General features: G+C 42.6%; 1 protein-coding gene across 1 annotated transcript; it reads left to right on the top strand.

Moving 5' to 3' along the window:
• The first annotated feature begins 17,451 nt into the window (after positions 1 to 17,451).
• On the top strand, positions 17,452 to 53,596 carry LOC146208427 (sodium-coupled monocarboxylate transporter 1-like). The gene is made up of 14 exons (XM_084578494.1): positions 17,452 to 17,784; positions 19,769 to 19,834; positions 19,937 to 19,988; positions 25,818 to 25,885; positions 32,138 to 32,295; positions 34,242 to 34,382; positions 34,452 to 34,581; positions 44,096 to 44,184; positions 44,826 to 44,935; positions 45,020 to 45,087; positions 47,061 to 47,147; positions 49,364 to 49,536; positions 53,380 to 53,483; positions 53,571 to 53,596. The coding sequence occupies exons 1-14, from the start codon at positions 17,452 to 17,454 to the stop codon at positions 53,594 to 53,596; spliced, it is 1,605 nt and encodes a 534-aa protein (XP_084434620.1).
• Positions 53,597 to 72,089: the final 18,493 nt, after the last annotated feature.

The following is a 72,089-nucleotide window of genomic DNA, read 5'->3' as shown; positions in this document are numbered from 1 at the left end:
AACAAAACACGCCATTGGAGGTAACAGATACAATACGGACGCACGAGAACGGAAGAGATATAGACATTGTAGGGCATTTCAGCGAGACGGTGATGGCGTGATATCCGACCGAACACATTCAACGCCATCTATAGGCGCGGCTGGAGGAAGTCAGCGCAAAGTTAGGTGCTCTTTACATGAAATCAAACACGGTATTCTTCCGGGCTACAGCACACGACACGAAGCACTGCCTCCAGGCCTTTTCGAACCCGCACTTCTGAGCTTAGAGGACTGGAACGCCAGATGCGCTGATGCTCCGCGTAATTCACGCTGAGCCGTGTTCGTACTCATTCGGAACGACGTTGTACATTTGTCTCTTTCGCCGTTTACTGCAAAAAGGAAGGCGTTCATTGCCAACTGGATGGGCCCCTTTTTTTATTTGAGAGTGATGGAGTGAAATGAAGTGCGCGACATGACACAGTAGACAAGGCAGTTCGACGTCTACGTCATATAATAAATAGGCTGAGGGTATAATACGCTGAAGTCGAGCCACCTTCACGCTGAGTAAAACATGATCTTGTCAGATAGCTCTCCATTCACGCAAACATCCGACCACCTATGCCCTCAGTTCCCAGCGCATCATAGATGGCTTCACAGGCCACGTTGCCGTGGACACCTTTAAGATCAAGGAGTGCCACGGAGAGACGTTTCATTCATTTCTGTCGTTGAACCGTATAGACACGACGTCAACGATGTTGTCAATAGAGGAGCGACCCCGCCGAAAGCCGACTATTAATTTGGCCTATATTGTATAGTGCTCGAGGTACCACTTAAAGTGCGCCAAAACCATTTTTTTGATGACATTTCCCACGCCTCTGGCAAAACCTATTTCCCTGTAGGATATGAGCTCGAGCAGAGATTTCCTTGGTTTTAGTAGGGGTATCAGCCGACTAGATTTTTATTCCTGGGGATTAAAACCGACGAGCCAAGAGTAGTTATAATGTTTGAGGAGCTCTTTTCATGCGTGGTTGCTAAGATGGAACAGCGCAGCGTATATTATTTCATCTGGCCCTGGTGGTGACGGACGCCCACATCTAGCAAGAGAGACAAATGACATCCATCGCTGATTCCCGTGAAACAGGACAAACACGCTGGAAAACCGATATAGTCGTTGCACCCGCAATTTTCTTATAGATGTCAGCTTCTACCTCAGTCTGTTTACGATCTTATTTACGGACAAAGCAGAGAATGGCTGTCTTTGCTGTGAAGAAGTAAGAAGCCTCCGCCCAATTCGCCAGGTAAAGGACGTGAGCTTTGGGGGGCCTAATTGCCGACAGAAAAACTTCCAGCGCTGGTCCGCTAGTCTATCTTTTCTTCGCTTGATATTATTCTGCATACGCCTAACTTCTCTCAGATCAGTTGAGCACTTGGCGCATCTGTACCGTCTTTCTGCTTGCCTTCGAAGAACACGTAAGCGTTCTAATTTGATGTCAAAGTCACTAGTAATTATAGATGTCGAGATGTGAGTACTAGCAACAGTCATAACATTTGCTATAGTATGCTAGTGAGGGTTCTTTGCATTCCTCCTCCTTATTATGCTTTTGAAATGCTGTCCGGTCAATGTGCATGAGCTTAACTGGAGCGAACACACTAAGTAAATTTATTTTGAGGTAGGTATGGATGGTATTCCCTCCCATGTGTCTCCACATAACGAAACCACTGAACAGACCGGTGCAAAGACCGAGAAATTAATGAGGTCCAGGGGTCGAGGCAACCGCCGTAGGAACCGCCCCGTAAGTTAGTAGGACTGCGTGATTCAGTATATAGAGGACAATATCGGCGACAAATAGACAGATTCTTTCCTTTGGCATTTATTCCGGTAATTAACCAAAGAAAGGTTTGGGCGTTAAAATCACCACTAATGAACAAAGGAGCCCGCGTTGCCCCAGTGATATCATTCAGCTTTCCGCATTCCAATTGTGAGGGGCGAGACACATATGCTACAATCAGTGTGAATTATTACGTTTTTGTTTTCACTATGAAACATGTGTTCTCATTTTCATTGTGAGGTGGGACTGGGCAGCAAACGTACGTCATGTCAGTGCGGAATTTACACTAGGACTTTGCTACGCTCTCAGCATGCAGGAGCGAATAAACGTTACATACCCAGAGAGGCTGATTGCCTATGTTAAGTTATGCTCGCAGATGGTCAATATCGGCATGTAGTTGGTGAAGACGTATTACCGGAACTTGGAATTCATGATGCCAGGCCTATTGCTTTCCACTAGACCCGCGCGGCGCTTCCGACTTCCTCACAAAGCAAGGGATGCTTGCAGCCATTGTAGGTTAAATATCCTGAAGTGCTGAACTGGAAGAGATTCAGCACTACTAAGATGTTTCGAGCAGTTCGGGATTGGTGAGCCTGTAGCAGAGATCGGATGGCGTCGACCACCGTCCTTTAGATCACAATGGTTTGTCGACCTTGCTCCGGGAGCCCTTCCGGAGTGGTGGATATGCACGATGATGGGAGCTTATGTCGAGCTGCCTGAGGAGGATCTAATGGAGGAAGTGCTGGTCAAAATTTCGACCCTGATGCCACCTGGTCTACCTGGTCTTCATTGTCCATTGTGCGCGAACGGGTCACACTGGTACGAGATGGAACCAGAGGAGGGTGAAGAGCAGGCTCCAGCTGTGCATTTGCGCGGCTGTCGTTGGGAGCTGCCTTTCTTGAATTTCCCTTGCATCGGGCGAACGCAATGTGCCTGCGCACATTTTTCGATCATACTGTACATTATTTAAACAATGGTACAGCAAAACCCACCCCTTGTAGGCCTTCACTAAGACAATTCTCCTGTGTACAGAACGTAGTGGAAAACAACAGGTGCAATAAAATAAACAATGTATTGCCGAATCGAGTTTGACACACATACAAAATAGACTCAAGCGTTTTCACAGTTCGCCATATTTCCGGCGGTGTAGACCTTTGCGGGAACTAAACAGCCCAGTTTCTGGGTCGGGCGCAGCTGGCCTCTCTGTGTGCAGCGTGTTTCACCCTACGCATTCTAATCAAAATGAGCTTTTTTCCGCATGCTATGCACAAGCGTATCTCACAACAGCCCTCGCAGCAGGCACTCTCGCCATGAGCACTCATGTTCACAGTTTAACGACTTCCTTCCATCGAGCCATTTTGTAGAAGGGCTAGAGCTCACGTTCCCGTCTCTTCGTAAGTTCTGATTCCGCTAGTTTGGATTCTTTTCAAACTGACTTTTCAAACTTCATGACTAGTTTCAATTCCTTGCACCAACAATGGCGCACAGCGAACTTTGGTAGACGTAATACTTGCTGTCAAACATTAGGTTAACCTAAAGCGAAACACTCGAATTAAGCAGTTGGTTACAGTTGAAGAAACAAAATGCACGCTGATTGTTTCCAGTTTTCGATATTTTCAAACTGTTGATGTAGAATGCAGTATTCTCAAGATATTGTGCAGTATTCTCAAGAGATTGTGGAGGCCTACCACATACGTATCAGCCGCGATCTGTGTATCAGCCAGCCGTCGGCAATCTTGGCAGATCGTGAGCATGATTTTTTAGCTTCCGCCATGCACCATTAATGACAAATGTTTTTTTCCCGGGTTTTTTCCTTGATGCGTAACACGTGTTGCTGCTTTTTACCCATGACTAGTTCCGAGGGAACCTGTTTTGATTTGTGTTTTTCCGTGTGCCATGTGTATATTACGTGTAATCAGAAATAAGCCGTAGTTGTGAGTTAGCGCTTGTCTGCGTCGCCCCTTCTGTCCTTGTTTTCTTCGAGCTATTTTTTACATCATGAACGTTCACCAATTCGTCCAAGTTTCTGCGTTTCATAATTATATACACGCGACAAACAAGTGTTGTTTAATATTCGAAGAATGTTATTGCCAAGCAAATTGGCTAGGCCTTCTCAGGAAGTTAATTTTACATTTGAGAAAAAGTGCAGTAGTGTCTTCAAAGTACCGAGTACTGCCCGCGCCTTCTCAAACATTTAAGGCAAACGAATTTCTGGCTTTATGAATGCCATCACAGGTTCCTGTGATCAGAGCAGTGAACTAAATATGTGAATGGTTGCGACGTCATACTTGGGAGCGAATGTCCCTTGAGCTAAAGACATGTTCTGAAGTCTGGAGTCAAATATTGCTAAATATACGGACAAAAAGATATACGGATGCCACTTTAGCGTCTGCCTCCAGTAGTTTACAAGGGCCACTGAGAATGAAACGACGCCTGTGCGAGTTGCTCAGTTGTGTGGAAGTCGTGAACGGTGTGTTGGGTTTTGCTTCACTCGACGTTGTTTTGTGCGCGCCGGTACAAGTTCTTGTACGTGCTTTGTCGCGCTCCTAACCTCTGGAATATTTCTGCCATCATATGACAGCCCTAAAGGATGTGCTTGAAACCCAGTTTTTGTGGGCAGAAAATACATGTGTTTTTGCATTTGTCTGTTTGGGCGGAAAATCTCATTTTATTTTTTCCGCTTTGCATCTTAATCGTGTCTAGCCCGCCGTCAAGAGCGCTTGAGGGTGCTACAGAACAAAAAGGCGTAATAGAGCAGGTAGACAGTTTTAAGGATTCGTTGCTTTCGTCATTTGCATGATTACACGCCAGCTTTCGAACGACGCATCTTGAGTGCATTGTCAATGAAGTGCCTGCGTTAAATTTTGCCGAGCCCAGCGCGCACGCTCTGTGCTAGTCTTCTCATATGTCTGCACTGATGTTTGCTATTTTCAGTGGCGACAGCATTACGGCAGTTTTATTCAATTCAGCAATTTCAGGATTAATTATAATCTTTATTTACGTGCATATATGTAACACCTGCAACAATTCACAACCTGCTTGTCTGATCGCCTGAGTGCACGAAATGCTAGAACTTATTCTTTTGAACTGAACGCATGTTGTTAAGGTGCAGTTCCTGGGGAAAAATGCTTCTTTTGTGTACGTTACCGTAACTGCTTTTTGTCTCACCAGGTACTCTGAAGCGTGTTTTTCTGGCTTTCAAGCAAAAAGTGCCATGCACACGGGTGGCCAAATTCAATTAGCTGTTTATGCATCCTTGTTTCAACTTCACTGTTTCATCTCAAAGAAAGCTTTTGTGCATTACGAATTACTGTCATGAATGAAAATAATTGATGTGTTGGTTTCCTGTCAAACCAATTGCATTTTTATGGCCCTGCCCCTTCTTCACGCTCTTCCCGTTTCCGTGTTGACTCCTTGCGTTTGCGCGTTAGGAGTTGATTTTGTTTTCTGAATTGCAAGTCCACAGTCCCGAGCATAACATTGGGGAACGGCATATAGCTATCAAACAGGGTTTACGATTTACGGAACAAAAATTAGGAAGCCATCACCAGTGTAAACAATGATGTTGCGTGTGCTAGCAACTGTGAAAAAGCGTGATAGCGCTGCCACATTCTCTTTCTTGTACAGGCATGCCCTACTTAGGCTCATTTTTATACACCTTCAATGATGCAAACGGCACTGGTTCCTGACTAGGAGCGAGGCATTGCTTCTCCGGCCACTTCAATAAGCCAGTTTCATAGCCGCACTGAAAACGTTTCTGTCGTGTTCTTTTCCAAAAGTGCTCATTTTTCATACCGTTTGTGACAAGTGGAATGTGAGAGTCAGCGCTAAGCCTCGACAGTCCAATGCCACTGAATAACTCGCACGCTTAAACCTCAACGTGGTCTCGCTCTTGCCTCATCCCAGCGATAAAGTTAATTGCATCTGGCGCCCACCATCTGTGAGCGTGGCATTTCGATTTCGATCACTTTCACAGTTGCGTGTTATCCAGCCCGTCGGTGTTGCAATGCATGCGGAACATTTACCGGCAAAACGTCAAGTGCCAGTGAGAGCCGCATTGCCTTATTTGCTTGCACTTGGAATCGAGAACGCTACAGCTTAACAAGGCGTAATGATCAAGTATGACTCTCTGCTTTTGGGAAGCCTTAAAAAACACAGAAAGCACTTGACAGCAACCATCACCAGGAAACAGTAACGACGTCTTAAAGGGAAAACTATAGTGAAGAACACTGTAGGTTTCTTCCCTGTAATGCTTGGCGAAATAAGCGGCCCAATTTGCCTATCACTAACTTACAAGATGCGTTGGATATCCCGGGTGTAGCTACAATGAAAACTTTTGGAACTTGTTAACATTGATTGAGTCGCAGGTACCAAGAAACCATTTTTTTTTTGCTGGAACCGTAGCTGTTATTCGCTGGAAAATAACCAAAAATTAGGCAGGTCTGACCATATGAAGGCTCTACGGAAACTGAGGAAAACGCAAGGAACATATAGAGCGGAGAATGGTAGGTTTATTATTAAAATAGAAGGAGCGTGTAGATTGGGCCAGAGAGAGGATATCAGGAAGAGGAAATTATAATGGGCAGGACACGCCGTCCGATGAAAGAATAACCGATGGTCTCTTAGACTAGCAAATTGGACTCCAAGCAAAGCTAAGCACAGCCGGAACCGACGGAATGTCAGGTGGGCGGTAGAGATTATGAAGCTCCTGGGGGTCAGGTGGAGGCTGTAGGACACAACCGGGTTAACTGCAAGGACGTAAGAAAAAGTTCGCGGCAAGCAGTTGCTTAAGCTGGTGGTGACGATGATGATGACGATGCTTACCGCTAATATTAAGGCAGTGTTGAAGACTAGAAAAAGACTGACTTCCCACGCACCCTGAGTTCACCGACAAAGGTTTTGGTGCCGGATCTCTGAGGATAAGATACACTATTATATAATATCATATATCATATCATATCATATCATATCATATCATATCAAGGCGAAGATATCTGGGCACTGCCTTCACGAATATTGAGTGACGGGAACATTTCAAAACAAGGCGTTCTGAAGATTACGTATCAAGTTGCATTGAAGGAAAAATATTGAATGACTTGTTTTCAGGGTCCTTTGTAAATTCGCCTTGAAGATGGGCAGCGACTTATGGAACTACAAGTAACACTGTCTTTTTGCTCTGTTCTATTCTCGGCCTTGGAATGACGAGTAGTTGGCGTGTAATAAAAGAGAGCCATATGTAAGAAGGATCTGTTAGAGAGTCGGTCGGCGTCTGTTTAGTTGTACTGCGCTTAGTGGCTGTAAAACATTGACAGGTGGAGGCATTTCTTTTTTCTGAATCTCTTCGAGCGTTTTGCCGCAATTTGCAATGGCGAAAACAAAGAATTCACATAAATCAACGCTAGTAGTCTCGGTCAAGAAATTCCTTATATTATAAACAAACTATCAATGTCATCTATTTATGTCACAGGGGAATCTTCCTGGCTGAAGCGAAATCGAGTTCCGCTTTGTCATAGATAGATTATGCAGAGAAAAACCGACACCCGACCTCGAAATACGTGGTTTCTGAACTGTCACAAGGCATTAAATACAGAAGAGGAGTTCTTATTGGGCAACCACGCTTGCGAGCAGCGCACAGGAAGCGGACGGTGGAGAGGTTAACCACAGCGTTGGTACTAGGTAGTGTGTTCTTTGGAGCCCTGATAGGCGAAGGTTGATAGGACTACGCTGCTACTTACCAAGGAAGGGAAGGAAAAGTGCGCAGATGTGTTGAATAGCCTCCATTTTCATGAAGCTAGAGATTGTTTAGGCCTACCGAAATCCCTTACAGCTTATTCGCAAAGATTCAGTTCTGCGAATGTGCAGTGATTGTTCATTAAGGAAAGGTACGTACTCAAAATTTTCGGAAGACGAACGTATGTTTACGTCCACTCAGTATTTGTTTTTGTTCTTGACTGAGCGTCTTCAGGGCAGTTACTGCGCCCTTACAGGATGTAAGTACCTAACTGCCTATGAAGCAGGGATTTTCCGTGTCTGGATTCCCTGACTCTTCGTCCTCTTTGAAAACAAGCAGCGGAAAAGTCATCAATGCACATTGCCTCCTCATTGCTTTTCAAGGCGATCTGATGTGGTAACTAATTATGTGACTGTACTGATTGTTCAATCTCAACGTCGCTCAGTGACTTTCGCCTTATATGGCGAGTTACGTGAACTGCAGGACATTTTGGTTACAATATACTTCAACGGGTTTCTTATTCAAGGCATTGGACTGCAAATGCCATAACCATTGCGGTGCCAATACGGTCTTTCAAATTGGCTTGCCAATTTATACGCATATGTTACAGAATCTGACGATGATAGCCAAATGTGTATTTTTATTGTAAGTGTGCAGGACTTAGAAGGGCACACACGTGGGCGAAGGTTCAACGTCAATTGATTATTTTTTGTCATGAACTAGATATGTAAGCCTGCATACATAAACGCCCTCATATATCTGGTGCTTGTTAATGAACAATCAGCTCATATTCGGGATTCCATCATGCGCACATCCTTGAAAGCTATAATTACAATGTAATTGCAATTTCACTCACTCCTTGTAGCTCACTCTAGTGAGTACGCCAAGGACACATGATGCCTAATCAGAATATAAAGGTTTTAGGGTAGAACGCGCCAGCCAGCAATGAAAATGCCGCTTACTTGCCACTTCTTTCAGCATATCTTTTGCCTTTATGACAATATGTTTACTAAAGGGGGTAACATTATAAACAATGTTATACCTTCATAACATACTTACACTGCTCTAACTGACGTTTGATGTGCTATATCAACATTTTAAACATATCTACACTTCATAATAATTGTTCTTGCTGCCCTTCCTGCAAAAATAAGGCAGCCATTACGCTTCACGTTTGAGTCTGTATGTTTTAGTAACATGCTTACGTTTCCAAATTTGCCTTTAGTTTATATTTTTTTCATTGGTGTCGGCTTTGCAGGTTATTGCAGGGCTCACCACAATGGTATTGAATGCGCATATCACGGCACTTCAGTCAATTTACTTATTTCTTGCTATTTCAAGCCCTCATCTGCTGATATAAAAATCGAGTTCTGGCGTCACGCTTCCGACAGTGACTTTTGTAGCTTAATCGAAGGTATGCGCTAGCACTTCAGGCATCTTCAATAAATCAACACGACACAGACACAAAAGATGGGAGCTGAACAGACGCTAGATTTCACTTCATATATTCTTGCGACTGTGAAGATATCCCAAATGTTAATGAGTCTGATGGGCCGGCTCTTCTCTTGCGGAGATTTGTCCCGGCCACTAATTATGAGGTTAATGTCTCGAATACACAGGTGTGAAAGAGATTGATATCGAGACCTGCTAGTCTTTTATGTATAATCACTTATGAAAGAAAACCTTCAGTAATACTCTAGCGGAAGCTTCTTTGTGCAATCGTTATCGGGGAAATTAGGAATTTTGTACAACAGCGCAGTTTGAAGTTCTTTAATTTAATTGTTGAAGACTTTCACCGTTTAGTGGTTTGCAGCCCAGAATATTCATATATTCACATAGGTGTATAAATTACAAACTCCTTCCTTTGCGAAGTAAAAGGCAAGATTAAGGCCGCATTTTATGCCACTTTGCAGACGTTACCCTCAGTAATGGCAGACCTAATGGTACAATTGCCTAGCCGCTACCCTCAATCCGCTTGATGTTGTGATACTGCCCAGTCAACAGCGCTTGGTCCTCTAGGCTCTCCACTTCCAAGCTGCAATGTGCAGTGCCTGTGTTTAAAACAATTTCCACCTGAAGTGGCCTCATCAAGAGGGCGCTGAGAAAAGCCACCGGTCGTGGTTCCGGAATTATGTAGACAACGTTTGCCGACATTTATGAAAGCTGTTTATGGTGGCAATTATAACTTTATCAAACAAGGATGTGAAACAAAGTGTTAGCAGTATTGCAGATGTATGAGTCCTGGTTATTTGTTTAAAGCCCTAATTTTCCTTGCCGGTTGTATTTAAATCTATTGTTAAGGCGTGAAAGCATTGAAAAGGCATCACATCGTGTTTCCTGGCTGTGAACGGGTAGTAGAATGTCATAGTAGCGTTGATCTTGGAGCTACCCCGTAGCTTTGTGCAGTCGAGAATAGTGAGGTGTGCGATGCGTACCAAAGTCCGCTGCGTTGATGGAAAAAAGTTGTGCCAATCACTGCATAGAATTGAACATGTGAGCTAAATTAGTGCACTCGAAAGGGGCAGTTCTCCTCGAACCATCGCGAATAGTGAGGCAAGATTAGTGGCTTCAGAAGTTGCGCCAATGACAGCAACTGCTGTCATTTTGTCCAAGCAAACGAAATTCAGTGTTTTTCTCTGCATCTTGAAATTTTCAAATGTTCACCAATGCGGTACGACATCAGCGATGCAGTTTAGGCTTTATTTTCTAATAATGAACGTGTAAATGTCCTCAGCGATGTCCTTGAGCAAGATGTCCACTTTGTCCTTATCGTACATACCAGGCGAGGCGACCTTGCAGAGCTTTAGTATGGCCTCAATATGTTGTGTGCACGTCTCACCGTGAAGCTGAGCTCGATGAGTCAATGTGTGCTGAGCCCTCTTCATTTTCGTCAAGAAATCACCGAAGTACTTTGTTTGATCATCCAGGACGCGAGGCCAGAATATAAAGCTATCCTGGTGATTTTCATACCTTGTGAGGGCCGTATCAGTGAGCGAGAAAACGACATTCACCAGCTTGTTTTTATTGTCCCACTTGTTATAGCGGCTCACTCAATTGTAGCGGGTGAGCCACTCGTCCACTTCACCACCAGCTGCTGCCTCGAAGTAGCGGGGATCTCGGTAATATGTCTAGGAACTGTTGGATGCAGGCCCAAGTGTGGTATCTGGGTCATCTCGGGTTCGTGACGTGGTGGGCCGGCAAGACATCTACTACTGCGAGGCTCTGGCTGCACTGTTGTTAATCAGGATGTACCCAGCACCTACACCAAAACGCTACGGCATAAAACCTCCACACAGGACGGGATTGAGCCAGACGTGCGAAGTCAGATCTCGGCCGTGTTCAGCCGCGACACTTCCACTTCTTCCACCACAACACCCTGTCCCTCCACTACGTCGTCTTTGCTCCTCCGTGACACTATACTGAGCATGTGGAGGCGCCGTCATCCCGACAACCTGAGGACCTTATGATTATTAAACAAAAAACTGCTGTACTTCAGAACCAGGTTTAGGAAAGCCAAAAGGCTTTATAGGGCAGGCAATGAAGTGCCGGCCGGTAGTCGACTGGGACTATAAGATTTAGAGAAACATCTATGGCGTTACGATTAGCAGCTCTACTGTGAACGTCGTAGGGCTGTTTAATTCGATCTACATGGTGAAAATGGTAGAGCACTTTTTCTTACATCATTACTAATTCGTTTTGATTCCAGTGTAATTATTTCGCTAATCTATAGAGACTATGAGCTTAATTTATCTGTGAATTGATTACAGTTCTAATTATGTAACAGTGCGATAGGGTTCAAGTCCAATATCTGGGAATAACTCGACGAGTGTCACAAAATTTCTTGATTGATCGAGCAAGATCAGGTGGTTTCATCACATTTCAAATCACACCATTTAGAGTTGTGCTAGGTCACATGACATATCGAAGTCATCAGCCCTCGACCAGTAATTAGCTTTTTTTGTTCAAATGATGAGGTGTCAGGGATAGTTTCGGGAGAGGGATATGCCATGACAGATGGTGTCGCAATCTCAGTCAATAAGGCAGACAAAACACGTCTCAAGAAAGAAAATCAGTATAGCTAAAAAGAACAAAAATCAGAAGGATAAAAGTTACTGAACTTGGAATATCATGCCATTTCACAATTTGGTCTGGTTTAGCTTTGCTTTCTCTGCTATGACCTGACCTGGCATTCCAATGACTCTTTATCAGCATTGCCTTAGTAAAATTATGTTTTCATCGAGAACCGAGATGACCTGTGGCATTTTATCCGAACGAGGCCAGAGTAGCCTTCATGCCAACCCTAGAAAGCAGGCACTGCCTGTTCATACAACGCCGTCGTACCTTTCAAGCGAAAAATAGAGGCCAGGTGGAAAGAAAGAGCCACAAATTCGAAAGCAGTGACATTCATCCCGGTATTTAGTGCAACGCTGCGAGAGGTGATGAAAGCGATAAAGAAGACGAGATCGGAAGTGCCTTAAAATAGACTTGAAATATGGGACATGACTAAACCAGTTACCGATTTGGTGTAGTGGTCTAACAAAGTGCCTAGGGAAGATGCATGTTTGTTCACCAGCCTCGGTTTGAAACGGATTTCTGTGAACGGCAGAGATGCGCTTGATTTACATCCCAAGTTGGCAGCTAGTGCCAATTCAGCCATGACCTCTCCTCTCATGACATCGCACACACCGCCGGCGCCGACATGAGTTTCGCTGCTGTCCCATACTGGAGATTTCAGACGTGGATTTTGAGTTGCTCAAAAGGTGACAACAGTGCTACGGCAAAAATTTGTGTTCGAGCGAATTTGAGATCCTGCCCTTGTGTAGCGATTCGGCCAAACTACTTCTCCCTGCTGAGAAGTGTTCGCCTCCCCCATTATGTATTTACTTATTTATTATTCCTCAAAGGCCCCATATATAGGACATTACATGAGGTATGATTACGACTGTGGTGCGGGAGGAGTCTGTCTTTGGCCTCCATCTTACCTTATGTCACATGATGGATTCGATATCGTTCTTGATTTTGATGTGGTAGATAAGGGGCATGGCTTCCGCGGGAGATCGTTCTAGTCCATAGACGAGGTCTTAAAAATATTAGGATATGAGCAGTCGTTATAGCAGGGAGTGAGTATATGGTCTTGTGGCGGTCTATTCTTCTGAAAAGAGGATGGGCTGGTGGCATGATCGATGTTCCTAATGATGAATGATATAACTGATGAAAAATACATAATTATTCGAAACGCTTTCCGTCGTGACTGGAGATAGGCTAAGGATGCTCTCAGTTTTAAATCGGACCCACTAGAATAATGCAGTGGTCGAAATAAATGAAGCGTGCAGCGAGGTTTCGAAATTTTTAACATTAGACACTCTTGAAAAATGCACGTTCCATATGGCAGAAGCGAATCGGAGCTAAAGTCGGACAAATGTTAAATATGATAATATAATAGAATGGGTTGCATAATGAAGACTTCGACATAAGCAAATGGTACGGTTAGGGTCATTATTGATATTACTTATATCTGATGACCATGTTAAAGTATGAGGACGGTTAACGCCCAAACACTTACATGTTGAGACATAAGACGTATAAAAAAACATTGATGCTGAAGGTAGGATTGCCTGTGATAAAATGTAGTCAAACATGTTTTAGTAACAGGAAGTGACATTAACCAATCTTTGCATCACGTTTCGATTTTCAAGATCGCTTTGAAAATGAGGATGTCAACGCTTTTAGAAGTCGGGCGCTGAGTTACACAATCATCAACAAGACATGACTGCTAAATGTAATCTTGACGGCAGGTCATCGATATGAATTAAGAAAAGCAAGGGTCTGAGCACTGTGCCTTGGGGAACACCTGAGCGTAGACAAATCGTTGTCTTTCAGTCAAAAAGTTTCGGAGTTATTTCATCACCAAATGATTGAGGTTTAAGCTCGAACGTTAAAAGTAGTACTCTGATGTGCGATACCTTATCCAATGCCTTTTAAGAATGGGGTTGTTCTTTTCACTGACTATTGTTAGAAACATCTGTGGTGAGGGGTTCATAATTTTTCAAAATGTTTTGGGGTTGGTAACCTCCCAGGCGCTGCTCCGCTTTATGAAAAGCACAGGCCTAATCGAAAGGCCATGATTTTGCTATTACGTTACGTTATATGACTGTGACGTGATGTGATGTAACATGTCTGTGATGTGACTGTACTAACTTCACCCATCCTCCTCTTACAACTTTTATGTCCACTCACCCCAGTGCAAGGTAGCAAACCGGTTTCTTTTACGGGTTAACCTTCCTGCCATTCCTCATCTTCCTCCTCCTTCTCCTTGGAGTTGATATGCAGCAAAGATGGTAATACTGAAATAAAAATGAAACATTTAGTTTTCCTCGATAAGGATAAGAAGGCTCTCGAGGCCGAATAATATTGTTCCCATGGGCTTACTATGTGCAGGCCCCTTGCTGTTCAAAAGTGTTGCTGTACAATATGGTAGACAGCCGATATACATACAGTAGACCACAGCTAAATTTTACATGACAAAAGCCCTTAGTTAAAACTAAAACACAGTAACAAGGCTGAGCTTCCATCCTAACGCAGGAAAAGAACAGAAAGGATATGCATGATAGGGTGGGGTAAGAACACACACTGACCGCTTTGTTCACAGCACTTTGAAATTTATAGGCTGCAACTAAATCGGCTGAATTTGCACTATTGTTTGGCGTATTTCCCGTAACCACTTTCACAACCTCTTCACTCCAACATATTCCACCCTTCCAAGGCCTGTGCCAATTAGTCTGAAAGACAACTTTACCACATCCCTTTGTAGCACTGCTATATAACTGTACTAGCGCCTCCAAAATAGAACGGAAGTCACGAACAAACAAATATCGTTTTACGGTGCGCCCTGCCAGCTTATGCATACGTGTTTAGTTTGGGTGCATGTGGGACACCCGGATGATGAGTTTGAAACTCTTGGTGTTCGTTGTGTCAGCAGCCTGGACGCATGAAAAATTTCTTGCGCAGGCCGTGCTCCGTTTTCTTATGGAGGCACTAGTACACTTTAGGAATTCCTACAAGCGCTGGTCCTAAATTGATCGATATCAACAATTAATAATCAACACTGAATTAAGGCTAAGACAGCCACCATGCGTGTTTTAGGTGGCTAAACCACCGCGTTGCACCAATTTGGTTTTTCTTTATTTCATTCGTATAGGTCTTTATTCTTTTCACACTTTCAACATCTAAATTTTTGCTCAGTTATTCTCATCATCGCGATGTTACCCGCCTGTAGCCTACAAGGGGAGGTTGCAATTCACGATTCTTTGCCCCTCACCTACCAGCCTGGAATTTTCTTTCTGCCAATGGTAAACGGGCATGAAAAATTCCCAATAAACACAATTTGCCACGTTCCAATGTTAGGATGTGCAGGATACACACAGAACCCTGCAGCGGACGTCGTCCAATGCAATAATGAAGGCAGAAGCATCCAGTGTACAGTTTTGTGCGACACCTGTGTCAGTCTCCCCAACTAGTTTGAGGGCGTCATGATATACAAAACGTGATGCATTAAGGAAACCATTATGGTATCCTATAATGTCTTGACCATGCTGGAAATCAGTGACGCGACGCCGTGTTGCTAGGCTGCACTACAGCGTCGTCGTCAGCGGCGGCGGTTACCGCCTGTGTTGTGTGAGATCGGTGTGCTGCTATATATCTTGCCATGGCTGGCAGGTGGAAAGTGAGGACAATTATATCCTGCTGTAATCTTGTTCGAGAATACATAGGTCCTGGAAGGTGGCTTCTAAGAGCGTGGAGAGAGTGGTTGACATCCGGATGAAGGCAAGTGGAGGTTGCCTCTATGGACGCACTACTCATCAGTCGCCTCCACATTACAACTTCAGGTTTGGTTTGGTTTGTAGGTTTTAACATCCCAAAGCGACTCAGCCTAATTTATGCTGTTAACGAACACACATGCGTATTCTCTATCCACCGCCGGGCGATTCGACCTCCATAAGTCATATCCCAATAAAGAGACGGCTATGACCAGGAAGATAAATATAAAAAATGGCACCAGCATGGGTAGTTCGGTAGTGAGTAGTAGCGCCTGAAGAAAAGGGGTAGGTGGATGTGCAACGTATTTAAACCTCCTAGTTGTCGCACTTCCTTCTTCTACACCATCCAGGCCCGGACCGTGCCCACAAGCGCACAAATCTGGAGGAGCCTGTCATGTCTGGAGATGAGTGATCCCTCTTCAGAGTGTCCTCATAGGCATAAACTAAAAGCAACTGCATATATTTGGTCCAAGTGTGGGACTGGCGTGGACTAATAGAAGCAATTAAAATTATTAAACAAATGCCTTCCTGTATTTATTTTGAGTATTTACGCCCCTTATACGTCGTTGCAGAGGAAGTGTCATTTATATGCCTTTATTTTCCAAATACAAGTTAGCACTACTTTACTTGGTCTCTCAAGCCACAGTGGTAACAGATGCTTTAGCCCGAGACAAAGAGCACTGACTTTGTGGTACGTGTGCATGGGAAACACAAAATTATTACTGGCATTGACCTGAAATGTGTGGATTAAAAACATGTCAGAGGAGATAGCTGGGCCTCGTTAGAACTGAGCAGATTTGTCTGGGTGCGTCACAGCTAGCGGAAAGGACTAAAGCTGCAAACGTAAGTGGTTCGTCCTCTTTGTGCGTTTTTGTTTGCGGTGTTTGGTCGTTGGAATTGCGAGGCGGAACCAAATAGGATAGAGCTGGAGGAAGACCAAATACAACAGATTATAACTGTACTAAAAATATTGTTAAGTGAAGATTTGGTGTATTGAAAGGATATTAAAACACAGGCGCCAGTGGCATAGCAACGAGCTGCACCGCAAAATAGTTCCACTTCGTCGTCATATGCCTTGTCCTTTCCGCGTGGCAAGGGTGCAAAACACTTTCATCTTCTCGTAACATGAGCCCCGGTGGTGTGAACGCTGGCCCGGAGCTAAAATGACAAAAAAGTCAATACGTACTGGCTTAAGGCGGGAAACATGTACAATGTGAGCAGAGGGTGAGAAGAGGACGAAGCTGACATAAGAGGGGAAGTTCCTTCATCGTATCAGGGACTTGGCACACCACACGATAAGGGACACTCTAGGGGGACATTATTATAACAGTAGAAACAGCTCCTGCGGATTCTCAACGTCATATGATGCATGGCTGCAATAATTGGTCGCAATGTCGCTGCCTTCCATACGTGCAATATATAAAGCCATTTGACTCATTTGACGTTTGAGCCATTTGATGTTAAAAACCCCACGTGGTCGAAATATCCGGAGTATTCCACTACGGCGTCTTTCATAACCTGAGTTGATTAGGGACGTTAAACCTCACAAACCAAACCAAACCAAACCATACTATTTGACACAAGTGCACTTGTCGAAGTTCATCGAGTTTGTAAAGCAGCTGTGCAAACCACAGTTTTGTTGTCCCCATATTTTTATGCCTTCTCTGTCGTTTAGACCAACAATCCTTTCTTCTGAACAGTCTGTTATAATGTTCTACTAAACAGCTGCACAAAGCTGTTCTGAGAAGAGATAAAAGCGTTAGCTTGCACATGCATCGGCTATCTGGATGATTCGCGCTGATTTCACAGAAGTGTTTTTCTGCGCAAGAAGGGCACGTGCCTGTTTTTCAGTCCATCTGCATCCGGCTGCATTCATTTAGGTTGTTCTGTTCACTGGCAATGTGCTTATGAATCATGACCAAAGAACGGTCGATAGCTGTAGGTGCCAACTGCAACTGTGTGTATTGCGCATAGCTCTGCCGACAAATCAGTGGTTGGATATCAGTGCACAGACGTGAACTCAGAGCTTCACTGTCTATTGACCGACGCTTTTCTCCTGTGGCATACAGTTTATTTGCGCAAGGCGAAGTAACTCATGGCTCAGCCGATCGACTACGCCACCTTCTCGCTGTTCACCGGTGCCGGCCTTGCAGTGGGAGGCTACTTTTCCTTCCGTAAAAGTCGACAACAAGGAGACACCGCGGACGAAGTATTCTTGGGTAGCAAGTCTCTGCAAATACTTCCTCTGGCAGCCTCTGTCCTTGCAACTGTTGGGTCTGCGACTGGCGTCATCGGGTGGCCCTCGCACATGTACGCTTACGGCATGCACACGGGTTGGATCGTCGTGTCCAACTTGCTACTGATCCCGATTGCCGTGAGCGTTGTCGTTCCTGTCTTATATTCACTCAACATCACGTCAGTCTTTCAGGTTAGTTTCATGGTCTGTTTTTTGAGCTTCAAGAAATGAATTTCTTCATCTCATGCAAGCTTGCACACATACTGCTGAGTGGGAATTTTGTCTATTAGTTAGTAATAAAAATGGTGAGGAGCTCGTGAAGAGGTGTTAAATAAAGAGCGTTCGCCAAGACAATTTACGAAGTGCCGAAATCTTCCAAGTATACTAGTAATAAATATAAAACCACGAAACTGCAAGACATATCTATAAGAAAGCAAATATGTGTGTAACAAAGCCACAAATTTTACTAGAGAGCAATCCTTCTTGGGCAAATCTGCCAGAATTCATATCTTAGCTTGCTTCTATCGAGCACTGAATCCATAGGTTTTCCTGCAGTAACAAGAAGAATTGAAACATTGAGTTCACGTAGTTATCTTTACACAGAAATTGAAAATGCCACACTATGCCAACGTATCATGTTTGTATTCTTCATTATACAATTTTGATCTTATGACTCTTATGACTGGGGCTTTCACACAGTATGGACAGTGCCCCCTTGAAATTAGCTGTAGCTCGTTTCTTTTCGCAAACTTTTATCTCTAAATCTTTGAAAAAGGCTGAATTTGTAGTACTGTAATTTGCGAAGAAACACATACACACACACATATATATGTATTGGTTACCAGTAGACCCTTTGTCAAGTGACTTTTGTTTTCGAGCTGAATGCGTAGACCAGAATAGCGCCGCCAAAAAATAAAGGGAGCAGGCCATCTTTCCCTTTATCACCGCTGCCTCTTGGAGGAAGCTTGCAGGTTTAAGCGAATACTCGCTGAGGAACCGACAGGGCAATTCATTCTGCAAGAATTAGGAGAGACCATTCGGCAACTGCCTTTACAGAATATCACTCGGACTGATGATCAAACTCCAGCTTGTTGGCGCGTCATACCTTGCGCGAAAGACGAGAAAAGTTAATGTGAAGGAATAAGATGTTCTCGTGCGCAGAGATAAGGGAGGCTGAGGGGTGCATTCTTTATTAGGCCACGAACAATATGCCCCGAACAGTGGCTTGATATCCGCATATCGAGACACAGTAAGACTCGTTTAACTATTATGCCATTTACATTTACAGTTCTGAAGCTTCATCGCTGCACATCTGCAGGAAAGCATTTTGAAGTGAAACGATTCGGGATGATGGCTGGCTGCTAGAAGACGCAATCACAAATAAACACCACGGACAGCTGCGGCACCATTTGCTGGGCAGTTTCTTTTTGAAGTGGGCACAAAAAGTGACCAAGTATAATATCGGTTCAACTTGATCAAATAAGGCTTCGAGCTCACCCCTAAAAGAAAATATGTAAGCGGAATGAAGCGATCATTTGGCTAATAGCAGCTTGTATAAGTATGCTCATTGTACACAGTATTTATGAGGCCCTGCCAAGGTGGCGCAGCAATTATGGCGCTTGACAGCCGTGTCAAAGGATGAGGGTTTGAATCCAGGCCGCGGCGGCCGATTTTCAATTGAGGCGAAAACGAAATCGCCCGTGTGGTGTGCGGTGTCAGTGTACGTTAAGGAGCGCCAGGTTGTCGAAATTTTCGGAGCACTCCACTACGGCATTTCTCATAGCCTTAATCACTGCTGGACGTTAAACCCCATAAATAAAACAAAACATTATTCCCAGAACCCATAAATCACAGGAGGGTGATTTCGGCATATAAATTGAGGTTGAAAATATATAAAAACGTATAGCCTCCCGATGAAAAAAAAAATCCTCCGCGTTTTTCTGAAATGCTCTGAATAATTGCGTTGCCTCCGGTAGGACAAAAACAGATTCATGGTTTTCTGTAGCGTTGTCAAAAATGACTTTAAATCCCGTATGCTAGCTCCTTAGATAAACAATTCCCTTATACAATCTTGCGAACAGTCTTTTGTTTGTCCGCTTTTCTGATTCTGCTACAAATGTTTAGAGATTTTGTAATTTTATGTCGCAATAATTATGCACGGCTGTTCTTTTTTCAGTACGTTCGACTACGCTACAATTTAGCAGTGTCTGTGATAGCGGCACTTACCTACATTACGTTATCGGTAAGTACACATGATATATTATCGAATTAAATAAGTATCATATAATGCATCGCCACACAATAGGATTAATTCACGTGCTTCGTTCTGATCCATATTTTTCAGCAAATGATTGGAGCGATAGCAATTTACGCAGCAGCGGTAGCCGTATCTTCACGTAAGTTACAGTATATTGATTTTCACTATTTATTATTTTCCAACTTTCAGACATCATGGAAAGCATAGGAACAAGTGAACCATAGAATGAGCAATTGGTCAGTAGACTATCGATAAACTACAATTTAAAAAAAAAAACCAGCTGCCTTCCATTATCCGTGCAAGGAATTCTTGCAATGAATATATGCCTCCAGGCACAGAGCTATTAGCCGGTTCTGTGAATTCTGGCTCCAAAAAAAGTAAATATTCAACTATCCTTGAGCCAAGTTTCACCATCGAGAGACATTGGCCATTGCTGCAGTCGCGGCTTTAGCTACGGCCTTGACTCGCTTCCGCTCTTTGTAACCTTTCCAATAACGGTATAGGCTAGCTTCTCATTGCTCAGTCGTCTCTGCAGCCTGTTAGGTACGGATGCGGTCTGTATTAGCGAGGTGTCTTCCTCTACGCCACGCCGCCTCTTTTTGTCACGCCACCTAGTGGATTCGCCCGAGACTACGCCCGCGAGCCTTGCCCGCACTCGTCAGACTGGCGTATGCGTGCAGAATATTTACCGTTGTTAGAAAAAGGAGCGATACAAATGAAACTTGATCAAGGTGACCATCTTGGCTACAAAACGCAAGTGTGTTCACAAGAGGTTTTATCGGTTGCGGAGATGCATGATTCCGTTCTCTCAACGGTAGGGTCCTCTGAGCAGCGTCACCTGGCGACAGATAGCTGAAGTATTGTAAAAATCAATACGAGCGTATTTAAAGCCTGCTGTATTCGTTGCCTCAGTGGCGTAATGAATTAACACTACTTAGCTGAGCACTTAGCGAATAAAATATATGTTCGAATCCTGTGTTTCTTACTTTTTTCTGAATGTCTTTTTTAAACTGCAACATTACAATAAGCTACCAATATCTTTCCTGGGGATGTTCCCCTTTAGGTTACATCAATCGATGTTTTTAATTGTTAATAGCCACAAAACCAGCCGTGAACACAGCCATGAGACAACAGCATGACAAGGCTAACAGTACCTAATTATTTTGAACGTAATCATTTCCTGCCTTTAGTGAGTGTATGTTACCTTTAGGTTGCGTTCAGACACACCTCTCGGTAACAATCGCAGTTTAACCCGCCGAGAGGCAACCAGTGACGAAAAAGAAGATGCGGGACCCTACCGTTGAGGAGACGGAATTACGGTGCGGAGATAGCAAACTGTTCTCGTTCCTGGGCTGAAGAAGATCATCTGTTGATTCGGCGGGTTCGAAGCCCAGTTACGGTAATAAGGCTTTACATCGTAGCTATGGCGAGGCGCGGATCATGATGGAGGACCCGCGGTACGTAGTTTGCGCCAAATAAGGACATTCGAAAATAAAGGCAACCATAGTGTAGCAGAGTGCGAAATTTCAAGGTGAAGTGTTAGGAGCTAGATAAACTTGCAGCATGGCATGCAAGCAGTTGAATTTACACTGTAAATGTCCGAGGAGAAATTTATATACGAATTGACCACGAGACGGCTTTTCGCTTGCCTCTCGGTACAGAATAATAGCTTTTGCGCCACGTGCATTGGCCTCATAAGGACAGCGGAATGGTAACGATAATGATCAGCATCACGAATCCTAGAAACCCGACCGAGTTTTTTTTACCTTTGAGCGCGACCTGATGAAACACTTGTAAAAATAAAACTCCTGAGACGATGGGATGGTGGCACGCAGACTACAAATTACCGAGCTGCTTCCGCCATAGTTGTCGCCTTGTCGTCGTCCTGTCATTTCTACGGTATTTGTTATGACGTCCCACGAGATGGCCTTCAACTCCGCTCTTTTAAAAACACTTGTCTCTATGCCAGACAAACCTAGGGGGGCTTAAGTGGGGTAGCGTTGGTGACTTGCGGATTTCTTGAGCAGCATTAGTGGCAGCAACTTTCTCGATGACTGAGGTGACCTGACCGAGATACCTGATGACAGCAAGCGGTCGAGAGTACGTCCACAAGGACATCATGTGTAGTAATCATTTATGCTGTAGGGTCTAAAGATAACTACGACATCCGGTGCTTAGGTAACGGGCATTATTGGCTCTTCAGACAAGTGCTTGGTCAGATGCAGGTACATAGTTTAATCTGCCAGTTATAGCTTCTGCCAGAAGGAAAAATAATAGAGAGATTTAGCTTACCGTGATCCGCGATCCGCCACCATGACCCTCTACCGCACGTGGGCGAGGCGCACAAGCTGATTGGTCCCGACGCGGACGGTCTATGTGCCGCCATCAAGTATGTGACGCGATCTAACGGCGAATAGGTGGTGTGGGCATGCGCAGTGGAACCCGCGGTGGTGGACCACGGTAGCTGATCGCGGATCACGGTAAACTAAAAATCTCTAGTAGTATCGTGCCCAGGAATACTTGTATGCGGCGTGCTTGCAGAAGAAAAAAAAAACGGAGCATGAGCACTAATGTCCGCTTCTCAGTATCATATGCGCCCGCAAGAAACGCTAGACTGGTGTCTCAACTCCTATCATCGCATGCTACTTACCAGGACATTGTATAATAGAATGCGGCCTTTCAGGTCAATACAGCTATTTGTGTGTTTTATGTAGGACGGGAAATGGTGGTCCTCGGCTGAAATGAAAAACAATTTCGTCATACCGAATATTTTAGAAATGCGGAATATATACAACTATGCAACTTTTATATAACTTTTTCGCTCCTATGTTCTCATATTTGCAGCTTAATTATCTTTATCTTCCGCCAAAATCTTCATCCGCTGACTTGCCTTATACATACGGACTGTTCGCATCACCTTGCCAACATCTGGTCCGTCCTCTTTTGCGCATCTCACGCCACGGTTCGCACTGAACACACCATTACGGCATTGCAGCATGGGAAGAGAAGAATGCGCGCACACACGCTCGAAGTCGCATGCACACGCACACATAATCACTTACACGCACCCATATAAACACGTATCCACATGCGAACTCGAATCACGCACATACACATGCTCATACGCACACAAGCCACACACCGCACCCACATAAAAGCCCATGAACACATTTATATTCCAGTTTGGTCTGACCAAAAGCTGTCCACAGCCTATTAATGACGGAGTGTCATAGTTTGTCCGGAATGATGACTAGTGTTTGCCGTCATAATAATTCCCTTTTTTCAATTAGGCATCTTCTCGCAAAACTATTCATTTGAAAGAGAACGCACGATAATAGTAATTTCGAACAGACATGAAATGAACGCAATAGCTAGCCCTTTGAAAGGCGTCAGATGATGATGATGGAAACGTTTATTGAAAGCCGCATTGGCTTAGATTAAGGGAAGGTTGATCGAATTCCTAGTCCGGGACACCGTTGGTCAAAGCCGCTGCCCGTGCTTTTTCGACAAGGGCTCGTTGTTCCTTGAGGTTCAGCTGGACAAGGCCGACTCCCAGCCTTTCCAAGTTGGCTGATTTATTATGTCAATACTGACATTCTGTTGACAAGCCCATACCTTATGGTATAGGTTTGCTTTATGGCCACAAAATTGGCACTGCGCCGAAAAGGACTCAGGCTCAATGGCGTGAAGTGTTGCTGGATTATTAAATGACATAGTTTGTATCCTTCTAAGGTGACACTCTCCGGATTTACTAAGACCCTTAGCGGGCTTCGGGAATGTCTGCTGTTTAAGGCGCAAATGCTGTAATATTCCTGAATATGTTGTTAACGGAGAGGGGGAGCCTAAATCAGCAAAGGAGGACGTAGAAGGATTCTGGGGAAGAAAAGCACGGCCGAACCGTATGGATGCTTGTTTCCTTCAACTCCCTGGTGACCTGGTACCCATATTAGCTCCTTCCGTGTAGCTGAAGTTTTACATTGACTCAAAATTTTGCAGGCTAGCGGCGTGCTTCTGCCACGCATATAGTTTCTATAAGCTGCCTGGGAATCTGTAACTATGTATTTTGATGCGGAGTGCGTTGCGGCTTGGGCTATAGCCGCTTCCTCCATAACCTGCGTATCCCCGTTACGAACTGAAAACCATTTCACGACCTGAATTTGGTGCACCACTGATATTGTTAGTATCCCCGCTAAAGGACCCGCAGCGTCCACGAAGAAGGCTCCTTCTCTTGGGTAAGTTTTGTTCATCTTCTTGGTTCTCGCCACTCGTCTAGCATGATAATGCTCCGGGTGCATGTTTTGGGGGAACGGAGGCGCTAATCAATTCATCAGCCGTATTGTGTACCCCCAGTTGTAGCAGACGCCGCGTAGATGCTTGATACATAGACTTCGTTTAAACGTGGCTTTCACGTGCAAGTACTTAAATTTAATTGGACAGATGGACTCGCCGGAATGTTCAACTTGTGGCGTCCCAGAGACTGTGGAACATGTATTATTGGTGTGCCCAGCGTATGCGTGCGAAAGAAGTCTGCTAGCCGCTTCCTTGAAGCGCATGGACAAGAGGCCTCTGTCGGAGGAACTGCTGCTGGGAGTTTGGCAGGACACGGGAAGGGTGTCCAGGCAGTGCGTGCTGTTTGCCGTTTTTTTTTGTGCGCCAGCGGACTTGATTCCCGCTTGTAAATCAAGCTACTGTGTCTGTATATGTATTTCATAAGCCTTCTCCCACATCGTCTCCCATCATGACCTTCTTTCTTCTCTCCTTCGCCTTCCCCAGTGCAGAGTAGCAGGCCAGATTTTAATTATTCCGGCCAACCTCTCTGCCACTTCCTTTCAATAAATCCATCTATCTATCTAGATGCTTTCATGGGTAACCCGAGCGCCTTCTTATAAGCAGTTGGAATGATAACGTCAAGGTGGTTTAGATCGGTTTTCCTCATACGAAGGCACGGGGCCATGTAAACTATCCTGCAGATGAAAAAGAGTGTTACTGTTAGCAGAAGAGGGGCAATTGTAGAGCTTCTTCATACTCTGCTTTTATAAAAGTTCGCTTTATCTTCTTTCATTTTTGCAGTCTACCTTTCCATTTACTCTTGTACGTAAAATGGTATGTTACGGCTTTACGCTTTAAAGTAACGATTACGAAACTAGTGTGTGAAGTGCAAATTCTTTTATGCCTTCTCCTCTTTTCTGTGTCCTGCCGCGCGATCTTAAATAGTACCTTGTAGGCCAAACAGATTGTGCGCGTAGGAAAGTTCGTAGCGCAGTGAAAAGGCTGCTGTCGTATCGCTCCTTAAAGCGAAGGCTAATTGTTAATTGATATTTTCGGGCGTTAGCTCTGCTGCGCGGTTTTGAGAATTTCGCCTTATTCCCGCACCTTGTATTTCCTGCACACCACAGATGGCGCCACGTAGTCGTGCACCACACGTTATGTTATCTCGCCCTGTGTAGCAAACGTCGTCTTTATCTCACGCTGTGCAGCAAGGGCCTTCGTATTCATCGCAGTGCCCTGCCACAAAATCCCTATGCTATCGACACAGCCGATCACGTCTGGTGTAAACCTACAACGCATTCTCGCTCTGTGCATTGAATATCGCAGTCTTCGTGAAGTTGCATATGCGCCGCTCTTTCATTTATCCTAGGTAAATGTGGCATATGCATACGCATTGTTAGTCATTGACAACAGCCGTACAAGATAGGCTGCCGAGACTATCGAAGTATGCGAGGCCTGGCTAAGCGGTGTCCGAGAATCATACTAAGTGCAGAAGCGAGCCAGGATTGCGGTAGCAGCGACTGCAGTTGCAGTCAATGGATGTCTGCTCGTGAAACTTACTTCAAGGATAGTTGAAACTACATATTTTTTTTTTCCCAGAAAGGAGAAAACACAAGCGGCTGAATATGTATTAATCGGGGAAATACAAGCGGGATACATATTATGCCAACTATTACAGTGTCTTCTTTTTCTATTGTAGTGTTCCACATCAGAGCAACGTGGTGCTCAATCATCCTTGGCATGGCAGCAACTGTGTACACGTCACTGGTAAATGACACACGTTTCATGCAGTTGCTTTTAAGCGGAAGGTCTTTATACACCTCCTAATGCAATCAATCAATCAATCAATCAATCAATCAATCAATCAATCAATCAATCAATCAATCAATCAATCAAACAATCAAGTTTCATTGTACAGAAAAAATATACAGAACATGTTAAATGCGGCATCTGGATCCATAGCAATTGGCAAGTTTAAGATCCACTACAAAAATTCCATATATCTAGGCAGTTGATTATGGCTGCAACATACATATGATCATTTCAATAGGTGAGGGAGATATACAGTTCTGATAGCACGTGCTTTTTTAGAGCAGATGCAATGATCGAGATGGACTTAATGCAGAATGGGGTGACGTACCAAACTTTAACGCTGACAAATGCTATGGTTCTACGTCTGTATACATTGTGCGTTTTAGGTAGCTTGAGGTTACTGCTATCATCCTGTCTAGTGTGGCTTGAAGGAAGCTTCAGAATTGAAGCACTGTACAGTATATCTGAGTTAATATTTTGTTTTGCCAAAATCGCTGTTTTGTAATCGCACATTATATCAAAACGCATGTTCTTAAGGTCTCTGAAGATCGGTTCAGATGATGAGTACCTGATTACAGAAGCAATTATTCTTAAAGCTCTTTTCTGAAGAGTAATGAGCGGAGCGTGGTACAATGAGGAATGGAAGCCCCATGAATGGACGCAGTTTGCGAGATGACAATGAAATATACTGAAATAGATCAGACGGAAATATCAACGCTAAAATGCTTTCTAGCTTTAATTAAAGTGGCGAATGCAAGCGTTAACGCTTTGCACATTGTTTTATATGTGAGCAGCCATATCGAGAGACACTCCGTTTTGTCACGATGTGGTGGCGCTGATGTCAGTAGCCATATCACATGTATCTCTAAGTGGTTTAAGCGCTACTGTATATGCTTTAGTATTGCTTTTTTAACAGCCTCTTTTATAAACTGTATTACTATGTCTGAGATAGTTCATTTAGGTTTTTGGTACCAGGCTTGGTGTGCCTTGATCTGTTTTCCGAATGTATAACTTGTGTTTTTGCTACATGTCTTACACTTCTGCTTAAAGCCTCATGTTGAGGGTAGCAGTACACTATAAGTAATAAATAAATATCCAAAGCAGGCAGTTACTGACGAGGCTACATAAATTTATCAAGGACGCGAGCAACGGTGACTGCACTGAAAATTGCCCAACTGTTGATGCATCTGCTTAAAATATTAAAAAGATGTGAGGTAAAGAAAGTTTAGAGCAGAGAAATAGCGCAATAAAGCAATGAGAATTCACGCTTTCTAGCTCTCGATGCCGGCTGCCTCATGTCTGACTGAATTTCTGTAGCGAGGAGGCGATTATGGTCATTTCCTATAACATCAGCCTGGTACTCAAAATAATATAGCTGAAGAAGGGACTTGCCCGCGCTTGTAATAACCCTTCGGCGCTGTTTCGATGTGGATGGCAAGACAGCCGGCTTATGCGCTGTTCACTTTTGTTTTGCAGCTAGGATGACTTGTTTATACCTTGTAAACGTAGAGCCTAATTCATGGCATTTTCTAAAGTTTCTTGTGGTGAGTTATGTGTGCGGAATGTAAGGGAAGGACATTTCACGCTTTCTTTTGTATGATATGTGTTATGGGGTTGTTCTATTAGGTTGTAGTTGACCACGAGCTAGTATGGAAAGGAGGCATCTACGAACGGCTATTGGCTGTGTAAAATAAATAAATAATTGGTTCACAGGAAGGCAAAGGCGCAGTAACTGTCACACTTGCTCTGTGGACACCCGAACCGCGCCGTAAGGGAAGGGAAGAGGGTGGGAATGAAAGTGGAAAGAGAGAAAGAGGAGCCCTAGTGGAGGGCTACGCAGTAATTTCGACCACCTGGGGATATTTAACGTGCGCTGACATCGCACAGCACACGGACGCCACTTCGTTTCGCCTCCATCGAAACGAAGCCGCCGCGGTTGGGTTCGAACCCGGGAACTGATCTGAACCCTGAACTGATCTGAACCCGTGAAATATCTTGGCATTTACATGGACAGCGATTTATCCTGGAACACACATATGGCGCACCTCAGTAGGAAGCTTAGAGGCGTCGCATGCTTGCTCTATGCTCTAAGGGCCTACCTATCGTTTGCCATAAGACGTTTAATTGCACAGTCCTTGGGATATTCTTTGCTGAGATATGGCATGTGCTGTTTCTTTAACTGTTCTGAAACATGGAAAAATAGGATAAACCGTATTCTCAAGAATATGGCTAAGAGTGTAATCTATTCAACACCCCATAAACTGCAAAGTGTATTCCTTTCTTCAGGTCTGCCATCCTTTGACACTGTTTTCAAACAAATCACTGTACTTAGATATTTCTGGAACACCGAATTTAGGTTGCCTAATGTTAAACCTATTCCACTACGGAACATTCCTAGATATTTCGTGCCTACAGTACGAACTCATTTTGGTATGTCTGTGAGGTCATTTTATATCCCATGTATATTCAATGAGCTGACTGATGACGTTTTCAACTTGAACACTCGCAGGCAGTTACGGGGTGCTATTGCCGAGCTTGAGCCGCTCTAGTTCATGCTGTTTTCGTCCACAAAAAAAATATAATTCTGTGATTTGGTAACAGAGGTTGTTGCTGCTGCCGGACGGCGCCCTACAAGCCCAATTACGGCTTTGGCGCGTCCGCGTCCTGTATTGTTTCTTTGAAGTGAATAAAGTATTATTATTATTATTAACTCCGGACAGTAGTCGGGCATCTTACCACTGCACCACCCCGGCGGGGCAGGCTGTGTAAAAGGATATTTATTTTTCCTTCTGTTTGGCCTTATATATGGTGCATCAGGATAATCCCCTTAATTGCGTGTGTATATATATGGCAGTGCTATTAGCGTATAGCCTTGTAGTGCTCCACCTCTGTCCCAAACTTCAAGGGGGCCGAAATTCCCCTAGCTGTTCAGTACCTCGTGTCATGGCTCGAGGTCAAATTCGCAGTGCCACCTGACATTCGGATATGCAGTTCTAAGAGCGGAGCTCGCACTCTGAATCTAATGTAGTGCTTAGAGGCCCCAAACACTCTCACTGATACCTCCCTGCCTGTCATTCCTTGCAGTCGGTTCCCTGCCGCATGCTCACTAGCGTTACCGAGTTTATTTGCAACATGCAAGACACCTTTAGATAGCAGAAAGCAAATTGTCCTTCTCTTAAGCCCACTCTATCCCGCATATATCCTGTGTTCCCCGTTAACCTATGGAGATTTATTGATAGGTGAAGAGAAATTAGAAAAGTCGTGTTTCACGCAGTATTTACACCTGCATTAAAAAGACAGAATCATTCACATGAGCGCTTGATATTATCACTAAAAGACTATCTCACGGCAGTTATAAAAACCTTTAACGCCTATTCGTATATCTCCCCTTCATTTTCGGTCTGACTTATAAAAAGAGCGTGATCCAACAGTTTATGAGTGTGAAATAGGGGTACTGATCGAATATTTAAAAGAGTCTTCAGAGGTTGCGTAGATTTGTATAAGGGGGTAATTACTCACTGACATACTTACAAGCGCAGCCATACGGTTGCAAAGGAAAGCTGTACAGTTTTCTCAGAAGATTCGTAGTTGACAAAAAATTCATCCTGCGCTGTACATCCGGTCCCTGAACGAGAACGAATTTTTGTTTTAACTACGAAGCTTCTGAGAAAGCTGTATAGCCTTCCTTTGTAGACGTAAGACTGCGCTTAGATGGATGTTAATGAGTAATTACACCCTCAACATCTTCCTGATCAGCTGTAATAACTGATGGCCTAGCACAAACTGTGGCTATTTGCGATGTGATTTTTACGAACGCTTCTGTATTTAGTTGTGACCGTTTTCGCACCTTGTGACAACAGTATCGTATTCAAAAGTGATTTATTTGTCGCATACGAACTAAGGAGCGCTGATATATAGGAACGTCGGTGTATTCTATGGTGCCTAAACACATGAATGAATATTTTTTCATTGATGCCAACATATCCTCGTGTTCGTGAAACCTGGTGCGAAGGCTGGTTTGAAGATGTTGTATGAAGTCTTTACCACTAACCCAAAATTAGTAAAATATATATTTCTGATTGAAACCTCACTAAATAAATATCAGTGGATAACAGCGAGCAGCATTTTTCAGCGCAAATATTTGTGCACGTGCAGAAGTGTATGGTATAGTATGGGGCCATTGAGCAAGATATGTTCTTTAACCGTATACTATGATGTTGTATGGTATGCCATGGCATTGCATGATATCGTTTTTATATCCGATATCAAGCTATCATATCGTGTATGGGAAATAACTTCCGAAACGTTGTGCGCTGTGAAGAACAACCTAGTAGGTGGATTTTCCGGACATATATGTCGACCACGTGGAGCACCCAGCTGGCCCTGACATGTACAGCTTAGCCCCAGTTGCAATTGTATAGAGCATTTTCACGATGCTGCGCGCAAAAAAAAAAAAAAAAATGAGACGAAATCACATCAGCAGTCGATGACTTTCACTGATACCTGCGCTCAAGCGCAGTTGAGTAAGCATGGGAATTCCACAAGTACAAAGCTTTTCCTTTTGGAAACAGCTGTGGTAATATTCCATTTATATTGTTCGGCAGTACGCCGCTCGAGCGCTCTAGAGAAGCGTGATCGGGCCGGTGCACAGGTGTCCATGCGGTGTCAGTGAACTTTAAAAACGCGAAGGTCAATATTTCGCAAGCGCGACCAATATGCAGGGAAGGGGGGGGGGGGGGGGGAGAAAGTTTAGATTTTTGTATCCGATAGTCACTAAATTAAAATCAAAGCGCACTTTCTAACCTTGTGAGATGGCTAAGAAGGTGCGTAAATCTAAACGTATATTCATGAAATTGCTTTGGGATCCTGAAGTTGTCAGGCCACGTACTTGTGCATATTGTGCTTTGCAGTCAATGTAAATGTGTAAATTTGTACCTTTTACTAAGTATTGTGAACCAGATAGAGAAGTTTTCCTGAGCATCACCTGTTTACTATCACCGCTTAAAACCCATATAGGCATGCAGTAAATAGCAGCAAGAAGTAAAGATTGCAAGGACAGTCTATATGAGAAAGGTTTCAACACTTATACCATGCCGTATTGCTTGCTGGCGTGTGAACGTTTGCTTATAAGCATCGATCAGCCAACTTCCCCTGCTTCATCATAAAGGGCGCTCAGCAGTAAATGTTATATAAATGTTTCCAAACTTGGATCATAAATTCACAGAAACAGCCGCCTTCCTGCTTTATAACCTGTTCAACGAGCATGAACGCAATAAAATGTGGATGAAGATGAATCATCATCTTTGATGTAAATATTAATTTTTTCATGCGGGAGAAGTGCCACATGTTATTTCTCACAAATAGTTCCTTAGGATTATAACTGCCACGAATCATAATTGCGTCCACTTATTCTGTAGGTATACAGTTCATGCATTACAACCACCGCGGTGGTGTAGGGTTTAGGGCTCACGACTGCTGTGGCCTAGGATGCGGAATCGAATTCCGGACGCGACGACCGCTTTTCGTTGGAGGCGAAAAGCTAGGCACACATGTCCTGTGTAAAGTCAGTGCACCATGAAGGTGTATACGGGGTCTATTTTGTGGACTCCTCCACTACGTCGTCTCTCACAACCTAACTCACTTTGGGACGTTAAGCCCCATAAACGAAAGCGAGTCAAATCATGACAAATACCAATTAGTCGTCTTGTTCACACTGTGTAGTGATGACCAAATCACAAATGAATAAAACTACAAAATACCAGGGCAACATAATTAGGAAAAACACAGGCAAAACAAATAATCAGAGAAGCTACTGCTACCCAAACACGAGGCAATACCTATGTTGGAAGTACGACAAAATGGAGATGAAGATATTTTTCTCCGCTTTGATGTGGAATTTTTAGCGGTAGAGCATACAAGATGTAACACGCTAGCACTAAATGTGGACCGTAAAGCAGGTGACCTCCAATTCTTTTAGCTTCCTTTAATTCTTTTACGTGCTAGTTGCCTTTTAAGGGTAAATGGGTTGCCATAAAAAGAGCAGCATATAATTAAATCCAGTTATTCTCCTTGTCTAGTTGTAAGAGATATTTCTTCTCTCCCCCTTTACTTGCAATATTGCAATGATAAAAAAAATTGGGCTTAGAATTGAATAGATAGTTTGTTTTGAAGGTTCCTTGAAAGGGCACTGCATCTTTCTTCCCACAGGGTGGACTCCGTAGCGTTGTCTGGGCGGATTGCTTGCAGGCGCTCCTCACAATATGTGTGCCTTTCACCATCGTAGCGAAAGTGGCCTTTGACAGCAGCACGGGCAAAGTGTACGTCCGGCCTATGGCTGAAATAGATCCGCGAAGGTATTTTTTGAAGTAAGTTTTGCAGAGTGTTAACCTGGAATTATTCGAGCTTCTTTACTTTTTGTTCCTTTGTTCTAGGCTGGCATTAGTTTGTCTACTATAATGAATCTGGAAGCCTATATAATTTGAGATCTCACAACTGATAGCTAGCGATATTGCGCAAATGTATTGCGTGTTCCAGCCAAATATAACCATTATTTAAAAAAAAAACAGTGTCCTCACTCAGTATATTCAGCTGAGAGTTGTAAAATATTACTTGGCCCAGCATCGTGTACTCTTTTCGTTTACCAATTTTTGACAATTACCGATGACGAATTCGCTATTTTTTACGTTTTGTTTCGAAAACCAAGTGTCAAAACAAAAGTAGAAGGGAAAGAAACACGGCGAGCTGCGCGGAGTTTCTTAAAACACAGTTTACGTAGCGTTATTTATTGCCATTTCTTGAATGCTAGCACGTGCCCCCTTCCCGCTCCACTGCTCACATACGTGTTTCGCCTAGTGCCCACAAACCGTTTCATTGGGGAGATGTCTGGAGAAAAAATGTTTCTTTTAGACGTGAATCCGGACAAATAAATGGCAGCACGCCCTCCCGTGAAGGCAATATTTATCCCAATTTCTTGTTGAAAGCTGATAAAATAATTTTTTCTTTTTGCTCGAAGCATTATCTTGACTTCAATATTTGGCTAAGTGCGTCAGGAGGATGTATAATTTTTATATTCACACACTATATTCCTGACCTCAACCATTGAAAAGGTCGCTTTAAAGTTTGGAGATCGAAACAAAATACAGGTTCAAGTCATGTGACTCGCAAGAACTATATGTTGGCATTACTAGTCTAAGACTCGCCGTCTTCTTAAAAAAGATATTTAGCGGACACAAGCGGTATGTGCTTAGAATCAGCGTCTGGGGATATAGATCGTTAATGTTCACAGGAGGTGGAAGCTGTTGTTCGTTTTTCACCTAGAACGCTGTCTGAAAAACATTCATACTAATTATTGTCGTTTAATAAGCACAGCATCGGAGTTTTCTTGAGGCCATGATATAGTTGAAGTACCTGAAAACGGAACAACTATTGATGTTGCGCTACTGTTCAAACCTCTAAGAGAAAACAGCCCATGGGCGCACAGCAGGAAGTGATGGGATTAGCGGTTCATTTTATCAAACCCTCTTAAGTTAACCTATCATAAGCAAAGAACCTAAATATCTGTTGTCTAGAACGTCAACCAAAAAACAAACTCCCTGATCTCGCTCTTCAGGTATCGGATAAAACAACAAAATGTGGTAGCTAGCACACTAGACTGCAGGCGGGCACAGCTTGGTACATCTATTGTACATCCCGGTCAGCCCCCATCTTTGTTTATTCATCTCTAAGGATGCTTGAGAGCTGGCAGAATGCTGCTCACAGCTTTTCGAGTTCACCCACTTGATGTCGTGTGGCGTACGTTAATCAGACGGGGCTCTCCGCCACGATGTAGAAAGGGCGGGAACGGAAACTAACGGGAGATGGTACAGAAAAAGAGTATGTGAGGGTGTCATCGTATGTCTCTGCATTGGTCATGGCAGAGGCCTCCGTTACGGAAACTATATCTGCTGGGTTAGCCGCTGCTGAAGGCGCGTTTTTTATTGTGCCTACTTAATTCCGCTCTCTAATAGGCATTTTAAGGTACACTGAGAATCAGGCACTGTTTCTAAGGTTAAAATACACCCACTGCCCATCTATGTCTTTATTCATTAGAAAGTGGAGCACAACAATGAAGCTGGCAGCCGAAATTGGAAACACCTCATAAAAAGGAGCTCACTACAGCAGTCTGATTAGCCTTTGTGACCGGTCCTTTATCAAAATCGTCTAATTATGTCGAAGCTCAAAGCCGGACCAGCATAAAGTACGATGTCAAGTTTCTTAATACGTCCGTAGTAAGAGCTGGACTAATATTTGATACGCTTTATTTCTATTTAAGCACGAGCCTCGATGTTACAACAGACGAAAACTTCTGGTCTATACTGATTGCTTCAACACCAACATTCCTAAACCGCATCTGCTTGGATCAGGGCACCGCTCAAAGGTACCTCGCATCCCGGACTCTCCGGGAAGCGAAATGGTGAGAATGTTTTTAAAGTACACTACAAGCAAAGAGACCTTCAAAATAATTTTGTCGCATCATTTGCAGGACTGTTATCGTTGGAACACTGATGAGCTGCGTATTTTATACAATCGTAACGTGTGCAGCGTTAGCTCTCATACTCAGGTACAGCGGCTGCGATCCATTCCTTGCTGGGTCTATTCAAAGATTCGACCAGGTAAGTCATTTAAGGAGTTGCAGGCCAACGGCCATACGCACTTTTGATGATGGGGGTAGAGTGCAAGCTTTCGATTTTTGAAGCTGTGCCCGAAGACATCCTTTGAACGAGGTTAACTTCGATTGTTTATGTCCGTATTGTGCGACCTTATTTTATCCATATCAATAACCTAACTCCGATGGCACTAAAAAAAACTGCCAAAAAATAGATAATTTTCAAAAGAGTGGATGCGAGACTTAATTAAGTCGTGCCCGAAATTCATATACGCTGTTTCTAATTCATAACACAATGGTAATTCATAACAACAGGTTATATTCACTGTGCAGGAAAACCCGTTCTGATGCATTCTGAGTGCGTTCTCTCAATCTTCTTTGATACGCTTTTTAAGCTAAATGCGGATTTACAGCATATTTATGCTGCAAAGCGCACCGGGCATAAGCAACTGTACAGGTCGTCCTCTGTGTGTCATTAAATGGAGTTTTATGGAGCGCTGAGTTAAGAATTGATGCATGATATATCTAAATGTCTGCTATTCTAAGCTGCTCGAATTAAAGAAAAGACATTTGGCAGTTGACCTCACAACTAGTCACAAAATTTCGAAGCATAAGCACTACTGCTGGAGAAGGAGTTGCCTCCTAAGTGAACACAGAGGCGATATCCTTCCTTTCTGTAAGCAAAGTAATGTTCACTAAAAAAAGATGTGACATCTAATTAAGCGTACAGAAATACAGATGATCAACCTGTCACCTTTTCCTTAGCATGCAACTTTGAAATAAATTTCGCTGCTGACATTTCGGGGAGAGTATATCAAGTTATCAACACCTTGGGCATCAAAACACCATATTCCTCCGTGTGCTGTCCACACTCTAAGCTAAATCCACGGAACATGTCTAGCTTATATCTGTACTTCTTAGCGATTCCTATGTTATTCTAATGAATATGCATAGCTTGTCACTTCGTTTTTTCCGCACTGTATCTAAGCAAGGTAGTATGTTAGCGTTTTGCAATTTCTCTTTATAATAAGGACTGACTGCTTGTTAACACCCAGTAATATGCATGCAAAGGGCAACAAGAAAATATATACAGTTTCAAAGAAAATTCATAGAAGGGAAAATTTTTCTGGTCCGGGATTATGTACCTCTATGCACTGTGTATGGCCCCTTCATTTGTTAATGTATACACAAAATAGTTTCATCTCCTATTGGCTGTTTACTCCATGTGCGTGTCTCTACTTTAATACTATACCCAATATTTTGCTGCACCCATTGCTGCTGGATGCTGTTGTCAGTTTCGAATAGTAGTTATAAGTAAGGCATTCAATTCAGGCGCATACTGGCGCAGCAGGACTCTCTTGCTATTGATTTCCGTGTTATATTGTCACATAGGCTAAAGATGCTGCTTCCGGTTCGAGGGATATTCAAATATACATCTCTATAAGTTGCTTATTTATCTGCCCATTACTTTTGCGGGACATTGGTTTTTCATGAGTAACTGGCGTGCTTTGATGTAAATTAAAAATTTTTGAATGAAATCATTATAAAATCAGACAATCTCTCTGTGTGTGCGATGGGTGGTCACAAATGAAGCCAGACGATCATTCCTCTGTTGCTATTCCCACTACTCGCAAACCTATTTCCGCCCACGCTGTTGCCTTAAGCACGACATGCGCGCTGTCACAGTTTTCGGAAGAACTTCCTTCGCGTGCAACCCTAATAGCTGCTCATCTGCAGTAAATTTATTCAAGAATTCCAAATAATGTGTCCGAGCAAATTTTTAGGAATTCGCAGCGGCGCTCTCTGGCACTTAGGTGTAGATCTTGAAAATTACTGACTATTTGCATATTCCGTGCAATCATTTTACGTCTGTACATTCTGACGAAAAAAATAAATACTTCTTCAGTTTCCGACAGCTAGTTAGATAATAATCGGAACGAGGGTATTTGGCCCAACACTATCTTAGAAGTATTTATGTATTCATATATTTGTTCACCTACCTATTTACCATACCTTATAGGTATCCTGAAAAGTATTTTGTGAGGGGGTGCAATAAAGCCATGTAACAGTACCTGTTATTTAATATTTCGGTTTTTAGGAGTATGTCACAGACGATAGTCACTCTCTGATCATTTCCGTTTCCCTCTAAGGCACGCAAAGCAAAGGTGAAAACATATTTCTCTTTATTTTAATAATGACGCTGTTTACGTCTGATGACTGGGTTGCATAGCACCCAATTCGATTTCAGTACATCTTTCACGAGTGTACATGACGCAATAAATTCTATCCCGTTTGAGAAATATAAGTGCCAGCAGAGTAATATTATTTGTCGACAATTCATTTTCCTTGGCTATGTGCTTAGTTGAACCAAAAGTAGCTTAAAGATTCAAACAACGTAAACTCTGACGTGTTCAAGTAAAGAACATGACACATGAGCATCAGATGACTTCGAAGTTCTGCGCGAATGGCCATTTGTCTCATTTACTTCCTTTCTCAATTCTGGAGCACTGAGTGATGTATCGCACGCATGACACTTGCGTGATATTGCTTAAAAAACTGAACAAAAAAAGTTACTACAGATAGTATACGTATGTAGGAATGGCTGATTCACATGATCACAAGCACGTCAAAAGCAGATTTCGAAACGCTCGCATCTGAAGCACCATATTGAGCCCAAATATCCTGACCACAATGGCTTGTTTTAACGCGCCAACGTTAGGGGCCACGTGTCCCATAAAAGCCGGTATCAGCGTTGGGGTTTAAGACTAAAACCAGAAGAAAGTAAAGAAACAATAATTTTTTTTTCCGGAAGCCCTCTGAGTCAAACACGGTTACTTCGTAATGCAAGGCGAGCACGTGACAACGACGGCACAGAACCGCATTGCTTCTCTTTGAATAATGGCGGACGTAAGGTATGCCTTGCTTTACGACTGTCAGCTAATGTTGCGTCATTAGAAAGAAACGAATTAATGACGTAATAATAGGAAGATTGAAAATGATCAGTCACGTATCTCCCACTCAAAACTATTTCTTTCTTTCGAAACGTCCACTCTACTTGCACTCTTTCTAGCTCATATGTTCGTGTAATGGGAGTATTTCGTGAGCCTCAGCGGTGGGGACAAAAGCGTTACATGAAAAAACTCCACGTGCACGGCATGCAGCATCCGGTCCCGCGCGCCGTGCCAAACGGAAAGTGGGTTGAATGTGCAGAAGCGAAGCGCTGCTGCCTGCCAGGGAAAATGAGCAACGTTGTTATCTATGTGCTGATTTGGCACAGAAAATAAACAGCGGAATGCATGAGAACTACAAAGCTTCGAATATTTACAACTACTTTCAGTTGAGCAAGTAGGCGATGATTTTTCTCTCTCGTAACCGGCGCGCGAAGCACGTACAAAGAATTCCGCTCGAAACATTATTGTGCTCTCGCACAATTCTTCACACCGAACGGCAAATGAGCGTTGTTGGTAAGCACGAAGCCCGTCACTAGTGCAGAGTGGCTGTATAGCTAAAGGATTTTAGGTAAGCATGACAACAGTAGCCAGGGTACTGCGCCTTGGGACCGCATGGGACCGCACAGCTCTCTTTTCACACTGTCTGTCGTCGTCCCTTCTTGTGGTTCGCGCTGTAATACAAGTAAGATATGAACCAACTAGCCCGCCAAGGAACCGTTCTCGACCGCATGGATTTGCTTATGTTTGCGTTATTAGTTGAAATCACCACGCTGAGCGCATGTTGTATCTTATCTGTTCGTTGGCGTCTGTAGTCGTTAACGTTCGCAATTTCATCACTGGTATTAACGCTTTTAACTTTCATTACAACTATAAGTGACGATTCCGCAGTTAGGGCGGCCCAGTTAAGCCTCGAGACCATGGCCGCGTTTCAATGTAGGATAAACGCACAATGTGACAGCGTGCCATACAGTACGTAGTTTATGTAAAGAACCTCGAGAGCCTGAATCATGAACACATATAGTTGCTGCGGCGATGCTGAGTCCCACAACTATAATCACAAATAGCCGCAGTGAATAGATCTAAAACCACTCGGTATAAAAATGCAGCTCCAAGCGAACAAAATAGCTGTTGTCAATGTGCAGTGGCAATCTTCATCACGGAATAGATTGAGATAATTTGAAGCGAACACGGCGAACGTTCACATTGCAGCATAACCAAGGAGAATTTCAACACAGATCGCTCACGCAGCAGCTCGCTATACGAATGCGTACAATTGCCAAAGTGAATAAAAAAATAACCTGTTTGAGGAATTGTTTACATAGCCAAACAAGTCTACGCATGCTGCCTCGCCTGGATAGGCCACGTGCGCAGCCGTTTCCCTTAACAAAACAGTACTAATGTCCCATTAAGTGTCGTAAAAAAAAGGCCAAACTTTTGTTATTCGCGACATTTGAGCAGGCAGACCGCTCTGGCGTAAAAATAATTAAGCTCCAGCTTAGCTGTCACCAGGTGTTCACAGCATATTCGTTGAGCCGGCGTCGGCGTCCAGCCTCCGCGCTTCACCGCGGCGTCCCACTGTTTACGACGACCTTTCCCCACGGCAAGAATCCTGCGCAAGTTTACTAAACTGCCCTTTCTGTGCTTTTCAGCACATACAACGGCGCCACACCTAGTCGACATGGTGCTGTATTTTCTTCGGGCAGCACCAAACCACCCCTCAATCACGGTAGGCAAAAGCACCTTAATTGTTGTTTTGTCTACCGCGCGAAAGTCACTTACGATGATAGCGCCACCGCACCTTTGTGACGTAGACAGAGTTAGCGAGGCCTAAACATCCGTCCAGATTGTCTTCTAAGCATGGGGTTTAAACTGGATCACGTCGAAGTCTTAAAGGCGAAGCTTAAGCGTCCGGCAATTTTTCCCCCGGTAAAGCTGTGTTTGCCAAAATCGCCAATGATGCCTTGTTATTCCTTACAACTTAAGACCAAAATAGCGTTCTCGTCCTCTCGGCACACTTTCAAAACTTATGTTTCATCCCAAGATGCACTTGCTCCTTTCTGCAGTTCGAAGCTGTCTCCCATATTCAACTTTGTCGCCTTGACTAAGTCTTTCAGAGTTACTTCATCAGCATAGTGGTAATGATGGGGTTGGTTATTTATTTCGTGGTAGCAGTCAACAAAACCGTATACAAAGAATGTTTCTCTAGCCGATCACTTGAAGCTTACAGTCTCGCGTCCTTCTTGCGCGTCCCCGTTCCAACATAAGGGCCGTTGTTGGTTTTCGAACATTTCACGGGAAGACCATTAACAATTTCGTTAGCAGTGCTTTCGGAATTGTTACTGTTACCGATTCCATAAACGCATTTTGTAACACAGGTCCACAGTGCAAAACTTCTCGCGTCCAATATAAATATAACATAATAACACCTTGTCAACATGGCTTTAGGAAAAACGTTTCGACAGAGACCGCACTTCTAACGCAAAAAGAACTAATTTTAGAGTCATTTCAACACTAACTTCTTACACTCGGCATTTTTGCGACTTTTCAAAACATTTTTGCGACTTTTCAAAAGCTTTTGATAGAATCGATCACAAAACTATTTTACCCAAACTTGAACATTAAGATTTTTGGCGGAAAATTTTTTGAAATGATTACCTCCTACCTTAGTTCCCAAGCGCAGCAAGTGGCCATAAACAATGAATTATCAAATTTCAAACGCCTCTCTTCTGGCGTTTCGCAGGGTAGCGTTTTAGGACCGTTGCTTTTTCTGCTTTATGCCAATGACATCGTATGCATAAGTAAGAATCCAAGCATTGTAATTTACGATGATGACACAACTCTATTCTTTAAAGCCGCGCACATAGAAGACACTCAACAGCAAGCCATAACTTGTCTGCACCTTCTTTATGAATGGTCTGAATGCCATTCGCCAATTATAAACACCGAAAAAACCAAGGATGTACTCTTTAGGGCCTCGCAATAAACTGATTTCTTGTCCGCCATGTCTACCACTCCGCCTAAACACTGGTTCATCGCCGATTCAAATAGTTAATTCGGTCAAAAGCTTAGGCGTGATATTTTATGAAAACATGTCATGGGATGAACACGTCGAAATAGTTGGGGACAAATTGTCGAAGGTTGCTGGTGTTGTATCCATAATGCGATTTCTATTGTCGCAGCGTAATAAACAGATGTACAGTGCACTATTTTCTTCTGTTCTTAATTATTGTTTCTTGGTGTGGGGTACCATGTCATTTACCAATATTAAACGGCTGCACCTCATTCAGAAGAAACTTGTGCGTAGTATTAGCGATTCTTCGCGATTTGATCACACTACACCGAATTTTAGGGCACTTGGCATAATCCCCATTCACCAGCTGTATGACATCCTACTTTTTAGGAGGTACAAGACTAATATTTTAAAACAAAGCACATTCATGGCACAGATGTCTCTCTTAAAAGCAAAAGATCAACATTATTCTACTCGCGTTCGTTTCACATGGACTGTGCCAAATACTAGAAACCAATTATGGTCGCCAAATGTTGCGCTATACTCTTCCTTATTTGCTAAACAATGTACAAGTAAACTAATGTGTACAAAACACTATTAACAATTTTGCATCACTATGATTTCTACTTGTTTTTTTGTGTGTATTATTGGTAGTTAAGGTGTTTCACGTTCTGCTATATACTCCTTTCATGTACACCTAGCTGCTATTATTGTATTGCAGAGATTGTTACTTCATTATGTAACTAGTGTTTGTGTGTGCATACTGCTGTCAACTCTTTGTAGGGTGCGTCGACCTCTGTCAAGCATTTTTCTGGTTTTTTTTCGGCGCAGCCAACATTTTCACGATGTTGAATAAATTTGAATTTCATTTATTATTCTGCCAATAATTTTCTTGGAAAACTTTGAAAGAGCGCAAACACACACGACTACTAAGGACAAGAGACGAGACACAAGCGCCGACTGTCAACTGATTTTTATTGGAGCAAGGCAACACCTATATACACAGCAGCTTACATAAGATAAGAAGTTTCAGTAACGCACGTGCGAGCAAGAGACACTGGGAAAAAAACAAACGAAAAACCAAAAAAGCAAGATGCTCAAGGGGTGAACAAATTAGTCGCATCTAAAAAACAGACCTCAGCGTTTAAGAGAGATATCGAAGGCTTGCTAATGCATCTGTTGCCATATTTCGTGATATGAAAGGCTTCCAAGCTGAGACGTGCTGTCTTATCAATGCTTTTGCCGAGAATATTCGTCTCATTAAATCGGGCCACGCAGCCACTGCAATTAATGATATGCGCAACTAAATGTGCGTACTTGTCTTTAAAATTCTTAACATTTCTTGAATGGTCCCCTAATCGATCATTGATGCAACGGCCAGTTTGGCCGACATACACCTTCCCGCACGTCAAGGGAATAGCGTAGACCACTCCCGTGGAACAGGTCACAAACCGACGTTTATGATTAATTTGGCACCAGCTCTTTTTCTGGCCACAGATGCGGGGGTATAGCCCTCCCAGCTTACTGGGTGCCGAAAACACAACCGGCACACCGTGCCTGCTGGCCACTTTTTTTAGGTTGTGAGTGGTCTTGTGAAGGTCCGGCACAACCAAAGGTTTTTTCGGCCTATTCCCGATTACAGCCGCTCTTTCCTGTTCCATGTTTCAACTTCTGGAGGAGGGTCTCACATACAGCAATCAAGATCGAAGAGGGGAACCCCGCCGCTAAAAGTCGGCTTATCTGATTATGGAAGCTATTTTGCATTCGATGCGGGCACGATTTTTGTTTTTGACAACCTGCCTTATTTGCAGCGCGATGGCATTTGCATTGGGTCCTGCGTGGCTCCCAACCTGTGTGACATTTTTTTATCTAAGGTCGACAAAGTTTTAGATAAGCATTTTAATGGAGGAAGGATTTTAAAAATTTTAGATATGTTGACGACTTTTTAGTGCTTTTAAGAAAACAGACTACCTTCACCTACCCCTCTACAGTAGGTGAAGTTTTAATAGCTTTCAAAAAGCATGGACTTGGGCTAAATTTTACCCATGAACTGCCTGACTCATCTGTTTTACAGTTTTTAGATCTCGAACTAACATTCTGCGAAACACACGTTTGTTGGTCTTACTACCCTCGAGCGAAAAAAGATCTGCTGCCATATGACCGGCGCATTCCAAGACTGTGAAGAGATGGATAGCATTGCAATGCATGGAATCTGCTCTCAAAAAATCGTGCCCGCATCGAATGCAAAATAGCTTCCATAATCAGATGTGCCGACTTTTAGCGGCGGGGTTCCCCTCTTCGATCTTGATTGCTGTATGTGAGACCCTCCTCCAGAAGTTGCAACATGGAACAGGAAAGAGCGGCTGTAATCGGGAAAAGGCCGAAAAACCTTTGGTTGTGCCGGACCTTCACAAGACCACTCACAACCTAAAAAAAGTGGCCAGCAGGCACGGTGTGCCGATTGTGTTTTCGGCAGCCAGTAAGCTGGGAGGGCTATACCCCCGCATCTGTGGCCAGAAAAAGAGTGGGTGCCAAATTAATCATAAACGTCGGTTTGTGACCTGTTCCACGGGAGTGGTCTACGCTATTCCCTTGACGTGCGGGAAGGTGTATGTCGGCCAAACTGGCCGTTGCATCAATGATCGATTAGGGGACCATTCAAGAAATGTTAAGAATTTTAAAGACAAGTACGCACATTTAGTTGCGCATATCATTAATTGCAGTGGCTGCGTGGCCCGATTAAATGAGACGAATATTCTCGGCAAGAGCATTGATAAGACAGCACGTCTCAGCTTGGAAGCCTTTCATATCACGAAATATGGCAACAGATGCATTAGCAAGCCTTCGATATCTCTCTTAAACGCTGAGGTCTGTTTTTTAGATGCGACTAATTTGTTCACCCCTTGAGCATCTTGCTTTTTCGGTTTTTCGTTTGTTTGTTTTTCAGTGTCTCTTGCTCGCACGTGCGTTACTGAAACTTCTTATCTTATGTAAGCTGCTGTGTATATAGGTGTTCCCTTGCTCCAATAAAAATCAGTTCACAGTCGGCGCTTGTGTCTAGTCTCTTGTCCTTAGTGGTCGTGTGTGTTTGCGCTCTTTCAAAGTTTTCCAAAAATGAACCAACTCGCCCAAAAAGTAGTGTTAATAATTTTCTAACGCTTTAGAGAAGTATTTTGACACCAGCGCTCACACAATCTTGTTTTTGTACGCAGGGTATGTTGAGAACGCATTTGGTGTTTGCTGTCCTAATGATATTACTTACAAGTGCATTGTCGTTGAAAATACATTTCATCATCTCTATAACTACATGCACATGAAATTTCTTCAAAAACTTTGGAGCTAGAGGAGTGTGGCTGAAATATGACGCCTTCTTTACCTTGAGCTTTATTCTAAAAAATATCATAAAAATTGTATTTTGTTCATATTTTCTATAAAAACAATGATGATCTAATCTTGAAGTTTTAGATTACGCAGGTATTTTTTTCACCTTCGTTCACCGCGTATTGGATTTACAATAGGCACTGATATATCTATCACCTTTCTCTTTTTTTCTTCTTCAGTTACTTCCATTTTATATCATTCAAGACTTCCGAAACTTTCCCGGGTTGTCTGGACTCTTTCTAGCTGGCGTCGTCAGCGCATCAATAAGGTACCGTACCGGAATTTCGACTACAAAAATAACGAAATCTTAAAACTTCAACTAAAATTTATAGCTCCTCCTATAAGCCTCCTCCTAAGCCTCCTAGATGTACGTAAGGTGAAAAGAATCAGGTGTAACGTTTTCTTTAGCTGCAGCTGTGTGTGCTTAGAGAGTGAACGCGCCAAACCAAGTTCTGACTGGCATTCTGTTCTGATGCAAAATAGGTTAAGATAAAGGTTATCAGTCACAAAACATTTTTGAAATCTTTTTTTGCACTAGCTATATACAAGCAGCGTAGACGGTATTGCACCGTGTTAGGAAGAACTGAAACGCCACTAGCACCAAACCTCGGTATTTATGCGTACACAAGTGTTCGTTCACACAGTTAGGCAGACCAAAGGAACAAACTTTACTGAATTCTGAAAAAGTTCATTTTATTTTTGCCTGAACATGAGGTAACTAGGAAATTTCAAACTTTTGAGCGCAAAAGGCACTAACCCTTGTTACATAAGTGCTTGCGTAATATGTATAAATTATTGTCTGCAACTGCTCATTGCGCAATAAGTGTGGTGATGCAATCGAACCCCGGCAAATTTTCTGTTATGCCTCAATGTTTTATGACACTTGCTTTTCCTACTATTTCTGTGCAGCACTGTGTCCTCGATGGTGAACTCTCAAGCAGCTGTTTGGTACTTTGACGTTGTAACACCTTTTCTGAAGGTGCCCAGTAAACGTGTCGGCTGCACAATTAAAGCACTCGGTAATGAACTGCCTATTAATTATTTCTAACCTTGCACGAAGTACACAATTCACCAACATGTGTTACACTACTATTCTTGAAAAGCTTTTGCAGTTGGTGCCGTCATGACAGCCCTGAGCGTGGCGATTCCATACCTCGGCTCTGCTCTTGCTGTAAGTACTCCTTCAAACCTTGTCATAGCGCGGTGAAGGAGTGATTCTTTACTGTTCAGTAAACAATTATCACGCGTTAACAGAATGAAGATAATCCTGAAAATCCCGATCAACATCCATATTCACTCACGCCTGATGCAATAAACACTCTGGAATCTGTCAAAACATCTTTTTGCAGTAGTGACACCGGTGCAATTTCAGGAAATGAAAATACATTACCGTGAGTGAGAGTGAAGTAGCAGCTTTACTACGTGATCTGGAAGTGCATTTATCTCATTGATCCGATTACATTTCTGACCACATTTTGACACAGTGCACAAAATAAACAGAGCCTTTCGTAGCAATAATTTTCAAGAAAACATTACAAGTTGAAAAGCTACCTGAAGATGGGAATACAACCAACGCGTCGACGGAATTTAAAGAGGGTGACTGTACATACGTAGATAATTACAGGTTGGTTTAATCCAGTTTGCTCTAAGGCGCTTGAGCATGTCCTGTATTTTAATCTGATGCCCAGGTTCGAACTCTGGACCTGGACGAATGTTTTTTTTAAGTACGAACTTTCTAAGAAAGATGTGTAGCCTTTATTTGTAGCCGTATAACTCCACTTAAGTGGGTGCCAATGACCACTCACTCTCTTAATTATTGCTAATAAGAATAAAAAAATGCAACTTCAGACCGAAAGGAGCACAAAAAGTACAAGTAGTGGTGGTGGTGGTAAAAACTTTTATTGTCCGGAAGAGGTGACACCGGAGTTCCGGTGCCGCTCGCAGGCGCCCAGGAAGCCCGATGTCACCCCAAAAAGTACAAGTAAGGCATTATGATCAATACTTCTATGTGTAGTTAGAATAAAGTAGGTTCGCCCAGAATTGGAGTCCAGATAACCGTGATTGCTGCTTACAGATTATATTAAGAGATTGACATCTTTAAATGCTTGTAAAAATAAAAGAGGATAATGAAATACGTTCATTGAGATACGCGCGCATTTTAGACAATGCTTAAGGTGCAGTGATGTGAAAAGAAGCAGCCTCAATAATCTTGGTTTTAGCGGGTCAGCAAAGAATAAAAACTTTGGAATGTGCATGAAGCGGATTAAATTATTTCTTTTTTGCTAAAGGAGAAAGAGAAAAAATTGATTTCACTTCGGTCAGGGCAGCACTCAAGACTAAAACGGTTTACGGATTGTTGAAGGCTTGTAGGGTTTTTCGAAAGTTGCGTGTTCGTATCACTTCCGGGTCAACAGTGTGAAAGAAGCTGTTGCTTCAACAAGGGTCTCAAGCAAAACTGATTTATTCCAGCCGCTGCGTGTATGCTGCTTTCTCTTCTTGACAGCGCGCGGCACTGAACGCGCCACGGTGCTGTAATCTTTGTTAGAAATGTAATCTTATCTTCTGATTAGAAGGTTCATTTGAATTTGACGCGTGCTATGAGACTTGTAGTCTGCATCGCTGCCTATTGCGACTAAAATAACGCCCAAGAGCACGGGAGGTGCTTTATAAGCAGCTGAAAAATTCAAAGTAAGCCGACATTTTCCCAATATATTTGACATCATGAAAGAGTACCATTCTTCATGAAGATTAGATATATTGAGACCTTTCCATATTTCACACGTTCAGTGTTCAAATAAATAACCGTGCTGAATATTCTACTTTTAACAGACTGTTCTTATGCACCCCCTTGCAAAAGATTGTTTATGGTGTCCATGGTCCCGTACTCGCTAGACTTTCCAAGCTGTTTTATCTTACCACCCAAAGTATCAACCTCGAGCAAAGGCTAGTATTCATAAACAGGCCTACTAGACGTGTTGCACATTTTAGTTCCCCTGCTGCACCCTCACGGTTAGCTTATCGTCAGGTGCCCTTTCGCTTCCCTGAGGGTATTTTAGTAACCAACAAGTACACACACTATCGGTGAAAGCACATCTCTAGCTTGTTGTTATCAATATCTGCCTCTCATTGAGTCTTCTATCGCAGATGTTCAACGCCATAAGCGCGGCAATCACTGGACCGTTCGTTGGACTCCTCCTTCTCGGCCTCACGGTACCTTTCGCCAATAGCAAGGTTAGGTTCCTCTATTTTTGAGAGCAATTCAAGTGAATGCCTAGCATTTAACCGTTTACATTTTTTATTAAATTCTAGATACCAAATCTGCACTCTTTTTTAAGGCGATGTGAGCCGCACGATGCGCGTCTCAAAAGGCTGGAATAAAATGTTCACGTTGTCGTTTTATTCATCATTTAAGATAAAAGCGCAATGTGCACATCTTACTGGGAGGAACACACCTAGTATTGCACTCCTTTTAAAATCTCGAAATTTTTTATTTAAAAATGGGAAAGAGCTTAGAATCTGCTAAGTTGTAAAGAAAACTAAAAGGAGGCCATGTATTGTATCCAGGCTACAGAACACCTTAGTAGACTTTGAATTTGGAAGACCCACTTACCTGGACAATTTTCTCGCCGTTTCTTCTGCTTCATTTAGTACTCTTTAATTATCCATTTTGTTGATTCATTATGTCTTTAAGCGCACACCCATGTATCTAGCCAACCAGGTTTACGCTAGTTTTATCGGTGTATGTGTGTCAGTAACGGCTCAGAATTGGCAACACTAATCGGAGAGGCAACGCATGCATGCACTTATACCTGCTGCACCAGTGATGAACAAGCGGCTAGTGTTTAAATTCTATCGGATGTTCCTGTAGGTGGGGTCAAGGTATTGCAGCGTATTTTCGTTTCAAAAATTGGTCAGTTTCCCCCAGCCGAGTCCAGCTTTCACATAAGAAAAGACACTTTGCCAAGTGAACGTACGCGCGTGCACTGACAGCTATTTTAGGCCAATCTGAACTTCATAGTAAGCTGTCCGCTCTACCCGAGTACCGAATTTTGCGTTGTCTCTACATATGAAACGCAGGGCCATAGCCCAAATACGTTCCTTAAGGGTCACCCCAGTGTTTTGTTATAGGCTTACTTGGCTACGGCCCACCACAGTTTTAATTGTATCCGAGAGTGTTCTATTACACATTATCCAATCTTCTATGATACTTTTTTCTAAAGAAATGCTGTACTATTCCCCACTTTTTGAGGACAATGTTAGCCACACGAACACGTATTTATGTCACCGAAAGCAACCAACACGTGCAAGATTGTTGCACACAAAGCGTGCGTCTTTTGATAAACATTGCAGTTTACAACTGCAAGCTTGGCAAAAGCGGCGAACGTCGTAATAAGGGAGAACTCTTATTCCAGGGTAGTTTCCTGCGGTCATTCTAGTACCAAAGTGACTGTAAGGCAATTGTCCTTTGCGCACATGCAACATGAAATCACAATACATCACGGAAGTACCGAAAAATATGTCGTGGCTGTTCTATTTCTTCAAACAGCATGAATATGCTGTGAGACCTCCAATAAATTCCGCTGACGCACCTCTCTACCACATGCGGTAGACCCTGATTTCTGCGAGATAATTATTAAAGTGCCTAACTTAATTTGCACAAAAATAGTCACTTTCGACATGCCTCAAAATGTTTTTTTAATGTAGCATCCTTCGCATTAGAAAGTGTAATTTGTGCGATACCGTAAAACTGGTAGAAGAGCTACAAAGATAAACTGAAGCGGCATAGCAATGAGGCTCAATGCCAAAGTAGATGGTAAAGGTAAGTGTCTTAGTTCATAGGAGGTGCCATTATTTCCTGCCACGCCCACCACTACACCTAAGACCGACACCAAAAATACACGCAGTAAACATATACGCAGTATGAATGGTAGCCTGTAAATCCATGGCTGATTGCTATATGGATATTATGCAGTGAAGAGCGCATTCGTTTTAAAAACTTTTCGATTATTTTTAGATGTTTTTTAGTGGGTTAAAATAAGAAATATCTGCACTTCGTCTTGTCTATCACATAGCCCCATATTTGGAGATTCTTTCATGGCGAGAGCTCTTTGTGGGACACTCTGCGACTGCTGACACGTAAAATCGCTCCTTACGTTCCTGAGGGAATCATTGGGGAGAGAATTTAGAAAGCGAAAGGGGATGACAATGTTGTCGCCATTGGCTCCGTTCCGCAAGGCTGAAATATGCATGATGGAAGTGAGAAGGAGATCGTAGGACTGTATAGCCTTGACACGGGGAAACAGTGCGTTGATAGAAACTACTAGAGCCCACAGAAAGCTGCTTTCAGGCCTGCAGCAGCGTGGCACAAATTTTACAGGGCTTAGCAAATAAGGAAGAAACCCTCTGAATTCTTTTTCTAAGCAGCAGCATATTGCAAAATTCTGCAGGGCGCTGGAATTGTGACACTCGTGATGGTGGCCTATCAGCTGGGACATATGGCATACCGGCTCCAGACAGGCGCCCGAGCAGAGAGGGTGCCTGTCAGCCTCGACTACTGCCCCGAGAATACTACATATCGAGTGTTGGGGTCAAACATGACTCTGAGTGGTTCTTTCGAAAGGTGGGTGCTTACAAAAATCTCTCTTGGGTACAATCTGCAGGCACTTTAGACAAAGTGCAAGTGTTAGTCTGCAGCACAGAATTTTCTAACACTACGATCGATAGTGCATTGATTTTGCTTTTTAAGAACGGGAGGAAACTTTTCAACGTTTGTATACTTGAATGGCTGCCTAAGCGTCTGCTATTCATTGTCGACTTTACGGGTGCCGAAGCCCGTCAAGAGGTCATTGCGAACTGCTTTTTTTTTCGTCACCCGCGCTTTTTGTACGACAAAAGCGGACTAAACATTCATTTATAAAAGGGCCTACCGTGTTTTTTAGTGCACCTGAGGGTCTGTCGTGAAACTACTATAAGAAATTGAAATTTATTTAGAGACGCCACACAATTAACACTTATATGAAACCTTCAATTTAATTTTCAGAGCAGATAGCTACAAGCCAGTGATCGCATAGCATGAAGTTTGATTTTCTCGGCTTGTACCAATGATGCATCTCTATTTGGTGGTTTATATCGAGAGACACCTGCATTTTGGAGCGCAGCTCTTTGGCGCCAATTCCTGCGTTTCGCGAGGCTGCCGTCGGCCCTGTCCCTTGTAATCAGGCTTTGCATTGGGCATGCTCGCGCCGCCGCGGAGGGCTGACCGAGCGGTGCAGGAAAGTGTCTGCCGAAATCGCCATGCTCCCGGCATAAAAGTAGATTCTGCTTAGAACGCCGGTGAACTTTGATGCGTTCAATGGAACGCTGGTTGTGTTTGATGCAATGTTCAGTGGCCCGCATCGCCTGAGCCGAAAGGCACAGCCGCCGTCGTTCGTCACTGCTAACAGTCTGCTTATATAAATAGTTTTTCTCTCCCAGTTCTTTCTAAGCCATGAGCGAGGGAACCGGTGCAAGTCCTTCGTCTACTGCTGCGTATACAGTTACTCCGCCTAGTGCCATCACCGCCTTTCCTGATGTAGCCCAGGCCCCATATTCGCTTAGATCAAAAACTGTTAGTGGAGTGTTTATTGAATGAATATTTGTGAAAAATAAAAAAGTTGTCTGTAATTGTACATACATGTCTGGCTCGAATTTTTTGCCTCAGTCTATCGAAAAGTTGAAAAATATGTTGAGCTGCGCTCAAATTACGCATTAGGAAGCGACGGAATTTTTTTTTTATTTCCTCTGCCCTGGAGCGCTAGGTAAAGCTGCGATATTAACTCTTACATGCATTTATTGCTAAGTGAGATATAATACAGGGCATAAAAAGCTTGCCCAAATTATGGTCATTGAAGCATGTACAGCAATGTCATCTAATCAGAACGGCAGCGTCAGTGACGAGGTTTTCGACAACGTTAAAACAGCGGTATCATGCAATGCGACGATCCTTTTTAGCGCTCACAAAGAAACATTTGAAGGGGGTTTTTATTCAGTTTGGTGGCATGCTTAGGCAACTCGCTAAGCTTTTCGTCTTAAAGGTTGATGTTAGCATATTGAAACCCTGTGTTTAACGATAGTGGTTAGCGTGTCGCGTCTGTGTACACAGAGTTTTGGTTGTGACGGGTAAAAATATGGGTACTTTGAGCAGCGTTAATGATAAAGTTTAGAGACAATGAACACGAACGCGAGCGCTGTTCTATTCGTCTAGGTGCACCAGTCTGCGCAATTTCCGGTGCGGAACACGCGATTATAGCAGCGTTAGCCTTACGGCTGACAAGTGCTTGCTTTCTGGAGGTGATTCCTAGGGGTTTAAAGATTTTCGGCGTTTCTGACGTCTGTGTAAATTAGCCATCAGGTTATAGAAAATTGATTGTCAGAGTCTGCTTCATCACAAATTTTTTCTTCCTGCTGAGCTTACAGCAAAATTTTCCCTAACGGCTCGGGAAAATTCGAGAACAATTAAGGGAATGCGTGTCTCTTTTGGCTAGCATATGTGTTGGCTTAGAAGCAGGACTCCGGCGACTGTGCCGCTTGAGTCTTAGCTGACGACACGACCGTACAAACAACGTCCACAAATGTCCTGTATCCACCACTATGATGAAAAATGTTACTTCGGCCGTTCACGTAAGAAAGCAACTCAGCACAGAGAGCGAAAGACTTTGGCAGATGTGTCATAATTGCACAGCATAAATGTATCACTAGTGTGCATACTTTTGGTTTGAAAAAAAAATGCCATCATGTCATTGGTTCTTAGGACAATGACATTGTTCAAACACTCATAAATTCAGTCTCCGGGTCCTCACAATTTCTTCAATATTGCACGCTAGGGGTCGACACCACTCGCCGACCCACACTTTCTGCGCCTCAAGACATCAGCCTGAAGGCTTTCACCTTAACATTTCACCATGCCCATGTCAAGAGATATAAAAGTTATCCACTTACATAATCTTAGCAACGGCCTTTGAAAGACTAGAGGTCTAAAAGTTGTCCATTTACATTATCATACCTGCGGCTTTTGAAAGAACGAATCATTTATTAATGAACACCACAGCGCTCTTATATTAGGCAGAAGCATCGCATTATAATTGGCATAACTATGTAACGAAATCATCCACAACTGGTGAATATTCATGCGCATGCATCTAATATAAAGGAAATCACCGCGCGAAGAAACTGAAGAGAGAAATAAAGTATGTCATACAAAAAAGAGGTACACAGAACCCTGTCTAACGTAAGATACTAGTTGATAGTGTTTGACAAAACTGTGCGGCCGTAATCGAACTCAATTTCAGATTTTGTAATGCTCAGAAAATCGACGGCGCTGGCCTTTCCTCAGCTATACGTTATGACGCAGATGTCGCCCATTAATGCAGAGCTGTCTTTGTTATCACGTTTTTATTTGCGTCTGTTCTGCAGTAGTTATGTTGAGCTGAGAGCCCTCCTCTATCCAAAAAGCTACTCTCTCTGCCATCCAAATGAATGTTTCATCAACGAAAGGATACATATTAACTTAATTATCACTCGAGCAGAACGCGAAGGTAGGCGTTTTCTGTAGCTTCTGCGACAATTTGTAGACAAATTGGGTTAGTCCTGTGTCTTGCTTCCTTCATCTTTGTTATTTTCTACTCCTGTGCCCACCGTACGAACCTCTCGAATTTCGGTGTAAGCATTTTGCAGCAAATTTTAACTCGGTTCCTTATTTACAGCTGTACATATGCAGCTCTTGAGGTATTTCAATCAACCGAATTAATTTCACGCGTGAAAAATTTAATCTCCCATAGATGGACGTGCGAAAACCCTTCAGCTGCCTTAAAATTTTGCTAAGGGGGAATCTTGAGCATTTCTAAGGAAGTGAGCTCATACGTTTACAGACAATGGTGTAGATGACAGGGTTTAGCATTATAAAGCTACTTAGTCAATGAGGACACTAAACGTTGCCTTCACCAAAAGCAGCTACCGCGGCTGGTATCGAAGCCCCATCCTTGGATCAGCAGTCCAGCGTCTTAACCACTTTGTCACTGCGGCGGTGAAGTTTAAAGCTGAATACACATTTTCCGAAATACATTAGTTTCAGCTACATATACAATCACGGTACCTTACACTCCAGCCGTAGTTGATTAGTCGCAGCTTTACGTTTTCTGGTGAAATATAAAATGGGCACATATTTGAGAGCCCTGAAACTCTCATCATGTGTTAAAGACAAACCTCTGTACATACACCTATGTCTGACGGTACACGAGAACGTTTCGTTCCTCTTAACAGTAGACACGAGCGTCTCACATGTAGGGGCGCTTTGCAGCTTACAGGGTGTAGATCTAACCTGCAAATTCAGTTCACGTGTACAACAACACCCGAACACCCGAAGCCAGCTTTTGTGCTCTGTGTTACATTATAGAGAATATTCTAATCAATTTTTTTCTTTTTGCAGGTCACAGAGCAGCATTCCATTTCTGAGTATTTCACCATTTTGGGGAAGTTTGTTCAGTGGAATTGTCACATATGCCGGTGGAATAACACTGAGCTATCTCATGGGCACGTATTCCTTATTTTGTTTCCTCGTGCGTGAGAGAAGTTGTCAATTTGTTATGTTGATAATATTCCAAATGCAACTTCGTCCAGTTGATTACACGTTCCTATTCCTGTGAATCACGTCCCCGTGTTCTCAGTTCTTAAAATGTTTTCAGTATATTGTTTGTACAGTTGTAGAATAGAATATATAATGTGGGAATTGAGGAGATAGGAAGAGCTCTTGCAAAAAAATAACGCTACGTGGCGTAAAAGCCTATGTGGGCCAGACATGACGGTGCGTAAATGACTGTGCGTCTGAACATGCACGATCTTTAAAAGAACAGGGAGGTGCGTAGCTTGCGTAGCATTGTGCTTAATGCTTCGTGTGTCACCGAGTGGCAGGACAGAGGCTAGGGGGAAAACATAGTTGAACTGCAAGAACTGTGAGCCACGGCTTAACGAGATAGAGGTTCTGGACAGGAGAAAAGTGATGGGAGGCTTTGGAAGCCTTTCGCATAAAAAAAAAGCTGGGAAAAGAGTGTGTGAGTAAAAGTTCCGTAAGCCTTTTCAAAACATAGATGTCATGTCTTGAAAGATTTCGTTGATGCCAAGTACGTGTTCTTTCAATCTCAGCATGCCTTGTCTTTTCTATATATTTGCTGCCTTGGCAGTTAATAACGCCAGATGAAGTTATCGCTTCTTCTGTGTGAGACTTGTGTGCAAGTCTCTGTTTGGCGCTATTGCTTTATCCCATAAATGTATAATTGTTTGTTCGTTTTAATACTTGCTGACAAAAAACAAGCAATAATAGCAAATAAACAATGACAAATATAGACCTTGAAAAATTTTGAAGTTTGGACACATTAATAATTTGAAGACGAGCTAGGAAAAAAAGCGAAAAAATTGCATCACATTGCTACGATGTTATAAGTATTTGAAATTTTGTTAAAGCTTGAAGAAAACATTTGTCGCTAATAGGAATAAAAATCTCCGAGAACATTTTTCCTGCAATGACTCATACATACAAGAAGACCCATTTTGAACAGGAGAGCAATATTCAATGTTCTTCCTTTTTGAAAATTTCCATATGCTTAATAGTTTCGATGTCATTCTAGGCAGGTCGCAAAATGCGCAAATATGCGGCGTCTTAGAGCCCCTCAAAAATAAATTTGAAGTCTTGACCAAATAAATAACCACCTTCTTGGCAGGTGGGAGAGAGCTGCCTGCGGTTGGCAAATCCAAGCTGACGAGCAGCCTAGTTATCCCTTTCTGGCAACGACTGGGATGTCTGTCATCTAAGCAACAAGCCATGGTATGTACTTTTCTGCTTGATTCTTTTCTAACGGCTAACTAGTCTGACGTTAGGTTCAAACGTATGAACTCTTTTGGGTAGAATTCACGCTCGCTCGTTGTCGGACATATATTGTGCTGCACTCTCTTTAAGCATGTGCAGAAATCGTCTTAACACATCCTACACAGTGAAATCAATGCTGAACAATGCCGCAGCCTTTTGTGTCTTTTTCCGAAGTTTACATTGATAGCATGCAATGTATTATACAAACTATTATTCGCCCAGTTATACAGAAAAGCACTGTATCAAGCAGACATAATTATGGTGTAAAAGGCTGCAACAAGAATTTGGGATGCCTTTTGTACGACGTGTTTCGAAGCTGCCTATACAGCATTCCAACATTGATTGAGACTACCGCAACAATATTTCTTTCTTGCAGTCATCTCGGCAAGACGCCACAAAACATCTCCATGTTGCTGAAACCAATGAACAAGTGCCATTGAACGACGAAGCCTTTTTCTGAACGGTGAAACCAAATTTTCATGGACCAATTTCATATGTGCAGAGTGGCTGTGGACGGGTGTTGGATTTTGCAAGAGAACTGCGGTGCAGCGCGACAGCAAGAAAACGACAGCACATGCGCACACTATTAACTGCCGCTTTGTTGTATTATATATCCATCACAGTTACATATCGTCGCTATTTTCGTAGGTCCCAAAGGTTTACAAGTTATCTGGAGTGACCAAGCATTGGATGTTGGACCCTCCAGCGCCCGCGCGCAGAAGAAGAAGAGAGTTTAAAGGACATGCGTTTTCCTTTCATAGAAATTTTGCAACACTGAATAGAAACACCTTCTTTTCTTCACACACTGATTTTAAAAAATACTGAGTTTTTTTCTTTTAATTGAATTTTTAAAACATCAACAGATGTGTAAGAGATGCTTGTGGCCTTACAATTATAGTGAAAACTGGCCCCGGAGATCCGAAACACAGCAACTGCATGCATGCAAGTCACCTGCGAGTAGTGGGCTCCTGTAGCCTCTGGAACCCAGAAGTTATACCTTATATGCCTTAAAGCCTCGTCTGATTTATTTGTTCTGTTACCTGAAGTATTTGTATATTTTTCATTCTAATGGATCAAAGCGCAAGGACATGGAACAAGAATGCGTTATTTTGTCCGCTATTTTTGATAATCCTCCACTGTATTCAACATGATTACTCATGTCTTATATAGTCGTGAGTAGTCTGGAGCTCTCTTCATTTATTTGTTACACACTTTTGTAAGTCTGCTACAAATAGCATTTCCGCGCTCATGTATTAGAATTTCATTTTAAATTGCTGGTATCAAACGTAGCTGTATGGAAAAAAAAGTAATGCACGAATGACATTTCTGCTCGCGAATCCACATGGCGAACAATCCAACCTGCTATATATCCATAAATTACAGGCACGCCAATTTTTGAACGGGTCGCTGTTTCCGAGCAAACTTTCTTTAGTGTCGTCCGACTGCACCATAAAATCAATATATTCGCAGATCTCACTCAGTACGCTTTCAGGTTTGTGCTATTCACATGCGAAAAATACAGCCTTTATTTTCTGTGAAATACCAACTACGCCAAGCGAGCACATAAAAATTAAAGGCACAATTTGGTACTCAATGAAACATTAAAGTAATTCCATCGATGTGTCTTGATGCGGTAGAAAAAATATATACAATTTATATATGTGGTGTGGTGTGGTGTTCATTTCTCCCGTCTCCCAGTGTGGTTCGATAGTGCAAAGTAAGACACGCCACGAAAGGAAGAATAAGCGGCTCTAGTCTCACCTATCAAAAAGTTCATGTTTTACATTTAATTAGAATTACAGATACATTAGAAGATACATTTAATTAGAATAGTCTAATTAGTAAAATGAGCAAGCACGTTTTATCCGTCCTGTTTGGTAAAGTGTCCTCGCACTAATGAAGTTAATCAACCATCAATGCCAAATGCGCATCCTTATGCTTTTTCTTAGTGTCCATCCGGTGTGCGGAGGCGCTAAGCACCTATTATACGCTCTCTGAGTCAACAAGTCGTGTAGAAATTTCATTTTAAGGAAATAGCTTCTTTGGAACAGTCTATGCCAAACGGCAAAACAGGCCCGGCTATGAGGAGGACTGGGCCGCGAAAATAGACATCAGATGAATACGGCTGTATTTCAAATCCGATGTGCTGTACCCGGTCTTTTTTAAGATTGGTAACATCACGCACAACCTAGCCGTTCGCTACGCACCATGAATAATACGTATGTAAATTTGTTTTAAAGTAGCATCCACCCTTGTGCGCGAGAGCGAAAGAAATTGATATACATCGACACTGAACATGGTCTAGTGGCTTGTACCACCTACCTGGGTTTGGAAAACATTTTCTGTGATCTTTATGTACTGCTTCAGACGTCAGAGGTTTGATAGACTAGAGTGCGTCTGCAAGATGTGTAACTGGGTAACCTGGCTCTCACCATATAGTGGCCTGTGGGACAAATTCTCACCTCTGCGGCAACGTTTCTCACAACACGGTTAAATATTTCCTCAGCTTCTAGGAATTCTCTACTTTGGATCTGGGGATTGTCTGCATATCTGCTAAATTTTACATCATTTTTTGTTGTCAATATATTGGTTGTAAGCAGATTTTAGGTATCTTATACTGGCGCTTAATAACCATGTTTCTTTTTCAGCATGGTACAGGTTCAGCCTATGGCGAGCAGTCATATTGCGTTTATAAGTTTTTGGGTAATATCACGCAAGACCAATTAGCAAATTATTTTAAATTTCAAACCTCAAATGTTTTTGCAGTTGCCCGTAAGGATACATACACCTCTTCTATGCAGCATTCATTGGGCAAAATTTCGCTTTGGATAGGTGAAGCCACTATACCAGCTGCTTATCAGAAAAAAAAAAAAAAACGAAAAAAAAATCACCTTTAATGCTTGATACCATGCTTCACATATGTTATCGCCATGACTAACCACGCGGGTTGCTTAGATGAACAAATTTTTCTGCGAACACTACATTAATGGCCAGCTGTAGTATGCGAGCTATATACGAGTTGTATCTGAGAGCTCGTACCGCTCCGCAGGTGGCGAAGAACTGGCGTCAAAGCGAAGACGCGGACTTTTATATGCCAACCATAGTTGCAGATGGTTAAAAAAAAAAAATGTCCAGCTGCGAAACGTAACGTACAGCTGAAGTTTCTTTGTGTGACATAGTATATAGAAAGAACCCCATGCTATGGAGGTTGACTTTTGTATGTTTATTAAAGCTATTTCTCGCCCATCTTGGTTCATAAGAAAAATCAGAGCTTGGTGCGGTAAAACTGCTCAACCCAGAGGCTTTCCCGTACCATATGCCAATAGCGACGGTAACAAGCTGATATGCTCCTCTTAGTCATTCTGAGAATGACAGCAATATTTATTAAAGTAGACGCAACCAGGAAAATTATCACTATAACATAAATATATTTTCTTAGAGCTAAGTGCTGACACCAGAAGATCCTGAACGCTCCTTCTAAAGGGAGATATTTTCAAGCACATGGTGGTATCCTTTATTCCCCAGCAAATGGGAATGCTATTACCGGTTTCCTCCCCCTGTGGTCGAAAACAGGATTTAGTTGACAGAAAAAAAAAACCAAACAAAAGTGCATGCTTTCAGTTTCTATTAATTTTTGTAGTAATTCTAGACAATTTTTTTTATTCTCACGCCGCTATGGCGTCAGAGTAGGAAACCATTGCTAGCACTGTGCTTGTTTTGTGTGCTGTTACTGTAAACATAAAACATTATATCTACGTCTTTTAGTCATGTACAGAGGACATACGTTAAAGAGAAAATCTTTCTAGAATACAGAGTGAGTTGCATTAGAGAGTAGTCCGTGCTGGTTGATATAATTTGGGGATATATTCATAAAAGAATATTTAACGCCAAAACAGAGTTCATGCTAAAAAATACGATTGTTTGGCCTCTTTTCCTGCTTTTGTTTGTGTCAGCTCTGAATCGCTTGACTAAAATTTTATCATCGAATCGCAGACAGGACTGAATAGTAAACGAGCTCTTGGATTCCTTCTTGTAGCCATTTTGATCCGCTGAGAAAATAAGGTACATCAGCAGGGTCAATCTCAATCCCCTCTGTTCAGCCACAATTCAGGAAGCTCAAGCAGTCCAGCAGGGGGAGCATCATGACTGCCACGTTTATATGCTCTCAAACGGAACACTACAAAAAAGCCAACTAAACATGTGTAGCATAGTGCGGCAACCGATAGCATTGGCTTCCCTCTCGGTCTTGTATTTCACAATGCCGAAAACTACCCCACCTTGGTAGTGGTGTGGGTAAGGCGTCTCTGCTGAGGGATATGGGATCGAGAGTCGACAGCAGCAGCCGCTTTTCAGTGGAGATAAAATCAATGCGTCCGTGTTCTGTGCTATGTAAGTGCACGTTAAAGAATCCCAAGTGGTCAAAATTGCCGCAGCCCTCCGCTATGGCCGCTCTCATAGCCTGAGGGACTGCAAGAGGAGAAGACCTAACGGTTTCTAATGTACTCGTAAGGTTCTTATTCCTCGCTCAATGAGAACTTCTGATTTTCACACCTGTTCCTTTCTGCACACATGGATTTCAGTTTGCCCCTTATTTACGCCCGAAAGCAATTTGGAAACTTTTATCCCTCTACGGAGTTCATGCCAAAGGCCAATTCTTCAAAGTTTTTTGATTATGCTATGAATCATATTATTTTGCAGTATAGACATCGCTCTCGTCATTTAGCCCCATTTGTTTCAGAAGCCTAAAATAATAACCAAAATTCTTGTATTTTTTTCTCCTATCATGTCTCCCAAAACCGAAAGTCTTTTTCAGGGGATGTAACTCGCTGGGAGTACTGCAATTCACCACTATAATGTAACGATCCCAAAATATGCAAATAAGCACATTACAATTGGTCACGTATGCAAATTGTATACGCTACACTTACGTCGGCATAAAAAGCCATGTAGGTAGTGGTTATTTAAAATGAAAGACTGCGAGAAAACTAGTAACCTGAGCTAAGGAATAATAATACGGATGGCACCAAAATTATACATTATGGGATCTTTATTTACTTTGTTCCGTAACTGTACTGCAGAAACCTGTGTTCAATTCACATAGTTTCTCGCTAAAATTGTGACGTAAATTAAAATGAGCACGTAAACAAGTGACTGCCCAATTGTCTCAACGCCATTTACAAGAAAGAAAATATCCGGCGTGTGTGAGTGACGCAATGACTACATCAATAAAAATGTGCAGTGACTGCTGGTCGCCCAGAGTGCACAAACAACTCACTGTGCTAAAGGCTTGTTTTTTTCGGCCTCAAATTTTACACAGGGAGTGTGATCTTATGTTTAATTACTTATTTAACAGTTGGGTTAGTTTAGCTGAAGTACTTACGTCCTGCGGCTGTAATCGTCTACCAAGTCGGTGTCGTCTCATCAGCGACCAGAATCAAATAACAAATTCTCGCCACTGTGCATTGTGCTGATGTCGGCGCCTTGCATCTATGAACGAAAGACTTCACTGCATATGCTGCCTCCACGGCATCACCACCGCCACCACCACCACCATCATCATCATCATCATCATCAGCCTGACTATACCCACTGCAGGGCGAATGCTTCTCTCATATTTCTGCAATTAACCCGGTTCTGTGTTAGCTGCATCCACTTGACCCCTGCAAACTTCTTAACCTCATCTGCCCACCTGACTTTCTGCCGCCCCTGCTACGCTATTCTTCCCTTGGAATCCAGTTTGTTACCCTAAGCGATCATCGGTTATCCTCTCTTCGCACTACATGTCCTGCCCATGCTGATTTCTTCTTCTTGCTCTTCTTCTTCTTCTCCACGACATATTTATTTATTACCTAGGATGGGCGCAAGAGGATGCCAGCAGTACTGCTTATACAAAGGCTTTTGTTGCGAAAGCTGCACTGCAATAGGTTTTCAAGCCTTTGGCGTGGCAACGTGGCACCATGGTGGACAAAGTAGAAGAGGACGAAGAGGAAGAAGAAGAAGAAAAGGAGATAAAAACAATTGCGGGGGTTTAAGATTGGCTTGAACCTAGTGATAGAGTCAAAGCTGTGAGTTTTGTAGCGAATTTTTCCGCGCACGCCTAGATTTAATGCGCTGCCGCCACAACGTTCGACAAACCTTATGTCCTAGCAACTCACTGTTGTCGTTCGCCTCTACCAACTACCTAGTTATCTGTCTTCTTTTTCTTCCTCTTGTTCTGCTTCCTCTTCATTTCCTTTTCCTTCTTCTTTTATGTTTTCTTTTTCTTCTTTTTCTCCTTTCTTTCTTGTTTTTGTCTTCTTTCTCTTCTTTGTTGTCTTCTTCATCATCTTTTTCTTCTACTACAATTAGCTGCCAAGGTGACACGGGGCCATACCGACGGCTTCAATTGTACCATTCTCTAGGCCAGTTTCCACAAAATTCCTTTTTTCTTTTTCTGTTGCTATTTAGACAATCCAATTTCTTTACCTTACACTTCACTGTAGAGCCCTTTACTTGCCTCAGACCAGGCAGCAGACCAGTTAGCTTTAATTGGTAAATGTGGCCTGAGAAATGCTCAGTGGTTTACGGCAATTACATGAGTTTTCCTACGCATATAAAGTGGTTGCCGTGCAAGGCCCGGAAAGATTACATCGAAGGAGAAACGAGAATTTGTTTTTTTTTTCGCGTTTAAACTGCGCTTGTATGTCCCGTAGATTTAATATACCTCCCCAGAAATTATTCAGGGGATAATATGATTCGAGCAATAATTTCATTAGTATAGTTTCTTATACGAGGAGTGTATTCGGTACGTGTAAGAAGTCCATACAAGAAAATTTCTGGGTCTGTCCTGAAATTAATGAGCCTTGTCTCAGCGTTGCGCGTATAAGCGCGATTGCTAAATCTCTTTCGTAAGATGGTGGGGGACCACTCAGCTACACAATATTACGAGTGCAGCTGGCATAGAAAGGTTGAAATAACTGGACCGGCTTGAGAGTGTACCCTTGCTTCATATCTGCGTCGAGGAAACTGGAGCGAACGTTTGAACAGCGATCTGTGTTCTGAATGTTTGCATTAAACTGAAGAAGTCGCCTACGGAGACACTCGTCTTGGTAAAGCCAGTGATGATATGTACTGACTGCGGCGGTTAAAATTATACAAAGCTTTTATAGACACCCGTGAGGACCCCGTTAATCATTGTGTGCGTGTTTTAGAGAAACTGGACCTACGTGTAAGTGTCCTCATGCCTGACAGTCGATTCTCTAACTTTTATAATATAATACGCATTCGCGATTCGCTGTCAGTCAAACCCGCACAGAAATGTCGGCGTCCGTTGCCGTCGTCGACGAACCGTTGCTGAGCTCGACGTTTTCACAGCCGTGTGTAAATGTTTTGTGTCATTTGAACAGTCTCACTTAGAGCATGGTGTCATTACCCTGATCATTACGAGTTCCTCGGTAGGCGACATCTTAAATTGCAAAGATTTACCGCGTATTACTATTCCGGAGTTCGCTCTGGTTTCCAAGACGCAGCTTGAGAGTGAGTGAAAAAATATTTATTGTCCAACAAACAAGGCGTCTTCCCCCCGCCTCCCGGCACTCAGCATGGTGGTAGGGGAGGAGGGGTGAAGCCACCTAGACGCAGGCCGGGAGGCGTTTCCTAGCGGCGTCTTCGTCCAGTCGGATGAGTAGGAGCTGAAGCTCTGGTGTCTGGACTTCGTAGCAGGGTCTTCCAGGTTTTTTATTATGTGTGTGATACTGCTTCCCACGAGTATGGGGGAATTTCCAAATTAAGTGTGGAGCAACACTTTATACCTGCAGCTTATACGGTCATCCAATCCACAAGGCTCAAACCCGTCCATTCTCTTTGCCTATTCGAAGCTAACTGAAGTGTTCCTATTGTGAAGTTGAAGGATTCCACACCGCCCCCCAAAACTGGTTTCTCGACCGGCCTCGTATACGAGGTACGCAGCGGAGAGTCTCATTCCTTTTAGGGCAGTTCCTATTTTTCTCCGGAAATCTAACTGCCTGTTTTAGGTCGTTAAGAGCCTACAAAAGAAAATGAACTATTATCAGAGAGTAGTTAATAAATAATTGTTTAGTTCCCTTCCTATATTTATCAGCACTTAGATAAATGCAAATGTTAGGAATAATGGACGCGTTATACGAAAGAGGCTGCACTTTCCGAGATATTTTCTTTCCTAAAATGTGTACACTGGTAATATTTATTTAGAGTTTATTTGCTATACTTACAGCGCTGTGTTCAATGTGATTCTGTGTGAAAATATCAAGAGCACCAATCAAGACTCTCAGTGTGTGCACTCTAGGGAAGGTTGGAAGTGCACAGCATATCACCTACAAGTGCAGTGAATCTGCACTCCGAAGGTACAAAGGTTAATAATATTAAAGTGATCAATGCGTGTTGCCCTCTTGGTAGTCAAAGTGCGCAATATGAGGCTAGTCAGGTGCAGGCATGCCGCTCAGATATGCCGCTAGGTCCGGACGGCTTTGCGGTGGTGGCTGTTTCGTTGCCCGGCAATTATTCAGCAGGGTGCCAATGCACTGAGTTAGCAGTAGTGTTTGCCAAAATGTTCAAGATCACGATGGTATAATTGTAATCAAATATTCTTTTTCGATAGTAACGCAAATGGTTAGTAGCGATTTCGGTAAAAAATAGTTTGCTGAATCAAAACAGAACCCTTGAACCATTGTATATTAACATTTTCAGCAAAAGTATCAGAAGGAAACAATTATTTCTGCCGCCTTACACAAAACTTTCAGTTTTGCATACATAGGTATCCATGCATTTTTTATATTTGAATTGAATGCTTAATCAGAATATTACGTATAAACGCTATGATGTTTGCGTTGCCATGATATTTTATATAGTTCATTCAAGGATATAATAAAAAGGGTTGATTATTTAGGAGCTATAAATTACATACATCCCCTCTGGTCAAGATATGGTAAATATGATTAGCTTTATTTGAGCTTTTTGCAATATCAGGGCACAGTTTCGTTTTTGGAGTAACACTTCCGCACTGTATTTCGTAATCACATGGAGCCAGGTGTCGAGACCAGAGCCCGCTGTTACATACAGATGCTCAGGGCTATAGCCAACATGGCGACTTTGTTACATATCAAACTGCGCTTGTAGAGGAAGTCAAGAAAGCTCGCGGCTTTAAAATGCATGAGGTTTACAAAAAAGTGTCCCTTAAGAAGAGGCTGCAGTCAGCTAGCAAGAAATGATTGCTACTACATATTCTAGATTTCTCTACTCTAGGCGCTTTTCTACAATAATCGCAGCGGTGCCAAGTATCAAATGCTCCACACTGTGGAGCTGTCTGCAGCTAGGGCTCGAGTGGGCTTGGTGGTAGTGGCTGCGACACGATGTTCAATCGTTGCTTCTTTCTTGTGCAGTGCCTGGAAATCATCGCTGTTTTTTTCCTTCCCTGTGCCATCCTGCCATGTGCTGCGCTTTGTTCGCCCGCAGCTTTGTCATTTTCAAGCGAGCAGCTCGTGGAAGCTGCCGTTCACATGCACCCGGACTGTCCTATCGCGCTGATGTCTGATAGTCCAGATGAGCTCGTCCGCGTGAACTTTCCGGATAGTGCTCGCTGGCCTGACGTCTATATCCAGGAAGCAATCATCGTTGGCCGTGGTTTTGTGACGACACACGTTTAGACTTTAAAAGCACTGTTCTCGACATCCCTCGCCAGTGGGCTTGGTGGCAGTGGCGGCGAAACGGTGTTCAATCGTTGCTTCTTTCTTGTGCAGGTATGCTACCTTCCTTATGCGCATTCCGTTCGCTCTGATGACCGCTTCTTGCTACTGCTACCTTGCCCACAAAGAGTCCTTTCTTATTGTTCAAAAGCTCTGCACTGTTTTAGCCGACTTTTACTAAGCGGTGACGTAGAAGAAAACGCAGGGCCGCATAAGAACGTGTCTACTCATTCCAAAACGAATGCTACGGTCTCTGCACTTGATGACTCTGCGGGTTCGCGTTCAGAAGGCCCTGAAAACGCTAGTGTTCAGTCTATCTTTTCTGAATTACTTAACAGTCAGAAACAAATAGCACAGGACATTGCTGACATAAAGCTACAGTTTTGTGCAGGTTTTGAGGGGTTAGTGTTACGTGTGTCCGCCCTCGAATCACCACATGGTCATTAGCCCAGTTCAGCCCGTGAAGACCTACGTTCCCAGGTCTCTTCAACGATTAGTGTTGTATCAGACTTATTGAATACGATTGACGACTTGGAAAACCGATCGCGGCGCAGCAACATTATCTTGTATGGTCTAACTGATGACGATGAAGAAAACAGACTCTCTGTTGGCTAAAGTCTCTCGACTAATGATTGACAAGCTGCAGATTCTATGTCCTCAAATTCAACGGTGTCATAGGCTAGGCAGAGGTCGCAGCGGACAACCGCGGCCTGTTATTATTAAGCTTTTAGATTTCCGCGATAAAATTACTGTGATGAAGAACGTCTCGAAACTGAAAAATTCGGACTTCATTATTAAGGAAGACTTTTCCTTTAGAGTTCGCTCTATAAGACAGAAACTTTGGAAGGTATCCGCCGCTTTCCGTGACAATGGTTCTATTGTTCGTCTACACTGTGATCATGCCGTCAATGACAAAGGTACAACTGGGATGATCAGTCCAATTCTTTAGTTAGGGCAGATCTCGCTACAGCTAAACATGTTCGTACAGCTCCGCTGTCTTCTATCGTTTATTCGCCTACTCATGATCACCACCAGTCTTCGTCATCTACCTAGCGCTGACTGAGTGGGAATTCTATTGAGCATCTTGCCCTCATAAATGTCAACGCAAGAATCATTGTGCATAAATCTTCGAATCTATTTGCTCTCATTTCTGTTTATTCTCCTCACGTGGTCTGCATTACCAAAACCTGGTTGCATGGGGGGGTTCTAGACGCAGAATTCACTCCTCCCGGTTATGTCACATTTAAAGCCGATAGGCAAAGTTGCAAATGTGGCGGCGTTGCCTTAGTTATCCGAGCTGACCCTTTGCACAGTCCTGATAATACTGAGTCTGTCTGGAGCAGACTCATTTTGGCTAAATTCTCTGTACTAATTTTTGCATTTTATCGACATCCTGCTTCCAGTATTGATAACTTATACAGCCTCAATCAATTTATGTTTGAGAATAACTTCGGTTCATCTAATTTCATCTGCATGAACGATTTTAATGCACCGAATATTCACTGGCCACCTATGCAGCTTTCTGGCAAAGAAACAAACGTTTATAGGTAGCAGCTATACTGTTCGTTCAACTTCGGGCTTACCCAGGTTATCAATGATGCTACTAGGAATGATGCTGTTTTAGACTTGGTGTTCTTGTCTTCTGATTTGTTTAGGAAAGGTTACAAATATGATATTATCGACGCCATTTCTGATCATAAAGACATTTTTGTCTCAATTACGTATGAAGTTAATAAACCGCAGTATCATCTTACATCTTTTCGCTGTTTTTACAAAGCAGATGACGTTTCAAATACCGACTACATGGCTAATTGCTTTGATAAATTCTTGACGATGAGTGCTGCAAACGATGTTGATGCCCTCTTCAATTCCCCCGTGAAAATCTTTAAAACATGTATAGATCGTTTTGACCCCCTGAAACAAAAAAAAAAAGAAAAATCCAAAGTCACCGTGGATAAATCGTGATATTTTACACTTGTCCCGTCGTTTGAGAAGACTTAGACTTAAAATATTGTTAAGCAATCTAGAAAGTATGATTTGTTTGAGTAAAGCAAAGCTAGAATTTAGTGCCGCAACAAAGTCTGCGAGAGATTTCTTTTTCCGTGTTGAGCTATAAAATCTTTTATCCTCAAATCCCAAAAAGTTTCGGTGTGCAGTTTTGCCCAATTCTACTCTATCTAATATATTCCGGAACAATAATGAAGTACTTCAGTGCCCTAACAAAATTTCTGACGCCTTTAACGCTTTTTTTTTTAGTCAGTGTTTACGAATGGTAATCAGATTTTGCCATCGTTTGTTAGCACTTCCTCTCCAATCGCTAATTTCAATACTTTTATAGGTGTCCTGAATCTTATACTAGGCTTGGATATTAAGACGTCTGCTGGTCCTGATGACATTCCAAATGTCTTTCTAGTCCGATATTCTCAATAGATAGCTGGCTACTTACATATCCTATTCAGTAAATTGCTCAATTCTAGTTCTGTTCCTGCCTCTTGGAAGCTGACGAAAGTGCTTCCTTTATTCAAATCTGGTGAAAAACATCTTCTTTGCAATTACAGGCCCATTTCGCTAACGTCATCATCGTGCAAAATGTTAGAACATATTATTTACAAGCATATTATAGAGTTTCAGGAAACAAATGACATCTTATCTAACGTTCAGCATGAATTTCGACGGGGTTTAACACGTTAACACAATTATCTGAATATGTGCATGACATTTCTTCTAGCCTTTATTCTGGTAACCAAATTGATGATCTATTTATTAACTTCTCTAAAGCTTTTGACATCGTAATCCATTCAAAGCTCCTGCACAAACTAAACCTTGTATTAAAAAATCCAACCTTGGTTAACTGTATATCTAACTTTTTTCTGGCCGCTCTTAGTATGTAGCATACAATTCTGGTGAACTCAGTGTCGTCCAAGTCCCTTCTGGTGGGCCACAAGAATTCATCTTAGGACCCTTATATTTCTTGCTTTATATTAACGACTTTCCAAATAACGTCAAATTTAAAATCCGCATGTATGCCGACGATTGTGTCCTATACAGCACCATCCATTCCTTTGAGAATCATTATCGTCTTAACAAGTCACTTTTTGCATTTTCTGAATGGTGCGAAAAATGGCAAATGCCTATCAATTTTCGTAAGTCTGTATTAATTCAATTTTATAACAGTTCATCGCCGTCCGTTTTTGCCTATTCAATTAACAGTATATCCCTGGAAAGGGTTTGTGAATATAAGTATCTGGGTATTACTTTCACTACTAACTTATCTTGTTCAAAACATATTTATTTATTTATTTATTTATTTATTTATTTATTTATTTATTTATTTATTTATTTATTTATTTATTTATTTATTTATTTATTTATTTATTTATTTATTTATTTACTTATTTATCTATTTATACGGTAAGCATTTTGACAGGCTCATACAGGAGTAGGTAAAAAAGTCACAATTTTACAGACAGTTTACAATACATCCTAGAAGAAAAAAAAAACAATGTAATAACAAGGAACATAGGGTATTTCGCTTAATACCGACAATATATGCGGTAAAGCCCTTAAGAAATTAGGTTATCTGAGACGTAACTTAGCTCAAGCTCCATGTGACGTAAAGTTATTGATGTACGAATCGTTAATCCTTCCCATAAGTGATTATGCTTGCGTTATATAGAATCCTCATAAACTAACTTATAACTCCCAGATCGAAAGTGTTCAAAAAAAGCTGTTCGTTTCATTTGTCCCCAGTATCACCGGAATTGTTCGGCCACTTCCGCCCTTCCTTCATTCCGCCTAACAACATTATCAAGTCGCCGGCAAGCTGAATCCTTGAAATCTCTTTACGGCATCGTACATGGTCATTATCGGCTGTCGTCTACCAATTATATTAATCCAGCGCATCGCACATCCACAAGGAATTATCGTGAACTAAACCTTAGCACCTATTTTGTCAGAAGCGATACATTTAAACAGTTTTTTCCCTCGTACGATCGAGGCATGGAACAGAATACCTGGATCACATCGTTCCCTGATTGATTGATTTATAGGAAGGGAAAAGCGCGGTAACTGTTTCACTTGTTTTCTGTGGACACCTCAACCGCGCCGTAAGAGAAGGGAGAAAGGTGGGAGTTCCCTCCCATTGCATGAATTTGTTACGGCAATCAGCCACTGCTAATTACTGTCTTTATAACCTGAATTCAATGATTAGTTTGTTTCTGCGTTAGTTTGATTGTTTGCTCGATTGGTTGACTGTACTGTAAGATTACCTTACATGTCTTCTTTTCCTTTTGTCATTTCTTAAAATATGCACTCCCCCACCCCACTCCTGCTATAGCTCCAGATGGAGCGGCAGTATGTACAAATGAATAAAATAAAAAATATAATACAGAATGCAAAACCGCACCCTCTATCACAAAAAAGTGAAGAAGCTACATTTCAGCAAAGGTAGCTTCAGCACAAAATAAGCAATGATAGTTGGAGCTTCTACATGACAATGTGTAGTGCTGAGTGTCTTAAATCTGTTGGCGCTGTATAAAGCGTCTGGCGCCGAGCCAAAAATTCTAATGACGGTGTCTGAGGCGGATTTATATTTGCTGCCAAGAAGAACCGCAGTTTGTCAGAAGCCGAGAAATCTTATTATCAAACAGTCGCCTCTCAGGAGGAGATCCAGTTAAGCCTATAGCGGGCACGCAAGCCACATAACATATTAAAGCCATTTCGATGATCTGCTAGCATCGCAATAATCTTCGGTCACTATCTGCGGAACCTGCTAACAAGAGTTCACTTTTCTATTAACCGATATTGCCAAACTTTCCAACGGAAGCAAGGTAATAGTTAAGCTTCAAAGTAGAATTCTGCAACGTCAGCAATTGCTACACTGCTCAACAGGAACTAAATGGCTTCCTGTTTACTTTCCTTACATAAAATCCAACTTTTGTGCTGCACGTGTGTCCTTTGTTTGGTATTTCGTATTTTTCCTTCATTGTGTTTATCATTAGTTGGTTCAGTTAATATTGTATAAGTTTGTTTAGTATTCTTTATTTTGTTCAGATTGCTAATCCTAATTGACATTTTATTCATTTAATATGTTTGGCTCCTTAAATTTCCTTTTTCATCGCGTTATCGACCTCAGTAAACGTGGCATAATCTCTATTCTTGGCTGTTATATACGTATTGGGCTTGTGACCTATGGCAAATGCAGCCATGCTAAAAGTGCACTCAGGTACGATACTGTCTTAGAAACTTTCGTGCCCATGCACTTCCCGTATTGGGCCGTTGCAACTCTCGTAGTTGCCTTACACACTTCGCTTCTTCGTTGCAAGTCGCCAACGCTATCTTGTATACGGTGAAGAAATTTTACTCAACACATTTGCACTCACAGACTTCCTTTGAAAGAACAAATTTAAGCAGGTCTTATGCTAGATGGTGCCCATGTCAGCGGAAGTAACTAGGTACAATGATTATTTTTGCTACAATTATCGCGGAAAAGTCTCCCACAGCTGCCACTGAGGTTGCTGTATTAAGCGTATTAAGTGCTAACAGTAGCAATCAGCACTGTGTGTGTTGAGTGTATCATACCCCTAGTGCAACTTCTAGCTCTATGCTAAAGTTTTGCCAGGGGTAGAAAATGCTGCGAACCCAGCCGCTAAGCTAACTAGCACATCCTGGAGTGAGCAGTACATCATTTAAGAATTGTTACTAGAGGAGAAGTTCGATTTTTTATGACGGAGATCCCGACATAACACTGCTTTTTCGCTAGTCAGCCAATAGATTTTTTGTGGCCATAAACATCTAATACCTCTCTCTGATGATGTTCCTGGCGCGGTTTATCTGTTGTTAGGGGAATCGACTGCTGAAGCCCAGAACGCGGTTCCAATCCAGGCCATGGCATCGACGTTTCGTAATCAGCGAGGGGTAGTCTGCAATGACAGTGCACGCCAAGGAACACCGGGTGGCCAAACTTATCTTCAGACCTCCCGAGCGGCTGTCTCTACAGAGTTCATCATACCATAAGGTTATTTGGCTGGTTAAAAGCTATAAACAAAGCCGGCAAAAATCCAGCAAACTCCGTACTTGCTGCTTGCGTCAGAACGAGCTCGTGGCTTGTACTTCATGTTTTGCTATGTTCACGCTGAATTTACAGCATCTGCTTACATTATCTTACCTGCTCTTTACATATGTTTAAAGCTTACGTTGTGTGAAAAGAGTACAGCTTTTAGACATCTGGCCGCAACGTGTTTTAAGAGCTTATAATATCCTAGCTTGGCGTTCTGCCTTTGTTGAGAGTGAGGAACAAAAGTACGATTGCAAGAGAAAACACATACGTCCCAATACTGAAAGCAGTCTTGCTAAAAATAAAACACTGGCAGAGAATTCAAGAAGTGCCTGCATTGGAAGACTTCCTGCTCGCATTATTTGCCTGCGCATACGCCTAGGTACGTTTCCTTTGGTGCATTTTTAATTCTTGATTTAGATCAATGCAGAGGACTCCAGCCCTTTTAACAAAATGGAGGAGAGATAAAAGGTATACTGAACAAGTTGTTCACTTCAGCGGAAAACCATAGACCATAAGGGCGCAAGCCGATGAATTTTTGAGATGCATTTTATTGTTTATTTTGTTTTATCTGAAAACCATGATGAAAACCTCCTAGTTGGATTACTCTCTTAAATTCCTATTTAAGCGCACGTGCAGGAGACTACGGTATGTAGTGAGACAAAACCTCTCAAATTAGTTGTGATGTCCTACTGGTGGGGAAAATGCTGGCTTCGGCCACATGCGCACCCACATGATGAAGTGCAACAAAATTTCAGTGTGTAAATGCACACTACGACGTCCTGTTATACGCAAAAAGTGGAGCAGTAGCACTGGACCTATGTCTAAGTTTCGAGAAAGGGGGAGAGCAACGAGAAACAGTGTCGAAAGAGACACTTGGACAGCCTGATAATGATTATGCGAAAGCATTGCTCTTAGGGACTGCACTGTATATTTAGGGGGTTGTCCGTTTTCGGGAAACCTCGATGTTACCCGGTTTGTGCACCATGTTCCTGAAAATCGGGTAAATCCCGATTTTTCCCGATTTCAGGAAGAACTGTACGCACGAAACTTGTTGAAAGCTCGTATGAAAGCACCAAAGCAGAAACTATTCGAGCGATATTTTCTGATAAAGAGGTTCTTCATGCGAAGGCAGACTTAATGAGATGCATTCGAGCAACTTTTAAATGTCCATAAAACGCTTGAAAGAAGAAAACAAACTTCTGATGCTAAGCTTCGATCACCTCGTAAACGTCATGCTACAACAGACTGTCAATGAGGTTTCCACGATGATCAATAAAATCGATCGAGCAAAAGGTGTTTTGCCTGAGTTACCTAAAAGCAGTGACATAAAAGTGAAAAACTGTTGTGAACAGTTTTCTCGAAAATCTCCATAAAATGGGCTGCACTCTGAAACGGAAAGTCTCAGACAAAGATGAAACCAGTTGAGAATGTGAAAACTGGGCTCCTTACTCGATCCATTCCAGAAGCGGCGGCTGAATCATTCGTTTGGTGACTACTGACCTGTCTTTATTGCCGTGACG

Source organism: Amblyomma maculatum, chromosome 1 (genome assembly GCF_055883805.1).
Source record: "Amblyomma maculatum isolate TAMU_Amacu chromosome 1, ASM5588380v1, whole genome shotgun sequence".
NCBI classification, from domain to species: domain Eukaryota; kingdom Metazoa; phylum Arthropoda; class Arachnida; order Ixodida; family Ixodidae; genus Amblyomma; species Amblyomma maculatum.
This window is presented reverse-complemented; position numbering and strand designations above follow the sequence as displayed.

Excerpts from the sequence above, each read along its gene's own strand:
- LOC146208427 (XM_084578494.1), top strand. The coding sequence starts at position 17,452 with ATGGCTCAGCCGATCGACTACGCCACCTTCTCGCTGTTCACCGGTGCC. Across the intron at positions 44,185-44,825 it reads GTCGTCAGCGCATCAATAAG|CACTGTGTCCTCGATGGTGA; the intron begins GTACCGTACCGG and ends ATTTCTGTGCAG. Across the intron at positions 49,537-53,379 it reads CTGAGTGGTTCTTTCGAAAG|GTCACAGAGCAGCATTCCAT; the intron begins GTGGGTGCTTAC and ends TTCTTTTTGCAG.